General features: G+C 49.1%; 2 protein-coding genes across 2 annotated transcripts; both read left to right on the forward strand.

Annotated features, from left to right (window-relative positions):
• The first annotated feature begins 28,103 nt into the window (after nucleotides 1-28,103).
• LOC117194896 lies at nucleotides 28,104-29,370 on the forward strand. The gene is made up of 5 exons (XM_033399359.1): nucleotides 28,104-28,296; nucleotides 28,377-28,553; nucleotides 28,622-28,768; nucleotides 28,840-29,103; nucleotides 29,199-29,370. Exons 1-5 carry the CDS (start codon nucleotides 28,151-28,153, stop codon nucleotides 29,299-29,301), a joined length of 837 nt encoding a protein of 278 aa, XP_033255250.1. The 5' UTR covers nucleotides 28,104-28,150; the 3' UTR covers nucleotides 29,302-29,370.
• A 22,737-nt stretch (nucleotides 29,371-52,107) lies between these two features.
• On the forward strand, nucleotides 52,108-53,341 carry LOC117194928. Its single transcript, XM_033399391.1, has 5 exons — nucleotides 52,108-52,392; nucleotides 52,458-52,615; nucleotides 52,696-52,815; nucleotides 52,856-53,002; nucleotides 53,074-53,341. Exons 1-5 carry the CDS (start codon nucleotides 52,108-52,110, stop codon nucleotides 53,339-53,341), a joined length of 978 nt encoding a protein of 325 aa, XP_033255282.1.
• Nucleotides 53,342-71,867: the final 18,526 nt, after the last annotated feature.

The following is a 71,867-nucleotide window of genomic DNA, read 5'->3' on the forward strand; positions in this document are numbered from 1 at the left end:
CTCAGGCGGAGCTTGGTGTTTACGCCGTCACCTGAAGTGCCATCAGGAGTTGGACAATTTCAGGCCCTAGACGACAGTTTGGTTCGGTTTCCCATCTTTAAGAGCACTTGGAATTTAATCATTTAAATTTCTGTGAGGATTTCCAAGAAAATAAATTTGAATATCTGCCGCTATAGAGTTTATATTTAAATCCGATTTAATGTAAAAGCGGATTACGCTCTTCCATTTTGAAGGGACTTCGGATAAGCCCTATCTTCGGAGACATCGGGATATGGAAGACCTTTTTGATCACCAAAAACCAAGCTTCGCGGGGATAAAAATATTTCGTTGAATTTTTAATCGCACATTTACGACACAGCTGTTTTTATTTTATCGTAGCGTGACAGCCCTGGGCGGCCACTCTTTTGGACCACAATATTGTTTTTCTTGCTGTTAACAGCGGTAAATTAGGCAAATGGAAGGAAAAGTACATTGATATTAAATAAGTAAAATGTCTTGAGCCTTGTCGTTACCTGCAAACAAATCCAAATGCACAGGGATATCGGATCGACTGTCATGCAGACTAAAGTTTCCAACAAACTTAACCTGGAGCTGGAGGTGGAGGTAGGCACGCGGCGCGGATGCTACAGCGCTGGCTGTGGCTGTTGATAAAGATTATTGGATAATGTCTTGGCGGAACTATCTGCCACGTCTGTCTCTGTCATAAGAAGAAAGTTGTTCCATGGTTAGAGATACATAAAGAGAGAGAAAGAGAGATGCATACGGAAAGTGTGTGAAAGCGTGGAGCAGTGAGAGCGGGTGCGGAAGCCACAGCGTGGATACAGAAGCAGCGGTAAGTACAAATAGCCCAGCCAGGGAAGGATCAAAATATTGATGTCTGGAATGGCTTTATTCAAGTGTGAGAGCCTAACTGGGACTCGTGCGAGCAAAGGACCGACCCCACATATGTATCTGTGGCATATTCAATGCTCACGCTTGTGTGCCTGCGCCCCTGCGAGTCCTTGTCTGCATCCATTTGCCGCTCGCACACGTGTGCCTAACATCAAAAGCTTTTCACACTTAATTGGGCGTAAAATTAAATCAGAATTGATTAGAACACTTGAATGACAACAGCCGTGGCCGTGTTGCTGATGTCAATGGCATCAGAGAGAGCCGCATCCTGCCAGCATCCAAGCCCCCAAGCCTCCCAGCTCCCAGCTCCCACTCCACCTCCTGCCAGCAATTCCGCTGGCATTCTAAGCATAAACAAACTTTTTGGGTTCGATTTTCCCCAGCTGACGCACGGCACGGCAAGGCACGGCACGTCGGTGACTTCGGCCACGTTCCTGCCGCTTCTCGGGGCCACTTCCTGCCACTTCCGAAGCCGGGCACTCCCGAGACAGAGCGCACTAATTGCTGCTGGGAACTTCCCTGGGGAGGCTCCCCCGCAACCCTGTTTTTCATCGGAAAGTTTATGAAATTCAATTTCCCCCAAAAATGGGGAATGGAATGGAAAAAGGCCGGGCATCAATTTTCCTGCATTATCGTTTAATGAGCCGACAATTATGCGAGGCCCCTCTGCTTCGGCACCATGCACGTCTATAGATATTCAATTAACTTGAATTCACAGCCATAACTCTCCGAACGAGTTCATTCCACATGCATTTGGCCAGGGCATAGGGCAAGTCAACTCGATTTCCGGCTATTAAGACATGGCTGAATTTCAGACGTGGAATGCAACGCCATGGAGTGCCGAGTCCAGGCAGGATAATTACATTTTAACCGGGTGATTCGAGCGGAGAGGAGAGTCGACAGCAACGTCAACGGTAATGGATAAATGCACATCTTCCGCCGCCCTGGGGGTCCTGGGAGCCGTCCTGGGGCACGGCACATTTAATGGGAAATGAATGGCAATGTTGGAGGTAGAAAATTATGAAAACGTTCCCAGGGGTAAGTGGTACGAAAACCAGCACGAAGTGCCCTCCATAATCTTCCACTTAAAGTTGATAAAAAATGTAAACGACTTTCATTTCGCCCGGGAGCGATACCTCTGACGAGGACTTCAAAGGACAGCTGGAAGACCCAGGACAAACTCGAGGCGAAAGTGAGTAGCTCATTGAATTGGATGGATTGTCATCCCAGTCGGTGACAGCAATCAAATCAATCACACCAGCCTCCACCTGAGTAGAGCAGGCAGGTCAAAGTGCGGCAGCCTTGGAGGATAAAGAATGGACCCCTTTTCTGACATTTGGTGATGTTTTGCGATGCAGCAAGAGGGAATTCCTACACCGATTGGGGCAAAACTTGGGCTAGGTACAGCTGGCAAGGCCGATAGCTTGATCCGATTCATAAATAATATACAGCTAAGAGTACTATATGTTTGGATTCATTGGGAGTCCGTGCGTGGTGATGTCTAATGCAATTTGCGTAATTGAAACCCACTCGAAAGCAATTAAATTTCCTGTGGTTGGACCACTCTCCGGCAATGAGATTCGTTGGAGTAATTGCAATCGAGATTCCCAACTAATCTTCAGGTAAAACAATCCATAATGGAGCAGAAGTTTTGTTCGCACTCGGCATTTATCATGTTTGAAGTTTTAATTTGCTTTCGCCCCAACAAAAACAACTACAGAATACAGAATAACAAAAGTGTCAACACGATTATAATTGAGTTTAATTAAGCCGCAAAGTAAAGCCTCTCAGCACTCTTGTTTGTGGACCGACCAACAGAAATTTAAAATATTTGCGCTAATCCACTTGGCAACGGCCTAACAGAAATGAACAGCTTGTGCCAGTCCAGGCCGCTTCAATGGGCCAACTTTCGGATAAAAGAGGTACGTGCCAAAGGCTTCAAATACTCGTATTTGCTGGGGCCAAAATACGTACAATAAACTCGAAGCAATCCGAAGAGCAAAGTTGCGATCTGGAAATTTATGGATGGCGAAGGCCAAAATGTTTTGCTGTAGGCCCAGGCACAGGCTGAACCCATTTGTTGGCCCAGCTCTGAAAATGTCACATGCTCCTCACACCCACAGCTACACCCACACCCTGTGTGGTCTGGGTCTTGGTCTGGGTCTGGGTCTGGCCATTGTCTGTCATTGATGCCAGTTGGTGTCGGTACAGGTTTTCAAAGGATGCTATTCCCGACTTAATTAAGTTGATGCCACCGTGTTGTACGAAATCTCTTCGATGCGCTGCGCTAAAGCTGAAAGTCTCATTATTTCCTATTTAAAGTCATTACCACGTTATCTGCAGCCTTCAATTGAAGTGGGTTCTCGTTCTCCTGCACCTTCCAGCAGCCACCGTCGCCCAGTCCCCATTTTTCAGTTAACGATTTCATTTCAATTGACAATTTAATTAAGTCTAATGGTAAAATGTTGTCAAGCAATTATCATGCTTATGTAGCTCTTAATTTTACGTATTTTTCGCGCTCCCCCAACCTTGGTAAGGCCATTTTCCTGGCCAGAGGTGTATGTAAATCGAATTTCAAACGAGGCGAAGGCCAAAAAGCGCTGCATACGTGTTGTATACCCTATTGTGGAGCGAAAAAAATAGTATATATAAATTAGTATAAATTAGTATATACATATGTATATGTGGAAGTCCAGTGCCACAGGTTTTGTATGATAAAAAGCTGACCAATCCAATTTGTATCTCCTCTTCGTTCAGTTACTGTAGCAATCAGGATTTGGTTTTGAATAACTTTATGCAACGCGTAGGAGATTAAAGACTAGATGTAGACTAGCTCCAATCCAATTATTATCTCCTTTTCGATTCCGGGGACTCCCGCTAATGCTGAAAGCAGGATGTGGCAATCACTAGCCAGTCGTTGGAAATTTGATTTAGAAAAAGGAAAAAAGTCGCCGGATGCGTTTTGCAATTGCGTCATGTGCCATAAGATGCAGTTTGAGCAGGGATTTTTTCATTTCCTGACCTGCAACGTCAGATATAAATTCATTGAGCAAGAAGTCAGGAAAAATTCATCACCCACATCCGCTGTTCCCGGCAGTGGAAATGTATTGCTTCTAAAATGTAGTTATGTTTCGCGAGACCTCCTAAAGAATGCTTTAAGAAACCTATCACCTAGCGACGGATTCTTAGAAAACTCTCTCTATAGCTTTTTATACCCGATACTCAAAATGAGTATTGGGGTATATTAGATTTGTGGTGAAAATGGATGTGTGTAACGTGTAAGTTTTACTGATCCGTAAACAGTAAGCGTAGAACGTCCGCACACCCATCCTCGCTATCATTTTGTAATACGTCGGCAAATAATGATCAGGCAATTGCCGATCTTTTTGCCCAATTTTTCCAAACCACCTATTCTGAGGAAAGCTACTCTGGTCATCCGTACCCATACGGTTTACCGAGGTCGAACGGCATTTTCAGTCCCTTGTTAAATGAATGTTCCCTACTTCATGATCTTCGACTAGTTAAGCCGGTGTTTTCACTGGGTCCAGACGGGGTTCCAGGTTGTGTACTCAGGTACTGCGCCGAGGCTCTGTGTGGACCTTTGCTTAAACTATTCACCCTGTCCATTGATTCTTCTTGCTTCCCCCCTCTCCATAAAAAAGGTAGCAAGTCTGATGCAAAAAATTATAGAGGTATAGCAAAGTTATCCGCTATTCCTAAAATGTTTGAGAAGGTTTTAACTCCGCACTTGCAACATCTCTGCAAGTCACTTATATCTCCGACTCAGCATGGATTTATAAGGCGGCGATCTACCACCACGAACTTGTTAGAGTTTACCTCTTTCATTATTAAAGGCTTTCAAGGTAACTTACGGACGGATGTTATTTACACCGACTTTAGTAAAGCATTCGACTCTGTAAACCATTCCCTTTTAGCGCAAAAACTTGACCTTTTAGGGTTTCCGCCAACCTCCTGAGATGGATTTCTAGCTATCTTTGTTCCAGGTCTCAAAGAGTCCTCTTCAAAAACTCCCTCTCTTTACCAGTAAAGGTTTCTTCGGGAGTACCACAAGGCAGCCATCTAGGCCCCTTACTCTTCACACTCTTTATTAATGACTTGCCTTCAGTATTAACATACTCTCGAGTACTTATGTATGCGGATGATGTTAAACTCTGTGTCCAGTACAAGGACATCTCATTTCATTCTCGCTTGCAATCCGATCTCAATAACTTTCAGTCATGGTGTTGTGCAAACTTGTTACACCTTAATGCCTCGAAATGCAAAGTTATGACATTTCATCGTTCTAGCCCTTTGTTGGCTCCCTATACCCTATTTGGTGGTTCTCTTGAGAGAATTACCCTGGTGGATGATCTGGGTGTTATGTTGGACCCCAAGTTAAAGTTTTCCGAACACATTTCTACCATGGTAAATAAGGCCATGGGCGAGCTTGGGTTTATAAAGAGGTGGTCAAAGGAATTTGACGACCCCTATATAACAAAGACTCTCTATACCTCGCTTGTTCGTCCGATCTTAGAATACGGCTCCTGTGTATTGTGCCCTCAGTACAAAGTACACCAGGACCGTATAGAATCAGTACAGAAAAACTTTTTACTCTTTGCTCTTTGGGCCTTAACTGGGATGCGGGTGTAAGACTCCCATCTTACTCTAGTAGACTACTAGGGAGGTTTAGGGTCTTATGCTCGGATTATAATTACCTCTACCATATTATATCCACCACTAATTCTCTTCCTCTTATTAAATTACTAATCCTTACACACCTTTCTAGTAATTAGTAATTGTAGTGGTATTTGTATTTTGATTGCATGCTTAGTTTCTTAGTAAGTTTAGTGCTAATTTTCCTCGAATGTGAGTCTAATAGCTATCTTTCTTGCATGTTCGCGTTCGGTTCGACTACGCACCGTTCGTCATGCGGCAGCGCCCCTCGGTCGGTTGGTCGGGAGGAGGGTTGCGTTTTGCTTGGGATCCGCGCGTTAAGGCCTTCTGCTGGTTTCACACGGGTGCAGTAACTGCATCGCCTCTTGAAAGATGCAGTCATTGCATGTCAACGTCCAAGAATATACAGGTACATATATGCTACGAATACACTATACATATAGCCATATAGTATGCGGGGAAGCGGGCTCTTGTGGTACTGCTGTAAGATGATTTTATGGTACTCACGTTCTGGACGAGGACATTGATGCGGTTCCCATCTGCATCAGCAGCTCCTGTCCTGGCTCCTGTGATGCGAGCTGCCCCTGTTCTAGTTCCTGCGCTTCCAGCGGTTTCAGCTTCAGCACCAGCAGCAGCCCTTTCTCGTCCCCTTCCCCGTCCAGTGGCCGTTGCCGCTGACGCTGCCGATGCCGATGCCGATGCCGCTTCCGTTGGCTTTAATGATAAGGCCGCGTTAGAATGCGGCAAGACAGCAGCAGATGTGGGCGATGACAAGGAATTGGCGGCTGGATGCTGGTAGGGATTGGTGTATCTGGAGTTGGAGGTAGGCAGGGGAGAGGTTGGCGGTGTGGGCTGTTGTGGAGCTGAGGGGCCCGTTCTGTTGCGTAAACGGGCCAAGGCACTCCTTAAACCCTCCGTATTGTCTTTGTCGGGGCCCCTTCCAAATGAAATGCATCCGCACCCTCTAAGAAAAACACGTAGCTGCTCTCCAACTCAAGAAATCGCTTTTCATTTTTATACCCGATACTCAAAATAAGTATTGGGGTATCTAAGATTTGTGGTAAATGTGGATGTGTGTAACGTCCAGAAGGAATCGTTTCCGACCCCATAAAGTATATATATTCTTGATCAGCATCAATAGCCGAGTCGATTGAGCCCTGTCTGTCTTTCCGTCCGTCCGTCTGTCTGTCTGTCCGTCCCTATCAGCGCCTAGTGCTCAAAGACTATAAAAGCTAGAGCAACGACATTTTATATCCGGACTTCTGTGATATGTCACTGCTACAAGTATATTTCAAAACTTTGCCCCGCCCACTTCCGCCCTGTGAGGGAGCGTCCGCTCCCCCCACATTTTTCCGCCCATCAACTCGCCGGCATTTTCCCATTGGAGGGACCCGGACCTACGTTATTTGAATTAAGATTTTGACTTTTCTTCGTTTTCTAGGTTTAAGCATTGACTTTTCAGCTTTATGTTAAGGGGGAAGGGGGAAGGCCACGAAGGCTACATGGTATTAATTTTATATATTATACGGACCGAGGGGTCTCTAAGCCCCACGTAGCTTATTATCTTCCTTAAAGAGGGGGGGGGGGGGGGGGGGGGGGGGGGCAAGTCGCGATCACGGCGGACGCCACTGGCTTTTCAGAACCAAACCCAACAACAACGACGCAGCAGCAGCCAAAGAGAGAGGGGAATACACCAAGAACCGAAAACCAACGGCATCGACGCAGCAACGGCGAGGAATACACCGAGAAAGCAGAAACCCAACGACAACGACGCAGCAGCAGCCAAAGAGGGAGAGGAATACACCAAGTATCGAAATCCAACGGCACCGACACAGCAACGGGGAGGAATACACCAAGAATCGAAATCCAACGGCACCGACACAGAAACGGGGAGGAATACACCAAGAAACAAAACCCAACAACAACAACGCAGCGGAAGCCAAAGAGAGAGAGAGGAATACACCAAGAGCCGAAACGGTAGCCAACAGCATCAATTCAGCGACGGCCGAAGACGAGAAGCGCCGAAAAGATAAGCCGCCAGCGTCGACGCAGCAACGAAGCGCCGAAACGGTATGCCCACAGCAGCAAGGGCAGAAGAGAAACGCGGAAAACTAAAGCGAAGTAACGACGCGCCAGCAGCGAAAAGGAGAGGCAAAAGTCACCGGCGCAGCGTAGACGCCGCGCTGGCGACGGCGCCAGCCCTCTGCCGCCGCGAGAATGACGACGCTGGCCGCCCACGCTTGCGCTGGATCGGGAGAGTTCTGAGGCTGGAGAAGAAAAACGTGGATGAGAAAAATTCGATTGGGAGCAGTCGTAGGAGTCGGACGTGTTCGCGGAAAAATTCGAGTGGCTTGGAAAAAGTAAAAACACGTGGCGGCCCGGATCCACGCTAACGCTATCAGTGACACGGGGGGAAGACTCTGCATCGATACTACACTTACGGAGAAGAGATCCTGCATCTACGCTGCACCCACGGGGAAGAGGAGGCTTTCGACGAGTACAAGCGTGGGAGTTCAGGGGTAAGCTAGTCTCTAGACGTGTATACGGGCTGCTGAGCGGTGCGATAGGTAGGGAACCAAGAGAGAATAAAGTGAAATGTAACGAATATAACAGAAACATAGCCCGACCACCAACTATCTATACACTAGGGAACCTGGAGGCCCGGGGCTTCATCTTCTCTGCCCTTCCTTCCGCCTCTTGCCCGAGCCTGCGTGCTTCCATCCAGTAGCACGACAGGATCCTGAGGCCGCTGTCCGGCGATTGCCTAGGCGTTCTCGGTGATACCTGTCGTTGTTCCCTCCGCATGATTCCCTCCAGTAGTTTGTGACCCCGCAGGGTACCGAGGCCGCTATCCGACGATCGTCTAAGCGCCCCCCGGTGACTCCTGTTGGTGTCTCGCCTGATCCCCGTAGTGTCCCGTGAGTGCTATCCGGCGATTGCCTAAGCGCTCTCGGCGATACGCGTCGGTATTCTCGTACTCGTAGTAATTCTTAGTTCGGCGGTGTCCCGTAAGTGCTATCCGGCGATTGCCTAGGTACTCTCGGCGATGATTGCCGGTACCCCCGACCATCGTAGTAATTCTTAGTTCGACAGCGTCCCGAAAGTGCTATCCGGCGATTGCCTTGGCACCCTCGGCGATGCTTGTCGATATCCCTGACCCCCCCCCCCCCCCCCCCCACCCCCCCCCCCCCCCCCCCCCCCCCCCCCCTTAGTAATTCTTAGTTCGACAGCGTCCCGTAAGTGCTATCCGGCGATTGCCTAGGCACCCTCGGCGATACTTGTCGGTATTCCCGCATAGCATAGTCCCCCTTTCCGCTTCGTAGTAACTCTCAGGCCGGCGGGGTCCCGTAAGTACTGTCCGGCGATAGCCTAGGTACTGTCGGCGACACCTGTCGGTATTATCGCATAGTAAAGACCTCCGTATAGATTCTGAGTTCGGTGGGGCCCTGAAGGCGCTATTCGGCGATAACCGGAGTGTTCTCGGTGAAACCAACTGCCCCGTCCCACGCTACGATCGCCCCCGTCCGCGGGACTGCGGCCCCGTCCCCCATCGTCGGTCCGAAATACGGAGTCCCGGCCAGCCGAGGCTGGCTTCCCTAACCTCCCTAGCAATAGCGTCAGCACGTGGCCGCTGCGCCCACATGAGGAGGAGAGCGCCGCGGCGAGGCGGCAGAGAAAGAGAACCGAGCCGAAGCTGGGCAGAAATCGCTAGAGAGAGAGCGACATGTACGCGGCGAGCAGCGCGTCGTGGGCGGTAGAGGCCGAGCGAGCGTCGGAATCCTCCCGAAGACCAACCAGCCCGGCTATATATTTCGTACTCAGACCCAGAAGAGGATAGTCAACGCCCGGCCCTCAGCGAGAAGAGTCAATGCCCGGCCCTCACCGCGAGCAGTCATTCAATGCCCGGTCTTCAGCGCGATCATTCAATGCCTGGCCTACAAAACAATAGCCGATAGTCAATGCCCGGCCCTCAGCGCGAGCAGTCAACGCCCGGTCTTCAGAGCAGTCATTCGATGCCCGGTCTTCAGCGCGATCATTCAATGCCCGGCCTACAAAACAATAGCCGATAGTCAACGCCCGGCCCTCAGCGAAAAGAGTCAATGCCCGGCCCTCAGCGCGATCATTCAAGGCCCGGCCTACAAAACGATAGCGGAGAGTAAACGCCCGGCCTTAAAAGTGATCAGTCAGCGTTCAGCCATCAACACGGGACGAGATCCAACGCTTAAATCAACGAACCCAGCACGACCAGGACCACAAGGACAATTCCAAGGAAAACGATAGCAAGGACTATCGACCAGGACCCCAAGCAGCAAGGACGCCAAGGACGCCTCCACTGGACAACCGTGTTAACCGTACAAACGCCGTGCTTCCGTGACTAGCCCCAAGGACTCCGGTATTCAGTGCGTGACCTAAGAAAAGTTTCTACCGGAGGCTCAATACGTGATACTACCGTCGGAAACGCGAAAGACCTCGAAGTGCCAGTTCGACCACCGTGCTTCGACATGGGGGTACAGTGGATTTCGTATCGGCGCAAGGACGAATTGCAGGCCATCGCCGCCGAATTCGGCCTCGGTGAAACCGGGACAGTGGACGAACTGCGCAGCCCGAGAAGCCCGAGGAACACGTCCCCGTCGCCGGGACCTAGTCAGCGAGAGCGGAAGGAAGGGATCTGTGCGGAGCAGCCTCTATCTATCATAATTCCCGAGTTCCCGCGCGCAGCACACGGCGACTCTGGCCGGCTTGAAACCACGACTGACCGGCGACATGGTGACAATCACCACCAGCACCGCATCCCCGAGGAAGCCGGAACTTCGCGACCCGGAAGGGAAAAAATTTCCTTCGCCGCCCTGGCCGATAAGCTGCGCCATTGGGGTCTGAAGTTCGACGGACACTCGGATGCGCTGGCTTTCATCGCACGGTTGGAAGAAAGGGTCGACTCATATGGCGGAAGCCCAGCACAACTGCCGCGAGCCATCTCCGGGCTACTAGCTGGCAAGGCAGAAGGATGGTTTAGGACGTTCCAGATGCAAGGCAAGCCATGGACCGAGTTCCGGAAGGAGTTCTTGGAGTTCTTCCTACCCCCGCGATACTTTCAGCGCTTGGAAGATACGATCTGCTCCCGTCGCCAACGACCCCGAGAAGCCTTTCAGGACTACTTGATCGACCTCCGACTCATGATGCAACGAGCTCAGTATACTCCAGACAGGGAGCTGGACAGGATCTACGAGAACCTTCGGCCGGAATACCAACTGTTCACCCGTAGACATGAGTTCGAGACGTTGCGAGAACTGACCCAATTGATAGTAGCGTACGAGACAACGCGGGACCGCGAACAAACCCACCCAGCTAACGACCGCCCAAATACGAAAGCCAGAACGCCATCATACCAAGGACCCGGATTATCCACCCCACAGCATGCTCCTCCAGACGACACCGGGCCCTCCCGGAGCGCCGAGACGGCTAGCCGCGTAGTGACCCAGGATGGAGACCGGCCGGTGAACACACGCCGGGCGTGCCGTAATTGCGGGGAGGAAGGTCATTTCAGCAGTTCATGCAGGAATCGGCGAGTGCTATTCTGTTGGGAGTGTGGCCGCCGCGGCATCTGGACGATCGACTGCTGTAGGCTATCCGAGTCGGGAAACGGGCCGAGTCTCCGCTCGTCAGGGAACCGATCGAAGACATACCTCCAGGGCCCCCAGGAGTAACTCATCCCTTAAGTTTGGAAGGAGGCAGGATCGCCGCGCTAGTAACCATCGTAGGAGTACCGCTCACAGCTACCCTCGACACGGGAGCAACGCAGTCGTTCGTCAGTCATCGCATCGCTCATGAAGTAAGTACCGGAGGGAACGCACGGAATATAAGGACTACCGTCCGCCTGGCGGACGGTACAGCAAAGGAGGTGACGCAAGCAGTTTCGGTCAAGGTACGTCTGGATCAACAGGAAACGCTGGTGATTCTATTAGTCCTACCCATGGTAGTGGACGACATCATACTGGGGCTCGATTTCCTTTGCGGCGTCCAGGCCATAATACAATGCGGACGAGCGTACTTGCAGTTGACCCAGCGGGCGATCCGGGAAACCACCCCGATCCCCACATCATCCTCGACTCGGCCCCGCATGGTTACTTTTAGTGACGGAAGTCCCGCGACTGCAGCCGCTGGTCCTACCCACTCGACCAATCCAACGGCGACCCACCGGACGAAGACAACGCACCAGAATCCCAACCACGGCAGACCCAGCAACGTACCAGTGACAACGCACCCGAATCCCAACCACGCCAGACCCAGCAATGGACCCACGACAACGCATCAGGATCTCGAACACGCCAGACCCAGCACCGCCACCCCAAACCCAACCCACGATTCGATACGACCGCGCCAGAACCATCAACGAAGATTCGACGGAGACGACTGCGACACTGCTGGACACACCCAGGGCCAGTCCGTCCGCCTCGAAGAACACCCAAAGCAACGAAGATTCGCCGGAGACGACTGCGACACCGCTGGACACACCCAGGGCCAGTCCGTCCGCCTCGAAGAACACCCAAAGCAACGAAGATTCGACGGAGACGACTGCGACACCGCTGGACACACCCAGGGCCAGTCCGTCCGCCTCGAAGAACACCCAGAGAAACGAGGATTCGACGGAGACGACTGCGACACCGCAGGACACACCCAGGGCCAGTCCGTCTGCCTCGAAAACCACCCAGAGTATCCCTACCAAGACAACGGAGCTAAGCCACGACCACGCCAGAACCAGCAGTAACCTCAGGACAACGTTTCTAAGTTTCGACCACGCCAGACTCAGCAGCAATACAAGGACAACGCATCGAAGCCTCGACCACGCCAGACCCAGCAGCAATACAAGGACAACGCATCTAAGCCCCGACCGAGACGGACCCGGCGGCGCTAAAATTATAACACGATCGACGCGAGCCAAATCAGAAATGCACAGCAGTGCGGCTCAATCAGAGCGAACGACCCCACAGGAAACCAGCATCGCTCTACACCACGACCCGCTACGCCTGGAAGACCACGGCCCCGAAGGACATGGGCGGGTCAAGGTAGACCAACTCCCACCTCACCCCCTAACGAATTATCAACTCGCCCCGTTAGCCGATGCCGCGGCCGGTCGATAACGCAACCCTTTTCGAAGATCAGACTCGACTAACCCAGTTACCGTGAACCTCGACTACAGGTTCATCAAGGCAAACGAAGGAAAACTGCGAGTTTAGCCGACTTAAAGGCGTTCCACGGAGTGGACCACCCCGAGGAGAACACAACGACGTTGGAGAGACCTGAATGACCTGCCGACTTTGCAAGGGCCACTTGCGGTAGCGCGCTACCGTCACGTCCTCGCCCCGTAAGGGGCGCGACCCACGAAACCGTAAGCTACGTATACATCCCCTTATGGGATTAGATAAGTACTACACCCAATGTAAACATCTTCTTACTCGCACCGCTCAAGCAGGATAGGGGAGGGTATTAGTACTTCTAGTTAAGACAGGCAGGTTCTAACCGACAGGCATTTTCTCCCTAGAATCGACTGAAGACATGAAGCGTCTAAGAGACGGAAGGCAAGCTCGGCCCCTAGGGGCAAATGGTGATACGACGGGACACCCTAGCGGAGACCAGCAGCCTGAAGTCCCGGCACCTGCCGACGAACCAACGACACACCGGACTCGCGGCTGGATTGTCGACCCCAATGGGCCATCCGCCTCCCGTCAAGCCCAGCTGAGGCGGGTCGGAGAGGCGACACTTCGACAACAGGACAGGATGCCATGGTGCCGGCGCGCGGCAGCCATCCAAGGGTGGATCGACCAACAAACCCAGGGCCCGGGGACCGACGCCGAAGAGGAAGTAGAGCCCGATGGCCGCTTCGCAACCGCAGGTGTCCGGTCGGCGCCCAATCACGACGTCGCCGCCCTGAATCGCCATTGGTTCGGGAGTTATGGGGCTGCCATCGACGACGACAACGCGACCACGGAAACCGAAGAGGACGAGACGATAATAAGCGACGCTCAAAGCCTGGCGTCCACGCTGCAGGACGAAGGGAACCGACACCCACTGGCTCGCGGGAACGAATGGGACTCGCCCCTTTGGGCCGAGTGGAACCTGGCCGGTCAAGGTCGGGCAGCCACCCCTCTAGCAGTACACGACCCGCCGCAGTTGAATGCGAGCATCACGCGAATGATGCCACCTTACACACACACGTATAGAACGTATCTTATCGGGTTTCCGATAAAGAACTCTTGTTTCCCTTCCTCTGAATGCAACTCGATTTGAACTGTAATTATGGGAAAACGTTTCTCTTGTTTCGTGTCGTTTGCAGCCTGACCGCTATGTGCCCGGCTCCCCCATTTTTCCGCGACAGCAGTCCAGCGCGCCCCGCCACCTCAGCCTCAGGGGCGCCTATAACAGCTTCTTCTTGTGACAGTTGAGAACCTTGACGGCACTGGCGTTCCTTACACAGGAGTCATCACTGCAGCCGTCCTAATAGGTGCAAACATAGCATTCGAGTGCTGCAAGAGAGGGAGAGAGAGAGTGAGAGAGAGAGAGAGACATAGAGAATATTGAACGAGGCCATGACGCTGCTATGCCTTTCGCTTTCGTTTCGTTGTTTTTCTGCTTCATTAAATGTCGCCTTTTGCTGGATACAAATCCACCCCGCAAATATCTTGTATGGTAATCCAAGAAAACTCTTTTCACACACCATATGAATGTCAAAGGGTGTTCAGGAGGTAGTCTTTCTTTCTGGTTTTCTTTGAAGAAATTCCCTGAGCGCGCAAAGGGAGCTGGCTGGCGGTAAATAAGAACAAAGTGAACCACAGCCGTGGCCACCCATTTCTGGGGGCCTCCGTTGTTTATGGCCCGCTGTGGTGGCCAACTGTCAAGTGAGCATCGCCTGCACCTACACGCCCCACCCCACCCACATCGTGGCACCTCAGCGGGACCGCCGACTGGAGGAATGCTTTCAACATTTCTTTGGGTGACTCGCAATTGGGATCAAGTCAATATTTGCAGAGTAAAAATAAAAATTACTTCCGCCCGAAACTCGAGCGTTTCTTAAGTATGTCACATCCACCACTCTCCACCTGGATGGATGACCCGCCGCTTGGCGCCGCTGTGACGAGAGCAGTGGAGTGGTGGACGATTCCAGTGAACTGAATAGCGGCTCACTGGGACCAGAGTTGTCGCCTAGTCGAAGGAGAGGGTATAACAAAAGATGCAAAGCAGGGTTGAGTTGGAGACGGGGACCAGTCGCGAATGGGAATGGTTTTGAATAATTTTCATAGGCATTTTTGCAAAATTTGCACTTGAATTTTCGTGTTGTGCCGCACTTTATCAATGAATAAAATATGAAATCAAATTCCTGGTCTCATTTCGACGGAGGAAATGGTAATTAAATAATTGAAGCATTGAATTAAATAAGGAAAGTAATTAAATTCAGGGAAATTCTTCGAAAAGATAGCCACGAATAGAGTTCGATATGGATACATATACTTCATACATTCGTACATCCGATGTAAATACATATACACCACCAAAACGACAAGTTTTTGTCTCACGGCTGTCCCCTGACCTCACATCTAATGATGTAATTGCTTTTATTCAAAGCAAAATAAAAGCCGTGGGTTTAAAGGTGGAGAAATTTAACTTCTCTTATGCCAGGGAGATAGCCTCGTTTAAGATAAGCATCTCCCCAACTCAATTTGACACCATTTGCTCCGCCAAGTTTTGGCCGGAGCATTTGGTGGTGAAGGAGTTTAAGGCTAAGAAGAAGAATAGGCCCCCCATATCCCTTCCAAATCTTTCCAGTGTGCCACCCTCAACCTCAACTTCCTCTTCCTCAACTTCCCGTCTTGCTTCCACCTTTCCAAAAAACTAACTTCTCTTTTAGTAACCAAACAGAATGTAAGAGGCTTGCGTAGTAAGCTCAGCATTCTTTTCCGGGACAGTGTTGCATTTTCTTCCCACGTTATTGTGTTTACTGAAACCTGGTTAAAGCCGGACATTCTTAGTTCCGATGTTTTGGCAGGTCGGTACACAACTTTTAGAAAGGAACGTTCGTCTCGATGTGTACGGGGGGTTCTAATTGCAGTGGACTCTTACTTCACGTCGGAACACTTCACAGTCCAAGTTCAACAGGAACTGGAATTCCTGTGTGTAAAACTGATTCTTCCCGCTTTCGCTATATTCATTACTTGCTCGTATATCCCACCTTCTTCGGATATTTCAATTTATGAGCAGCACTTTTCCGCTCTAACCGCTGTTTCTTCCTCGCTATCTGATAAAGATCGTATGATAGTTCTTGGTGACTTCAACTTGCCAGGAACTGTTTGGTCTTCGGTAAACGAGTCTAGTATCCTAGTGCCCATGTCACGACATGACTTTGTTGACGGCTTGCTTGACCTATCTCTGTCTCAAGTCAACCATGTGAAAAATTCCTTTTGTCGATTGCTTGATCTGTGCTTTTTATCGGATCCGACCATAGTGTTGTTAACCCGAGCCCTTCCTCTCACTATACCTGAAGACGCCTACCACCCTACTTTCGAGGTGCCGCTAGATATAGGACCAACTGTATTGGATCGGTCGAGTAGGCTGCCCGAACGTGTCCGCTGCTTTCGTAAAGCCGAGTTTGCGAAGCTTAATAACCTCATTAGGGATTTTGATTGGTCCGCTTTGTACTTGTGCACTGATATTATAAAAGGCACAATCATTTTTTACAATGCTCTTGGCACATTTTTCGATTCTTGTGTCCCGCTTTCTTGTCCGACTAGATCTGGAAAACCCCCTTGGTTTACCAAAGAGTTATCCAGTCTAAAAAACTTAAAATCAAGACTTTATAAAAAATTTCAAGAAGTGGGTTCTCCTACTTCTCACTCTCGCTATGTATTAGCTCGGTCAAACTTTTCAGTTCTTAATGCTCAATGCTATAAGAACTACCTATCTCGATGCAGGATACGTTTTTCTCAGGACCCTAAACAGTTTTACAGCATCGTAAATAGTAAGCGTAGAACGTCCGCACACCCATCCTCTTTATCATTTTGTAATACGTCGGCAAATAATGATCAGGCAATTGCCGATCTTTTTGCCCAATTCTTCCAAACCACCTATTCTGAGGAAAGCTACTCTGGTCATCCGTACCCATACGGTTTACCGAGGTCGAACGGCATTTTCAGTCCCTTGTTAAATGAATGTTCCCTACTTCATGACCTTCGACTAGTTAAGCCGGTGTTTTCACCGGGTCCAGACCGGGTTCCAGGTTGTGTACTCAGGTACTGCGCCGAGGCTCTGTGTGGACCTTTGCTTAAACTATTCACCCTGTCCATTGATTCTTCTTGCTTCCCCCGATCTGGAAGGAATCGTTTATAATTCCTCTCCATAAAAAAGGTAGCAAGTCTGATGCAAAAAATTATAGAGGTATAGCAAAGTTATCCGCTATTCCTAAAATGTTTGAGAAGGTTTTAACTCCGCACTTGCAACATCTCTGCAAATCACTTATATCTCCAACTCAGCATGGATTTATAAGGCGGCGATCTACCACCACGAACTTGTTAGAGTTTACCTCTTTCATTATTAAAGGCTTTCAAGGTAACTTACAGACGGATGTTATTTACACCGACTTTAGTAAAGCATTCGACTCTGTAAACCATTCCCTTTTAGCGCATAAACTTGACCTTTTAGGGTTTCCGCCCAACCTGCTGAGATGGATTTCTAGCTATCTTTGTTCTAGGTCTCAAAGAGTCCTCTTCAAAAACTCCCTCTCTTTACCAGTAAAGGTTTCTTCGGGAGTACCACAAGGCAGCCATCTAGGCCCCTTACTCTTCACACTCTTTATTAATGACTTACCTTCAGTATTAACATACTCTCGAGTACTTATGTATGCGGATGATGTTAAACTCTGTGTCCAGTACAAGGACATTTCATTTCATTCTCGCTTGCAATCCGATCTCAATAACTTTCAGTCATGGTGTTGTGCAAACTTGTTACACCTTAATGCCTCGAAATGCAAAGTTATGACATTTCATCGTTCTAGCCCTTTGTTGGCTCCCTACAGCCTATTTGGTGGTTCTCTTGAGAGAATTACCCTGGTGGATGATTTGGGTGTTATGTTAGACCCCAAGTTAAAGTTTTCCGAACACATTTCTACCATGGTAAATAAGGCCATGGGCGTGCTTGGGCTTATAAAGAGGTGGTCAAAGGAATTTGACGACCCCTATATAACAAAGACTCTCTATACCTCGCTTGTTCGTCCGATCTTAGAATACGGCTCCTGTGTATGGTGCCCTCAGTACAAAGTACACCAGGACCGTATAGAATCGGTACAGAAAAACTTTTTACTCTTTGCTCTGCGGGGCCTTAACTGGGATGCGGGTGTATGACTCCCATCTTACTCTAGTAGACTACTATTAGTAAACCTCCCATTCTTAGTTAACCGTAGAAAAATGCTTGGTGTGATATTTATGCACAACTTGATCAGGGGTGACATAGAAAGTCCTGATCTGTTGAGCCGCATAAACTTCACGATTCCTATTAGACTGACTAGAAATTTTATACCGTTGTTCCTTCCACTTCGTAGATCGAATTATTCCTTGCATGAACCGTTTAGGGTCTTATGCTCGGATTATAATTCCCTCTACCATATTATATCCACCACTAATTCTCTTCCTCTTATTAAATTATTAATCCTTACACACCTTTCTATTAATTAGTAACTGTAGTGGTATTTGTATTTTGATTGCATGCTTAGTTTCTTAGTAAGTTTAGTACTAATTTTCCTTGAATGTTAGTCTAATAGCTATCTTTCTTTGCATGTTCGCGTTTGGTTCGGCTACGCACCGCGCGTCATGCGGCAGCGCCCCTCGGTCGGTTGGGCGGGAGGAGGGCTGCGTTTTTCCTGGGATCCGCGCGTAACAGCCTTCTGCTGGTGTCACACGGGCCACTTGACGGTGCAGTAACTGCATCGCCTCTTGAAAGATGCAGTCATTGCATGTCAACGTCCAAAAAACATATGTACATACGTTTCTACCCACAAATTATTATTATTTTTGATGTGTGAAGGATGCACACACACACAGAAAATGGATTGCCCTGAATGGTGTGTGGAGCGGGCGTTCATTTTTTAAAAATAATTGCTTTGCTCACGGATTTTTACAGAAATGATTATTGATGAGCACTTTGGCCTATTTTATTAAAATCAAACCCGACACGACAACGTCATCGCCGGCATCCGTCCGTCCCTCTGTCCGTTTGGTTTGCCCGTCGCTGGCAAATGAAGCGTGAAATGTGGCCCGACACCGCGGGCACCGCGCCAGCATACATTTCGAAAGTTTTGCATCAGCTCCCCCCCACGTACACCCTCTGGCCGAGTGCTTAGCACACCTCAGCGCGGGGAAAGGGCCGGTTGGATGGGGTTTTTGGCAAGTACCGAGACGGCAGATGACGTCAAGAGGCCGGCACGGCAGACATAGACCGCAGACCAATCCGACTAACCATCCGACCAGCCATAGATCCCCCTCGGACTGTGTGTTCCTCTTGGGTAAGCCACAGCGGAGGCGACAATTGCTTCCAGGAAATCCCCATGATTCACTCGAGGATGATGTCGCCGCGGGCTCGGATTTACTTGAGATGTGTAAACAACACAGTCACTCAAATTTCACGAGCCCTGCGCGGTGATTCGATGAGGAATGAGGAAAATGCCAGGAATGCCAAAATATTGATGGAAGTCAAGCCGAGGCTTTTAGCCAGGCGACGCGTGCCAATCCGCAAGATCTTCTACCATGTACACTTTTTTTTTTTTTTTTTTTTTTTTTTTTTTTTTTTGGTGTACATATTCTTATTTATTTGCTCTATAATATATACTATACAATTTATATTTAACTTAATTTAACGGACAAGAGTATGTTGGGACTAGGGGCCCCGCGGACTGCGGTACTGCCGCAAAGCATTGCTTCGCAGTGGCGGCCTACTCCGTCTGCTCCTTCCGCCTTCTCTCCAAGGACCTAAGCGTTCGCATCACGCAAGAGGCGAACTCCGCGGCCGCTTCCCACACCTTCGGGTCTGCCAGCATCAGCGGCACCAGAGTCTCGGTGCTGACCCTAGACCCTGCTGCTGTCTCCAATGTCTGACGCTCGAGGTCAAACCTGTGGCAGTCGAAGAGGACGTGGGGGGCGGCCTCCTCTATGCCTGTGCCACACTCGGGGCACCAGTCCTCTGTCTCTCGGCCGAAGCGCTTGAGGTAGCCGCGGAAGCAGCCATGTCCGCTCAGTGCCTGGGTAAGGTAGAAATTCACCTGGCCGTGCTTCCTTTCAACCCAGCATGCTATGCTTGGGATGAGGGTGTGGGTCCATCGGCCTTTGGGTGAGTGGTCCCATCGAGTCTGCCATCTGTCTATGCTGGTCCTTCTGGCGGCGTCCTTAATTTCTGCTTTGGAGCGTACCTCGGCTGCACTGTCCGTCATGGCATCATGGATCTCCTTCCTCTCCCTTATCAGCTCCCTGAGCGGAACTTGCCCGGCAATGACTAACGCGGCTTCGTCTGAGATGGTCCGGAACGAGCACGCGATCCTAATGGCGCACAGTCTGTACGTTACCTCCACTCCTCGCATGTAGCTCCTCACCTTCGCGGCTTCTGCCCACACCGGTGCGGCGTAGAGCATCTGCGACGTCACGACGCTCCTCAGCAGTTTCCTCGTTGCCTGCTTTGGCCCTCTGGTGTTTAGCAGCATCCTGGAAAGCGCTCCCGCGGTCCCACCGGCCTTCGTGTGGACGTATTCTAGATGCTCTTTGAAGGACAGGCGCGTGTCGGTGAGGACTCCGAGGTACTTGATGGACCTCTGCGATTCGATCGCGGTCCCACTAACCTGCACTCTGGCGGTCTCGACCACTTTACGGCTGGATATCAGGACCGCCTCCGTTTTTTGGGCCGCCAGCTCCAGCCCCGCGGCGGCTAGCCACGCCTCGACGGCTTGTATGGCGACGTTGGCAAGCTCCTCCACTGCGGCAAGTTCCTTCGCTACCGCCACTATTGCGACGACGTCAGCGAAACCCACCAGGTTAGTGTTGGCTGGCATCGGGAGCCGTAGGACCCCGTCGTACATGGCGTTCCAGAGCAGAGGTCCCAAAACGGGACTCCGGCTGAGACTTCCTATGCCCTAGAGCCCTGACATGTGTCCATTGTCAGCACTCTATTGCTGAAATAGCTGCGCGCTATATTCAGTAGGTAGCCCGGGATGTTGAAGGACCTCAGTGCCTCCAGCGTCCGGGTCCAGTCGGCCGAGTTGAAGGCGTTCCTTATGTCCAGTGTCACCACCCGACAATAGGACTTGGTTCCGCCTCTCCACCTAGTCCCAGCAATGGCTTCCTCCGCCGTTTGTACGACCCTCAAGATGTCGTCCAGCGTCGACCTCCCTTTCCTGAAACCGTATTGGTTCTGGGAGAGACCGCCTGCTGCTTCGATGGCTGCGCTCAGCCTCGCACCGATCACCCTTTCGAAGACTTTTCCCATGGAGTCCAGAAGGCAGATAGGCCTGTAGGAAGAGGCCACCCCTGGCGGCTTGCCCGGCTTGGTTAATAGTAGCAGCCGTTGCCTTTTCCACCTCTCGGGGAACGTCCCCTCCTGAAGGCATTTGTTGAAAAGGCCCGCAACTTCCCTCGGGAGTAGAAGAAGTGCCAGCTTCAACGCGCTGTTGGGGATCGCATCCGGACCCGGAGCCTTCCTAGGTATCAGGTTTCTGCCTGCCTGCAACACCTCGGCTTCCGTAACCTCGCAGATGTCGCTCGGGCTATGCTCGAACCGCAGGGAGCTAAGGATCTGCCGTCCTCGAGGAAACAGTGCCCTGACTATACCCTCCAGTGTCTCTGGATCTGTTGGAGCTTTGCTGCCCGCGTTCAGCCTCTTCACCACCATCCTGTACGCGCCTCCCCAGGGGTCCTCTTCGGCGGCATCACACAGCTTAAGGAAGCATTCCCTCTTGCTGTTCCTTATGGCGGTCTTCAGATCCTTCCTCGCCGCTTTGTAGGTCTCGCTGCATCGGGCCAAGCGCGGTGTGCCACTGGCTCGCTGGAGCAGCCTTCTGGCCCGGTGGCAGGTTCTACGGAGAACCGCAATCGCTTCGCTCCACCAGAAACTGGATCCTTGTGCTTCCGGAACGTCCCTCTCGGTAGCATGCTCTGGTCGCAGGCGCCTTCAAGTGCGTCCGCCAATTTGGTCGCCATATCGTTGGCTCCGACTGCATCGTTTGCAGAGTAGCTCTCAAGGGCGCTTGCGAAGGCTTGGGCCCTCAGCGTGTCCTGGCGGTACGCCTTCCCATGCCGGAACGGGGTACCTCTCGATCCGGCAAGGGTGCCCAGGGTGCATAGTATGGCCTCGTGGTCGCTGGCAGTGTATACGTCGCTGATCCTCCATCGGGCGTGCCGGGCCAGCATGCTGCTGGCATAGGTGGGTCGATGATCGACCCTACACCTGCCCTGCTGAAAGTTTGTTGGGACCCTTCGTTCAGAAGGACGACTTCCAGAGAGGCAAAAGCCTCCAACACCGTTCGGCCTCTGGCGTTTGTACGGGAGGACCCCCATTCCAGGGCCCAGGCGTTGAAGTCGCCTCCGACTACGACGTTGTTCCGTCCTCGCAGATCGCAGCTCAGCTCGTCCATAATGCGGCTGAAAGTCTCCAGTGAGAGGCGGGTGCCAGGTAGCAGCTGTAGAACCATATGCCGCCTACATACCCTCGGACGAACCCGTCTGCCGACTTGGTGGCGCGCAATTGCGGCGCGTCGACGCCACAGAGCCACAGGGCCGCTTTGCCAGTAAGGTCCGTGGCCCAATCGCTGCTGCTGCCCACCTTATGTGGTTCGCTGAGGAGTGCCACCTCAGAGCCAAGCTAGCGCATCGTCTGCGTCAGGAGATCCTGTGCGGCCCTGCAGTGATTCAGGTTGAGTTGAATCAACTGCATGTCGTCCTGGTTTTGCCCACCCCGCTTCGCGTGTCTGGGCAGTTTTTAGTGCCTGCCTGGTGCGTGACCTCCTTCTTTCCAGCTGCTGAGCAGATGAAGCACGCAGGCTCTTTTTTGCATTCGGCAACTTTGTGCCCTTTCTCCCCGCATTTGATGCAGCAGCCACTCCTGTCCACTGTACTCTTGCAGTTCCGTGCGGTATGCCCGGGTTCCAGGCATCGGTAGCACCTTGGGAGTCCATCTCTTTCCCGGATCCTACATATGGTCCAGCCGATCCTCACCTTGCCGCCTTTCCGGACCGCTTGGCCCAGGGAGAAGGGCAAGCTGACCACCGCCAGCTGGGACTCCGCGTATCCGCGGCGCAGACTGCAGACTCTTACTCGACCCTCGTCAATGTTGAATTGGCGAGTTAGAGCGGCACAGATCTCCTGCTCCGTCGCGAGGGAGTCGATGTCCCGTATCTCCAATATGACCACCTTCGAGTCTTCCGTCATAGCGCGCACAGACGCTCCATCGCCGAGGACACGTGCGATGCTGGCTTTCATGCCCTCAGCACTCTCCACGCTGTCTTTTGCCACCTCCAGCAGAAGGTTGCCGTTTATGGTGCGGCGTACCTTGGAGACGCAGCTTCCCAGGTCGGAAAGCTGGTTGTCGTGTCGTCTGGTGACCATTGCCAGAACCTCGCTGTACGACTTCCCGGGGCCTGAACTATGACCGCGTCTGGGCGAGCGCGGCGTGCTGCTCTCGGCCTCTTGGCCACCACGCTCCATTCGCTGTCCGGGATTCCGGGGCTCTTGGGCTGCCTCATGGCGCTGGTCGTCGTCACGTCTCCGTGTGGCCGCAACGGGGCCTTTTTAAGGGTCCTCTTGGTTGCGATAGCTCCTTTTCGCTGCCTTGGGCGCGTAGGTGGGGTTCCCGGCTCCCCCATTGGACCTTCGGCCACGGATGGCTGGCTAAGTCTACGCCACGGTTCGGTTTGCGCTGCGGCATCTTTCCTCCAGACGGTCGTTGTCTGCTGCTCCTTGTCTGCGCTCCGCGTGCTCTGTGAGCATTTCGGGCACAGGCCTTGGGCGTCGGAGCCTTCCTGCAGCGCGCTTCTACCCGCTGCAGCCTCTTGGCTCGATTCGATGATGTTCGAGTGCAGCTCCTTTATGCGCACGAACAGTGCTCTGGTGGCCATGTTGATGTGGCGCGTATTTTTTTGCATCATCCTGGTCTGAACCTCATCAAGGATTTTTCCCAGCTCCGAGAGGTTCTCAAGGCAGGTAGCCTTCTGGTGGGCCTTGCTCTTCTTGGGCGGCGTTTGCCTCTGGGAACTTCCCGGGCTGGCTGGGTCCCGAACCCTCTTGGGGGTCTTCTTAGAGTCAAGGTCCCGACTCTGCGCCGCTGCTGCGCCATCTCCATGGCTGGGGTGCCGGCGATAGGGCGAGCATGCTACCCTTCGCTTTTCATCCTCCTCCATTCCTATTGTTTACTTTAGAATTTGAATTTCGAAATTAAAATCTCCCTCCGTTGGCGCGCAACTCCAGCTCTCTCCAACACTCTGGCAGCCCTGGGTCGATCGGGGCTGTCTGGCAACACCGTCCGTGTGGCAACTCTACGCGATCACCTGTCTGGCGGCGCGATCAGCTGCTGTGTGTGAAGCTCCATGTACACTTGTACGTGTGTGTGTGTACACGTATATGTGTGAATGTAATTTCATAGCTGACAGACGACGCGGCATTATCTACTCTATATGCGAGTGTGTGGCAACAAATATCGCCTGCTGAATGACCAGACACATTTAGTTGTTGCCGCTGCCTCATCTTGACAATCAATTAATTTTCCCCCTCCCAAACCGGAGGCAAGGCTCCCCCGCTCCCCCCGCTCCCTCTCCCACTGTCGACAAAGGAAAGTGGCGTCGCGGGCGCTAATTGTTTTTAATGCAAATGGAAAAGGATTTAATAGCGAAGGCGAAACACATTAAGAATGGATTTTTAAAACCATTTCAATTATGCCACAAGTTCCCCATCAATCTGGCTGCGTGCCTCTTCTACTTCTGCCGCCTGATGACGCCTCTGTTCCAACTGCTATGACGTCAACGATTGCCACACTCTTCAGCTGTGCAGCCAGTGCATCCCGTCTCGGCCGGATTTGTCTGCGCCAAAGTTCACTGACACTTTCATGAGTTTTCTTGGGTCGACGAAAATAGTTTTTCCACATTTCGCATTCGACCGAGTGGAAATGAAATCCCCTTGGAGCATAGATAGAATATTTCAGAGCAGTGCTCGCTGCCAAAAGCTTACTGTTACACATTCGTTCAGCAAAACGAAATCCAGTTAATTAAAATGTGGCAAGCAAATAATCAACAAGCAATTCAAACTAGAAAAAGACCACAATTTTGCTTCCTCTCTGCCTTTGCCTGCCGTAAATGGCCGTCCAATTGGTAATGGCTCGACAAAAATCCCACGTTCATATTTACGAACCATAAATATGGACTCGTACTACCAAAAAAAGGAAAGGAAAAAAATAAAAGGAGGTTAACCAATTTGTTCGCTTGCGGCTGCTGTAAGTGACAACAAAAGAGGTGGTGGAGCCGGTCAAGGCATTGTAGCTTTTTACAAATGAGTTTCCGTATTTCATTCGGATTCCATGCATATTGCATTTTCTATAAATAAAGTATTTGCCAACTGTTCTTTTTTATTTTCACTCTCAAACTGAGTCAATGCGGGCGGAGGTGCAGATGCAACTGCAACAGCAACAGCAACAGCATCGGGGTGGCAGCATCAGCACCGAAAATAAATTTCAAATATGTCACAAGCAAAATGAGATAGAATTTTTAGGCGAATATTCGCTGTGTCATGCTGCGTGGGCAGCGATGGCCAAATGCAGGGGATGTCAATGCGCTCTAGCCGAAAAAGTGAATGCCAGCATCAATCATGTGAGCAGGCGAGGGATATAGTTGTCAATCGATTCGCAAGAAGTTCAGGGTTGCCTACTGAACTGAACCGTTCGACAATAGTTCTCTACGATCCAGACTACAAGGTGGCAAAACAATAACACTCCCCCACACACCAGACGTGCGATGTCTCAGCTAATTTTCATTGCCACAAGCGCGGACGGCCGTCGTTCAGGGCCTGCCAAATTATAAATTTTGGCTAATTTGTCAACAGCCCCCCAGCATTATCCGCACATATCCGACAATTTGGGTAGAACCAAACATCTAACAAAAGCTGTACAAATTCGCTACTTACACTATATGGATAGTACGGATTGAATTACTGGAACCATGTGTCCGCTATAGAGAGCTTAGCTTGTACATACATAAATGGGCACCTAGCACTATTATATTTTGCATGCAAATTCCAGGACACAAGTGTGTACCCTCACGTAAAGATGATGCCAGAAATTCCAACTGACGAAGCAGATATGCGATACACCTCATCAGCAGTAACCCACCAAGATGAGGCTCCTCCGTGCTTAGCCGCCTCCTTTGGCACTGACACTTGGCATTTCGCAACCTTCTCGAGCCAAGGCGAGCACTTCAGAAAATTGAAACTTTCAGTTTTATGCCACCATCGAGCACACAGCACAGTACTTTTACATGGCCAAGTGCAACTCTTTTGGCTGAATTTTCAATTTTCTAATATGATTTAAAGCTTCTGCTTGATGCTGTTGGGAGCGGCGCCTATTGCTTAATTCGATTTTGCTTGACTTTGATGCTGGCAAACTTCATTTGTCCGACTCTAAAAGCGTGAAATAAGATTAGGCCGACGGAAATGTATTCAAGCTGACTTAAATCCATTTCTAGTTGGGCAACGATACAAAGTACCAATTAATAATCTATAGGAAATCAGATTTGAGAGGAGTTAGGGAAGAGAGAGTTGCAGTGCACGCAGTTTATGGAAGAGATCCAAATTAAATTAAGACTGCCAGAAGTATTCCACAAATAGCCATGACCAGAATGAAGTTACTTTGGGCCAAAACGATGACGGGTCAATACTTTTTTCCAGGCTTGTGGATAGATCAGCGTCAGTGCGGCGCCTTAATGCAAGTCTGTGAACGAATTGTATTTGGTAAATTTTCTTTACAGGAATCCGAAAGGATCGAACAAGGTGAAAATGAGCAGTGTACGAATTAAACATTTTACCATTTAACCATTTGGTAATTTGGTAAACCATTTTTTTGTGAAGCTCAAGACTCAAGCCACGGAGTACCATTAATAATACGAAAATGTACAGTAATTAGTATCTGATCTACATCCATACAACATTGAAATGCAGCCCTGAATATCGCTCCGATTATAATCGGGAGACAGCTCTGCTTTTCACTTTGAATTCCGGTTTGAGCAGGCGACGAAACAAACAGTCATCCTTTCGAAAATTGTGCCAGCGAGCGGAGCTCATGTAAAGTGGAAAATTAAATATACAAATTAAAATTCCTCTCAGAGTCGTAGTGAGAAGTGTCGAACAAAATATTCTAAAACTATTTAGCACGCGCGTGTTCTCAAGTAAGTTCACATATATTTAAAGTGAAAATTTCGCATTTGCCGCACACACGAACACACGCACGCACACACAAACGCCGGTTTTGTGAACTCACTTGACGAAAAGAAAGAGCGAGAAGAAAAAAGTTGCCAAATCAAAATGGTCACCGAGCCGAAGTCCGTTGAGCCCAAGGTCAGCACCAAGGAGGCGCAGTGCCAGTCATCGGACTGCGAGACTTCCCAGCAGGAGCCGGTCTCGCAAGTAAGCAGCCCGAAGGGCGCCCGTGTGGGGAGCTTCATTTCCGAGGACTTCTTGTCGCGTGCTCAGATGAACGACAAAATCAACAACATCTTGCGCTCGCCCACCAAGCCGCCCAACGGGGTGCGCCAGCGCTCCGTCTACACCAACAACCCATCGCCGGTAAGTGAAATTCCAAGCAATAACGTGAAAGTTTCTTCAATTTTCAGACATTTTGTTTTACAAAACTGCCGCATCATCGCGCTAGCAGGGTATCAACAGCGAGTTAACAGCCGCCGCAGTCTTAACAGCTCGGCAACAGCAGCATTGCCACATCACCTCATTGCCCTCTCCTGTTATTTCAGACCTTCTTATTTTCCGTCTCGCTCTTTTCCACCATTGCTCTCTTACTTTCCGACTTTAATATTCGAATTTTCCTTCTCTATTCCCCCCCTCTTCTCTTCTCTTCTAATACTATTCAAAATAGTTTGGTTAATTTCTATAAAAATCAAATGCAAATTGGGAAAAACGCACACACGTATGTAAATACATATATGTATGTATGTATGTGTATGTATATGTATGTTAACAGAATGTTAGCAACAGCTGCAAAGTCATTCGATTTCTGCGCTGCTGACACTTTCTCTCGTATCTGTCGTTTTCTCTCCTGCCGGTATTCAATTATTTTCTGGCACTTTAACTTCCTCACCTCTTCATTTCCTTCCGGATCTAACTTCCGCTACTACCTCTCGCCTTCTCATCCCCCCTCCATTAGCAAGCAAGCTTGCGTGTCGGCCAGGGAATATGCAGGAAATAGACGCTGGCAAAATGGCGCACAACGGCAAGGCACTCACAGGGCGCTACAATGCCACGCCCAATCTAGCCGATTCTATGCTCAATCTCAGAATTCCCAACAGTTGCCGTCTCCAATGCCCCCTCCACCATACGCCTTGGCACGCGTGAGCAGCACACGCAACTTCGAGCTCGAGAACCACACACCGCCGGCATGTCCCGGCTCTGGACCCATTGCCATGACGAACGGCACCATCCAGTTGCGCCTCCGCGATGGCGTGCGGTGAGTGTGGACGCCCCCAGCCCCTTGGCTCTTCTTTAAGACCGACCCCTAATGTTAAAACCTTTCTTTGCATGGGGCAGCATTGACATGACTCTGGACAAGGCGGTGCGCGTGCTCAATCAGCGCAGCATGGTGGCAGTTGCTCTATCACGCAACTGCAGAAACTCGGCTTTGATCCACCCCAATGGACGCATCTTGCAGAGCGGCGCTAAAGTCGAAATAGTCACCTACGACGGCATGAAGGGCAATAACTTTGTGTGAGTGGGAATGGCCCTTACCCCAACGTGGCGTCTTTTGAATCCTTTGAATTATCTTCCCATTACAGTCGCTATGCCAAGATGTGGTACAAGGGTGTCAGCTTCACCAGCGAGGCGTGCGCTCTCATCTACCTGGTGGACACAGCCGGGACGCGCACCACAACCGACACTTTCACCGATCTGACCAAGGACTACACCCTGGCAGTGTTCTATGAGTGAGTCCCCCCGGCCAATTGTATCGCTTCTTATTTGGCTAATTTCGATTTAATTCCCGAACTTCTCGCAGCGACTCGCGCCATGGTCCCTCTTATATGGCTGAAGCCCATGACGTGATTGCCAATTCAGCTTACACCTGTACCGAGGATGGCACTGAGATCTATGACATAAACGGATTTCGCATCACCCAGGCAGCCGATGGCCTGGTGAAGGTCACTCGTGTGGACAACAAGTGCTTGATTCGCACCAGTCCCGGCAATGGATCGGCCACTTTGATCACACCTGGCATCCATTGCACTGCCTCTCTGGGCAAGACCTCGCATCTGTTTGTTCGGTGAGTGTCAAACCGATGCTCTCAACCTCCCCCTCCCCCTCGCCCTCGCCCGTCATCCTGCTCTGCTAACTTCCGTTCTGTTCTGTCCTTTGTAGTCGCAATGAGAAGCGCATGCACTTCGATGGATCCTGTTTCATTGTACTCAACGCCGGACACTGCGCCGGCTTCAATGAGAACAACCTGCTCATTGTCTACTGAGCGGCGTTCGTAGTCCGGAGATAGAAACGGCGCAGTGGTAGCCCATCCCACACGCACACACTCACACATGTCAACACATTTCACCTGGAACACATACATAGACACCTACAGCAGCACACTTGAGGGACCTTGACGTGGAGAGAGGGATTCAGTTAGGATCCCGGAATTTAGGAATATCAAAATCAATTTGGGAAATAAGTTAGAAAGCAAATATGTTCGTACAAAAACCAGCACCACACCACACCACACACACACACCTCAGCGAAGGAACTCAGCCCAGTCCTATCTGGGTTCCAATTGCTCTACATGGGCGCAATACAACCACACCACCAACCCCCAGGGAATACTAGTTGTCTTTCGTTTACCATTGCCTACATATATATCATGCCGTATATATGCGTGTATTACTAGTTATTGCAAATCGGGAGCGCTTTCCTGCTTCCCCAAATCAGTTGGCCAAATCAGACCGATCTCAAGCTGAAGCGGAACCAATCAGAGCCGAATCGCATCGAACAGGGCCGTGCCAGCGTTTGGTGTTCAAAAAAAGAAACATCGTTTTTCTACTCGTTTCCATTTCGGCTTTTTCAGTTCTTATAAATTGTTTCTTTTACGCAGTTCAGTTCTAAATTTTGTTTGATAGGCTTTAAAAATGGCAAAACTCAAGAAAAAAAAGTTTAAAGAAATATCTCCCAAAAAAAAATTTACAAAATTATGCACAGTTGGTGCGTCTGATTAAGCAACGTGTATTCAACAATTATAGTAGATCAGAGGACTAGTTCTCTTGGGCGTTACGGTTAGGCAACGTAACGCCAGTGCCGATACATTATTTCTAAGCTACCAGTTCTTTCAATGCAATCCAATAATGTTCATCCACACCCGTAGCATACAGACACTCGAACACGTAACCCATAATCACACACACCGCACAATCTTTACAAGAGGCAAAAGAAAGTGAATTATTTGCAAGTGGCACAGCGCCAGCCACATTTAAAACAGCCACAGGACACACATGAAAGATAGAACAGATCCTGTGAAAGGTAGAAAGTGAGAGTTTATTAAATTAACCCCAATTGTAATTTGATTAAAAGACACTTGTCCTGTGAGGAGGACAATGAAAGAAACCCCCATACAAACACAAAACATAGGCTTAATATATACATAAATACGATGGGATGTCCAATTAGAATACAAAGTTAAGCCCAGTGTGAAAAACCGGGATTAGCCTTACGTCAATCTCCAACACCTAAATTTTCTATCATGTAAAGAGAAATTCATGTGCCCCAAAATCAATACTATGGAAGTATAATAAATTTAAAATGCAATCTGTTCATTAAGAAAATTAATTTATTCCTCCAAAAGAGTGGTGGAGCAATGGAGCTCGTTTCGTTTCCTACCCTCCATCCTTTGCTAATTTCTTGGTGGAAAGAAAATGTCGAAAATGCCCCGTGCCTTTATGTGTTCGAGTATTTATGTACCTTCTGTCATACATGGCCGGGGGTATCGTAAATTTACAACAAAATTGTTTTATGGCCCCACTCCATGGTCCCTCCTGGCCCCCCTCAGGCGGAGCTTGGCGTTTACGACGTCACCTGAAGTGCCATAAGTTGGACAATTTCAGGCCATAGACGACAGTTTGGTTCGGTTTCCCATCTTTAAGAGCACTTGGAATTTAATCATTTAAATTTCTGTGAGGATTTCCAAGAAAATAAATTTGAATATCTGCCGCTATAGAGTTTATATTTAAATCCGATTTAATGTAAAAGCGGATTACGCTCTTCCATTTTGAAGGGACTTCGGATAAGCCCTATCTTCGGAGACATCGGGATATGGAAATCCTTTTTGATCTCCAAAAACCAAGCTTCGCGGGGGTACAAATATTTCGTTGAATTTTTAATCTCACATTTACGACACAGCTGTTTTTATTTTATCGTAGCGTGACAGCCCTGGGCGGCCAGTGTGTACACTCTTTTGGACTACAATATTGTTTGTCTTGCTGTTGACAGCGGTAAATTAGGCAAATGGAAGGAAAAGTACATTGATATTTAATTAGTAAAATGTCTTGAGCCTTGTCGTTACCTGCAAACAAATCCAAATGCACAGGGATATCGGATCGACTGTCATGCAGACTAAAGTTTCCAACAAACTTAACCTGGAGCTGGAGGTGGAGGTAGGCACGCGGCGCGGATGCTACAGCGCTGGCTGTGGCTGTTGATAAAGATTATTGGATAATGTCTTGGCGGAACTATCTGCCACGTCTGTCTCTGTCATAAGAAGAAAGTTGTTACATGGTTAGAGATACACAAAGAGAGAGCAAGAGAGATGCATACGGAAAGTGTGTGAAAGCGTGGAGCAGTGAAAGCGGGTGCGGAAGCCACAGCGTGGATACAGAAGCAGCGGTAAGTACAAATAGCCCAACCAGGGAAGGATCAAAATATTGATGTCTGGAATGGCTTTATTCAAGTGTGAGAGCCTAACTGGGACTCGTGCGAGCAAAGGACCGACCCTACATATGTATCTGTGGCATATTCAATGCTCACGCTTGTGTGACTGCGTCCCTGCGAGTCCTTGTCTGCATCCATTTGCCGCTCGCACCCGTGTGCCCAACATAAAAAGCTTTTCACACTTAATTGGGCGTAAAATTAAATCAGAATTGATTAGAACACTTGAATGACAACAGCCGTGGCCGTGCTGATGTCAATGGCATCAGAGAGAGCCGCATCCTGCCAGCATCCAAGCCCCCAAGCCTCCCAGCTCCCAGCTCCCACTCCACCTCCTGCCAGCAATTCCGCTGGCATTCTAAGCATAAACAAACTTTTTGATTTCGATTTTCCCCAGCTGACGCACGGCACGGCAAGGCACGGCACGTCGGTGACTTCGGCCACGTTCCTGCCGCTTCTCGGGGCTCCTGCCACTTCCGAAGCCGGGCACTCCCGAGACAGAGCGCACTAGTTGCTGCTGGGAACTTCCCTGGGGAGGCTCCCCCGCAACCCTGTTTTTCATCGGAAAGTTTATGAAATTCAATTTCCCCCAAAAATGGGGAATGGAATGGAAAAAGGCCGGGCATCAATTTTCCTGCATTATCGTTTAATGAGCCGACAATTATGCGAGGCCCCTCTGCTTCGGCACCATGCACGTCTATAGATATTAAATTAACTTGAATTCACAGCCATAACTCTCCGAACGAGTTCATTCCACATGCATTTGGTCAGGGCATAGGGAAAATCAACTCGATTTCCGGCTATTAAGACATGGCTGAATTTCAGACGTGGAATGCAACGCCATGGAGTGCCGAGTCCAGGCAGGATAATTACATTTTAACCGGGTGATTCGAGCGGAGAGGAGAGTCGACAGCAACGTCAACGGTAATGGATAAATGCACATCTTCCGCCGCCCTGGGGGTCCTGGGAGCCGTCCTGGGGCACGGCACATTTAATGGGAAATGAATGGCAATGTTTGAGGTAGAAAATTATGAAAACGTTCCCAGGGGTAAGTTGTACGAAAACCAGCACGAAGTGCCCTCCATAATCTTCCACTTAAAGTTGATACAAAATGTAAACGGCTTTCATTTCGCCCGGGAGCGATACCTCTGACGAGGACTTCAAAGGACAGCTGTAGACCCAGGACAAACTCGAGGCGAAAGTGAGTAGCTCATTGAATTGGATGGATTGTCATCCCAGTCGGTGACAGCAATCAAATCAATCACACCAGCCTCCACCTGAGTAGAGCAGGCAGGTCAAAGTGCGGCAGCCTTGGAGGATAAAGAATGGACCCCTTTTCTGACATTTGGTGATGTTTTGCGATGCAGCAAGAGGGAATTCCTACACCGATTGGGGCAAAACTTGGGCTAGGTACAGCTGGCAAGGCCGATAGCTTGATCCGATTCATAAATAATATACAGCTAAGAGTACTATATGTTTGGATTCATTGGGACTCCGTGCGTGGTGATGTCTAATGCAATTTGCGTAATTGAAACCCACTCGAAAGCAATTAAATTTCCTGTGGTTGGACCACTCTCCGGCAATGAGATTCGTTGGAGTAATTGCAATCGAGATTCCCAACTAATCTTCAGGTAAAACAATCCATAATGGAGCAGAAGTTTTGTTCGCACTCGGCACTTATCAAGTTTGAAGTTTTAATTTGCTTTCGCCCCAACAAAAACAACTACAGAATACAGAGTAACAAAAGTGTCAACACGATTTTAATTGAGTTTAATTAAGCCGCAAAGTAAAGCCTCTCAGCACTCTTGTCTGTGGACCGACCAACAGAAATTTAAAATATTTGCGCTAATCCACTTGGCAACGGCCTAACAGAAATGAACAGCTGGTGCCAGTCCAGGCCTCTTCAATGGGCCAACTTTCGGATAAAAGAGGTACGTGCCAAAGGCTTCAAATACTCGTATTTGCTGGGGCCAAAGTACGTACAATAAACTCGAAGCAATCCGAAGAGCAAAGTTTCGATCTGGAAATTTATGGATGGCGAAGGCCAAAATGTTTTGCTGTAGGCCCAGGCACAGGCTGAACCCATTTGTTGGCCCAGCTCTGAAAATGTCACATGCTCCTCACACCCACAGCTACACCCACACCCTGTGTGGTCTGGGCCTTGGCCGTCTGGGGCCGTCTCGGCCGGATTTGTCTGCGCCAAAGTTCACTGACACTTTCATGAGTTTTCTTGGGTCGACGAAAATAGTTTTTCCACATTTCGCATTCGACCGAGTGGAAATGAAATCCCCTTGGAGCATAGATAGAATATTTCAGAGCAGTGCTCGCTGCCAAAAGCTTACTGTTACACATTCGTTCTGCGAAACGAAATCCAGTTAATTAAAATGTGGCAAGTAAATAATCAACAAGCAATTCAAACTAGAAAAAGACCACAATTCTGCTTCCTCTCTGCGTTTGCCTGCCGTAAATGGCCGTCCAATTGGTAATGGCTCGACAAAAATCCCCACATTCATATTTACGAACCATAAATATGGACTCGTACTACCAAAAAAAGGAAAGGAAAAAAATAAAAGGAGGTTAACCAATTTGTTCGCTTGCGGCTGCTGTAAGTGACAACAAAAGAGGTGGTGGAGCCGGTCAAGGCATTGTAGCTTTTTACAAATGAGTTTCCGTATTTCATTCGGATTCCATGCATATTGCATTTTCTATAAATACAGTATTTGCCAACTGTTCTTTTTTATTTTCACTCTCAAACTGAGTCAATGCAGTGCGTGGGCGGAGGTGCAGATGCAGCTGCAACAGCAACAGCAACAGCATCGGGGTGGCAGCATCAGCACCGAAAATAAATTTCAAATATGTCACAAGCAAAATGAGATAGAATTTTTAGGCGAATATTCGCTGTGCCATGCTGCGTGGGCAGCGATGGCCAAATGCAGGGGAAGTCAATGCGCTCTAGCCGAAAAAGTGAAAGCCAGCATCAATCATGTGAGCAGGCGAGGGGATATAGTTGTCAATCGATTCGCAAGAAGTTCAGGGTAGCCTACTGAACTGAACCGTTCGACAATAGTTCTCTACGATCCAGACTACAAGGTGGCAAAACAATAACACTCCCCCACACACCAGACGTGCGATGTCTCAGCTAATTTTCATTGCCACAAGCGCGGACGGGCGTCCTTCAGGGCCTGCCAAATTCTACATTTTGGCTAATTTGCCAACAGCCCCCAGCATTATCCGCACATATCCGACAATTTGGGTAGAACCAAACATCTAACAAAAGCTGTAGACATTCGCTACTTACACTATATGGATAGTACGGATTGAATTACTGGAACCATGTGTCCGCTATAGAGAGCTTAGCTTGTACATACATAAATGGGCACCTAGCACTATTTTATTTTGCATGCAAATTCCAGGACACAAGTGTGTACCCTCACGTAAAGATGATGCCAGAAATTCCAACTGACGAAGCAGATATGCAATACACTGCATCAGCAGTAACCCACCAAGATGAGGCTCCTCCGTGCTTAGCCGCCTCCTTTGGCACTGACACTTGGCATTTCGCAACCTTCTCGAGCCAAGGCGAGCACTTCAGAAAATTGAAACTTTCAGTTTTATGCCACCATCGAGCACATAGCACAGTACTTTTACATGTCCAAGTGAAACTCTTTTGGCTGACTTTTCAATTTTCTAATATGCTTTAAAGCTTCAGCTTGATGCTGTTGGGAGCGGCGCCTATTGCTTAATTGGATTTGGTTGACTTTGATGCTGGCAAACTTCATTTGTCCGACTCTAAAAGCGTGAAATAGGATTAGGCCGACGGAAATGCATTGAAGCTGACTTAAATCCATTTCTAGTTGGGCAACGATACAAAGTACCAATTAATAATCTATAGGAAATCAGATTTGAGAGGAGTTAGGGAAGAGAGAGTTGCAGTGCACGCAGTTTATGGAAGAGATCCAAATTAAATTAAGAATGCCAGAAGTATTCCATAGCCATGACCAGAATGAAGTTACTTTGGCCCAAAACGATGACGGGTCAATACTTTTTTCCAGGCTTGTGGATAGATCAGCGTCAGTGCGGCGCCTTAATGCAAGTCTGTGAACGAATTGTATTTGGTAAATTTTCTTTACAGGAATCCGAAAGGATCGAACAAGGTGAAAATGAGCAGTGTACGAATTAAACATTTTACCATTTAATCATTTGGTAATTTGGTAAACCATTTTTTTGTGAAGCTCAAGACTCAAGCCACGGAGTACCATTAATAATAGGAAAATGTACAGTAATTAGTATCTGATCTACATCCATACAACATTGAAATGCAGCCCTGAATATCGCTCCGATTATAATCGGGAGACAGCTCTGCTTTTCACTTTGAATTCCGGTTTGAGCAGGCGACGACTTTCAGTGTGAAAATCCGAAGAGTCATCCTTTCGAAAATTGTGCCAGCGAGCGGAGCTCATGTAAAGTGGAAAACTAAATATAACGAGGGGGAACGTTGTGAGTTGCAGCGGACACCGCAACTCTACAGTTATACCCGAAACTAAGTCAGTATGGCTCTCCTCCGGCAGACGCCGCTAATATTGAACGACACGACAAAGAGTGCGTGCGAGAGAGACAGAAAATCAGTCTGACCGTGACGTCGGGGGCTGCGTAGCCAGTGCAAATTGATTTGTTTCTTTTGGCTATACAAATTATCTGATCTGATCCAGATTAAGCAATCTGATAGATATGGTCATTATCTATGATTCTGCGTTTTTAGTTTTCTCGTATCCTCAATATTGTGGATGCAACAGATTTTCGTCCTTTGTGTGGGCGGAAGGGGGTGGGGCGAAATTAAGAAATATACGTTTTATAGTGAAATCTAACAGGAGTGCGGATACCAAATTTGGTTACTCTAGCGTTAATAGTCTCTGCGATTTGTGAATATCCCCAGATTTTCGTCCTTTGCGGGGGCGGAAGGGGGTGTGGCGAAATTTTGAAACAAACTCGTCTCGGTCCGATATTTTAGGAGGGGGGATACCAAATTTGGTTGCTCTAGCTTTTATAGTCTCTGAGATCTAGGCGCTAATGTTTTACTCTAAGCAAAGCCGGCTATGCTACGTGTGTGTTAGAGAGAGACAGGGCTAAAAAAAAATGAAATTGTTTTCTTGATGCTGGCTATAATAATAATACGATCTTATTCAAATTCTGCAGTCTAAAAGATATGGTCATTCTCTAAAATTCTACTTTTTTCGATTTCTCTTATCTTTAAAATTGTGGATGCCACAGATTTTCGTCCTTTGTGGGGGCGGAAGTGGGCGGGGCGAAGTTTTTGAAATATTTTTGTAACAGTGACATATCACAAAAGTCTGGATTCAAAACATCGTTGCTCTAGCTCTTATAGTCTTTGAGCACTAGGCGCTAATAGGGACGGACAGACGGACGGACGGACGGACGGACGGACGGACAGACGGACAGACAGAAAGGGCTCAATCGACTCGGCTATTGATGCTGATCAAGAATATATATACTTTATGGGGTCATCCATTTTCACCACAAATCTAATATACCCCAATACTCATTTTGAGTATCGGGTATAAAAATTAAAATTCCTCTCAGAGTCGTAGGGAGAAGTGTCGAACAAAATATTCTAAAACTGTATTTAGCACGCTCTTGTTCTCAAGTAAGTTCACACATATTTAAAGTGAAAAATTTCGCATTTGCCGCACACACGAACAAACGCACGCACACACAAACGCCGGTTTTGTGAACTCACTTGACGAAAAGAAAGAGCGAGAAGAAAAAAGTTGCCAAATCAAAATGGTCACCGAGCCGAAGTCCGTTGAGCCCAAGGTCAGCACCAAGGAGGCGCAGTGCCCGTCATCGGACTGCGAGACTTCCCAGCAGGAGCCGGTCTCGCAAGTAAGCAGCCCGAAGGGCGCCCGTGTGGGAATCTTCAATGCCGAGGACTTCTTGTCGCGTGCTCAGATGAACGACAAAATCAACAACATCTTGCGCTCGCCCACCAAGCCGCCCAACGGGGTGCGCCAGCGCTCCGTCTACACCAACAACCCATCGCCGGTAAGTGAAATTCCAAGCAATAACGTGAAAGTTTCTTCAATTTTCAGACATTTTGTTTTACAAAACTGCCGCATCATCGCGCTAGCAGGGTATCAACAGCGAGTTAACAGCCGCCGCTCTGGTCTGATGAGCTCGTGAGGTGGCTCAAAGGGGGCCTAGCTGAGGACACCGGACGGGTCGCAGGTTGCGGATAGCGAACGACCTACCTATATACAGGTCATATAGGTAGGTCAGCTGCGAATAATCGGACATCCCTAGGGAGACTACCGAAAATAAGCAGCCCCGGACAGCCAGCGGGTGTTCGCGAAGTAGCAACACTGACGATGCGCTTGTGGTGCCGCCTCGTATAAGTAGCTCACACACTCCCCTATCCCTACACACTACCTACCTAAGGCGCTCAGCTCACACCGGGCCGGACTAAGAGTGTTTTCGACCCGTGCCAAGAGTCAGCCTGGCTGGGGGCCCGGTATATAAAACTAGCCCAGTCGATAACGGAGAGCTCAGGGACTTGGCAGCCCCCTGTTCTAAGTATGCCTTAACCGGGCAACGTGGATCTCTGCCCGGACGGACGGAAACAAAAAAAATGAGTCTGGCACTCCCCAAATGCCAACAGGGAGCAATCCCAAACAGGGGAAGGCAGCGGCCCAAAGGCCTGGCCCGACCCGCAAATCAGCAGGGAAAACCTGCGCGGCGGAAGATGCTAGGGAGAGCCCAAAGGGGTCCCATCCCGTTGTCGGGGTGGGTGGTGAATTGGCTCCCAAAACCGATACCTTGGCAGAGTGGCTATGCAATCCTGCGGCTGCTCTGCCTGCTGGTAAAGTGGCGGGTGATGAGTCACCATCTACTAGTGTCCAAGCCAAATCTTTTACATATGCCGATAGAAGGAGTGCTGGCATTATACTCCGTCGGCAGTACGCAAGCCAGATGTCCAGCCCGACGGACAAATGGATAAAGAAGGTTGAGTGGGCCTCGAAGGTGCTGCCGAACTTTGGCAAGGAAGCACCGAAGAAGGAAGCCCCTCAGCCAAAAAGGCAGCGCTAACAAGAGACTCCGGGGCCGACACCGAAGCGCTCCAGAGAGAAAGGACGCTGATTGGCGTCCTGGACAAAGGCAGCGCGGACTCTCGGATACCTAGAAACCAGTGGAAGTGGGTGGAAGCGGCACTGGCCGACCGCTGCTTCGAGCTGCTGGAAAAGCAGCCTGGACCCCCCCCCCCCCCCTGCAAAGACATGGGCTGGTACCAGGGCTGCATTAAAATCGTAGCCTGTGAAGACGAGCGCTCCGTACAGCTGTACAAAGCAGCGGTAGCGCAAGTCGGGGAAGTCTACCCAGAGGCGAAGCTCGTCGCTGTAGACTGGAGCGAAGTGCCCAGTAGACCAAGGGCGAGAGTCTGGGTGCCCGCCTCCATGAAGAAGCCGGAGCGCATCCTAAAAATGTTGCAAAGATGCAACCCCCACCTCCCAACAGCGGATTGGAAGGTGGTCAAAGTTGAGACGACACAGTGCCCCACAAACCAGGCGGTGGTCGTCCTCAACAAAGAGTCGCTGGCCCCGATTGAGGCTGCCAAAGGCGAGCTCAATTTTGGGTTCAGCTCTGTGACCGTAAAGGTCTACAAGTCAGATGCGGCGGCCGAGGCACGTCCTGTCGACAAGCCAGTTGAGCAGGACGCTGCCTCGGAGATCGAAGCACCCGACGATCACACAGAGATAGACCCAGAGGGCTAGTCCACCGATGGCACGCTGAGATGCGACTTCGAGATGATGTGTTGCCACGAGGAAGTCGAGGACGATCCGGATGCCGACATTACAGTGGTGGAAAACACTAAGGATGTCCTTGAGGCTCCTTCAGATCAATCTCCACCACTGTAAAGCAGCATCCGCTGCTCTTATACTCCGCCTCGAAGAGAGCGGAGCAGACGTAGCCCTGATCCAGGAACCTTGGATAGTGGGAGACAAGGTTTGTGGACTAGGGTCGAAGGAGTACAAGATAATTGTAGCTCAACATGAAGGTAAAACCTGTTATGATCCGCCTCTTTGCCACCCTGGCCTATCGTTCCCAGCTAGCTCACGGGGAAGTCAGGGGTGTTTCCGACCCGATAAGCCAGGGGACGGATTGAACAAAACAAAAAACAAAAAAAAACATACAAAAAAAACAAATCTAATTTATAGGACAGACTTGTCCTCGTTGGCACTTTCGTCAGCGGGGATAGTTGGTTTCGTTATCCCTAGCAGGGTCCCACCCTTCCTTGAGCGCCACCTTTTGAATCCGCTCCCTTTTCATATTCAGGGTCCCGCTCTTCTTCTCGCTCTCGTCCCACCCAACTACCGTTTTCTATTCACTCATGACTCTTTTCAAATTTTCATTTTTATATCCATTATATTTTCATATTTAACTTGAACATTATTAATTAATAATCTAGGTTTATATAAAGGAAACAAATACTAACACAAAAATACTAACAACAAAATAAACCCTATTTCGGCCGAATTGGCAGCCCCCTTTGATAAAAGTTGTTGCTTCCTGATGCTTGCTGATGTTTACGTTTGATCGTGGTGTTTTTTTATATGATCGTGATATATTGTTTAATTGTGGGTCGGACGGGTGTAGATGTGCGAAATGTGGTGATGTTATGTGATGTGTTATGAATGAGGGTATACATGCGTGGGTTGTGTGTGATGTGGGTGGATGAAGGTGGGTGTGTGTGAATCGTGTGTGTGTATTTCTGCTTTGAAGTCCGGATTCTTTCCCCGGGGGGCTGGTGTGTGGGGACAGAAACGTGTCTCCAGTCGGTCTCCAGTCCAGTCAGCTCCGCTGACGGTTCCTTGGTGCCGGTGCTCCGCTGACGGTTCTCGCATCAGTTTTCCGGCCTGGCCAGTACCGGGATGCTGCTGCCGATGTCCGCTGCTGATGTTGATGCCTGCCGCTGATGTCTTGGTGGGATCGTCGTCTCAACGATCACCGATTTTGTTTCCTTTTTTTCTTTCAGGGCACGTGCGGCCTCCACTATTCTCCACCGGAAACTCTCTCTTTTTTCTTCCTCGCCCCAATTCCTTTTCTCCCACGCAACTCTGCCACTACTTCCCAGGATCCACTGTAGATGCCGCTGTCTCTTTCTTCTCCAGCCCTGATACCTATCGGCTCTCTCCAAAACCGCCCATAACACCACACTACCGTTTCCAGGATTACTCCGCCGAAACGGGAGTGCCAAGCTGGCGGGCTTTTTCAATTAAGGGGCCCCAAACGTAGGCCATCGCCCACACCCTGAGATTGAGAGTCTCTGGCTCCATCGACTGAGATGCCTGGGCTACTGCTTCAGATCCTTTGAGTGAAACACCCCAATACGTGAGCCTTGCAACGTCTCCAGCTCGTACAGACTGTTGCCCATACTCCGGATCACTCGGCACTTGACGTATTTTGGGCTGAACTTCGCGTTGATGTTGTTTTTAAATTTGCTCAACACGAAATTCCGCTTATATATCTCCTGACCCGGTGAGTACCTAATTTCTCGAGCTTTTCGATTATACCTGTTCTTCGCTCTGTTGTAGGCTTTATGAGAGTTTCCTCGGACCTCATCTCGGACTATCTCCATCTTGTCACTCCTCGCCAAGGGTGACATTTGTGCATCATTTAGGGCGCCCAGTCTGCGTGCCAATTTATAATCTCGGCCGCTAGTAAACATGTGCTGCCCAAACAACACAAAGTATGGCGACGTCCCGATACCCGTGTGTATAGCGCTCCTAGCCACACACTGGATCTCCGTCAGCTTCTCGTCCCAGCGCGTGTGATCCTCACTAGCGTATGTCCTTATTGCTGCCAGTACAGTCTGGTTCACTCGTTCGGCCGCGTTCGCCTGCGGTGCATAGTTCCCCGACTTCAGGTGCGTTATGCTTCTCCTATCCAGGAATTGAGAGAATTCAGCTGACACAAATTGCTTTCCATTATCGGTATGCACTATTTCAGGCACGCCAAACTGCGCGAAGACCTCGGCGTGCAAGAATCGGATCACGGCCGAAGACGTCGCCTTAGGCAAAGCCTTCAACCAGACATATCTGGACATGTGATCGAGGTCTATTAGTATGACCACATTGCCACTTCGAGTCCTCGGATATGGACCCAGGAAATCCAGGTACAGTTTTTGAATCGGCCTCTCGGTTCTGGTTTCGGCCCCATGAGTGGACGGTGAACCTGTGTTGAATGTTTTGTTTCTTTGCAGGTGTTACAATCAGCCACATATGCCTTCACCTGCACGGTCATCCGGGGCCAATAATAGAACTGTCGCAGCCGTCCCAGTGTCCTCGCGATTCCTCCATGCATTGCCACATCGCTGTCGTGAGCCTGTTGGATCAGTGTGCTCGTCAGGGCTTCCGGGATCCATAGCTTCCACGAAAACTCCTCTAATTCCGGCCGGCCAAATTGTGTGCGCTTAAACAGCAGTCCTTCCTCCACCTTCAGGTCTGGGAATTCATCCTCATCGCTCTGGACCGACTCAATTTTTCTTCGGTATTCTTCATCCTCGAAGGCTGTGGTGTCGAACTCCAGGAAGTCGATAGCGTCCACGTCAAAGGGACGTGACAGCATATCGGCGACGGTATTTTCCTTTCCTTTGCGGTGCTCGATTTCGAAGTCATAAGCCTGGAGAGCCAACGACCACCTGGCTAGCCTCCCATCCAGTGCTTTGAATCGCATGAGCCACTGCAAACTCGCGTGATCTGTTATCACCGTGAATGGCATCAGTTCTACGTATGCACGGAACTTCTCTATGGCTCTTACCGCCGCCAGACACTCCTTCTCTGGCACGCTATAGTTGAGCTGTGCCTCTCTTAGCTTCGCCGAAAAGAATGCGATCGGGTGCTCTGCTCCTTCATCATCCCTCTGGAAGAGAACTGCTCCAATCCCCACGTGGCTCGCATCACACTGGATGAAGAAGTGCTTCTTAAAGTCTGGGTGATGTAGCACGGGGGCACTGGTAAGTGCTTTTTTGAGCTCCTCGAACGATTTTCCTGCCTCCTCCGTCAGCTTAAATTGCCCTTTTCCTTTCAGACAGTCTGTCAGAGGAGCCGAGAGTGCCGAGAAATTTCGGATAAACCGCCGATACCAGCCAGCTGTCCCCAAAAATCTCCGGATTTGTCTCACGTTCCTTGGCATTGGTATTTGGGTGATCGCCTGTACTTTCTCCGGATCTGTCCTAAGTGCGCCGTCGCCTACGATGTACCCTAAATACTTTAAATATTTATAGCCGAATTTCGATTTTTTTCTTCCAATTGTCAGGTTTGCCTCCTTGAGACACTTGGCCACTTCCTCTAACAGGTGTATATGCTCCTCAAACGTCCGGGAAATAACTAGTAGATCGTCTAAGTATACAAAGACATGGCTTCGGAGTCGTTGTGGAATTACTCGATCCATCAACCGACACAGCCGTTGGGCTGCATTGCACAACCCGAAGGGCATCGATTTAAATTGATAGAGTGGTCTGCCCGGCACCGTGAATGCTGTGTACGTCCGACTTTCAGGCTCCAGCTCTATCTGCCAAAATGCGTGCTTTAAATCGATGCTGCTGATGTACACCGTATCCTCTACGCGGCTCAGAATTGACTCGATGCTCTGTAGCGGGTAAGCATCCTTCACGGTTAATTTGTTTAGTTTCCGCGCATCCAGACACAATCGGTTTTTTCCCGGCTTACGTACCAGCGTCACGCGGTTGCTCCACGGGCTCTCGCTGGTTTCGATGACTCCGAGGCGCAACATTTCGTCCACCTCGGCAAACAACAGCTCTTGCACCGCGGGAGACACCGGGTAGAATCGCTCCTTTACGGGTACGGCTCCCTCGATTAATTGAATTTCGTGCCTTTCGAGCGTCGTTCTTCCCAAACCATGTGTGTCGAATGCCCTGAAGTTGTTCTTCACCTGGTCCAGACGTGTCTGCGCGTGTGCGTCAATTCGTGCGGTTCCGTTGGTCTACTCCTAGTCAGCACCTCAGCATCAATTTCGGCTAATTCCTTGTGTCGTTCTAGGCCTACTATATGCGGAGCCAGACCAAACTTCCGCCAGAAATCGACCCCTAGGTACAGCGGCTGTTTCAGCGAGGGACACAGGAACAACTCCATAGTCTGCTTCTGGCCTCCATACGTCATTACTGTCGACACATGTCCCAGTATTTTATGAGGAGTGCCGCCCGCTGTTTGTACTGAGAATTTCTTTATGTCTTGAAGTTTCAGCTCCAATTCTCCTATCAGTTCCAGGCCACCTTTCCCCAGAAGGCTCACCGATGCCCCTGTATCCAGTAGTCCCATCAGCGTCCTCGGGCCCAACTTCACTCGTGCGAATGGCCTGTCATCCTGACGAATTGCCGAATGGACTGCAGCACACACCTGGAGCCGCCTTCTCTTTCGCCCCTGAAACCTGTCCCGAGCCCGCTGTGCTCTGACTGCTCCCGTTCGGATACTCTCATCGAGTTCGTCCCCCATTATCCGGTTCCTGGACCATCTAGCTTCGGGTAATACCGCTTGGTTAACCTTATATATGGTAGTGTAAATATTCTTATTGCTACTTCTTTCCTTAGGGGTATCTAATTTAACGTTGGAGGGCCTATCTATTGGCTGCTTCGCGGCGACGTGGAACTCGACTCCTCCAATTGCGTCGTGCTCCTTTTCGCGTTTCCCGGCCGACATTTAGGACATTTAGGGAGGATGACCCCGGCCAGCCCGCACTTGTAGCAGAACAGGTTACGTACGGCCGACTCACACTCAAAATATGTGTGACCCGGCTGAGCGCAATTCCAGCACTTCAGCTGGGTGCGGTCACCTCCGGATTCCCTCGTCCTATGGACAGCATCCAATGACTCGGTCTGTTCCTCCGGGTCGTGAGTGTTCGCATCCAATTCATGTACTTTGTGATCTTCCCTGCGCCTACTACCCCCATGGTCTGGACCGCTCCTTGTCCATCGCGTCGCCAGCAGTTTCTCGGCGTCCGCACACTCTTCTCGCAGCTTCTGGAGATTTGGTATCTGCATTGGATAAATCACCCTCGAAATTGCATCCCTAATATTGATCTTTATGATCTTTATTAGATCATAATCCGAGAACGGATTCAGCAATCTCGACCTCAACACCAACATCTCCTGGATGTACTGGTCCGCCGACTCCCCGTGGCGTTGTCGGCGTTCCCTGAGCTCTTGCTCTCGCTCGAACTCTGTCCGACGAACTTGAAACTGCTGCTGGAGACCATATCTCAGATTCGGCCAGTCCGGCATTCCTACCGTCCGCACATGCATCCAGTACCAATCCCTTGCGTGGCCACTGACCAATGTGTGAAAGGCTTTCAACACCTCCGCCCACGGTACCTGATACGACGCCTGTAGATGCTCCACCCGGAATATGAATTCCCATCCCCTTTGGATCGCCGTCGAAGCTAAGTCCCCATCTTCGTATCTGCACTTGCTCCTGCCTAGCCTCTCCGAAACTCGGTCGATTCCTGTTAGGGTTTGCTCCTGCGCCCATCCCGTTGAACAGCCACTCCTCCACGGGTCTCTGATCGGCTTGGGTCCTCTGATCGGCCTCCAATGTTCGGTTGTCCACGAACAAGTGCGTTGGATGTGCTTGCTGGTTCGCGGGTGCTTCCTGTTGACCTCCTCCCAGACTGGTTGCATTTGGTCCCCGATTCCTTCCATTCGCATCACTCGCCGTTCGCTCCGCTTTTAACGAACCCACCACAGCGTTGATCTCTCGCATGAATTCAAGCATGTCTGCTTGAATTGACGATCTCAGCGCTTCCATTTGCTGCCCGAGCGACGCTCGGTAGGTCTCCTGTGCTTGGGCTAAGGCTGCGTTCACGGCTGAGCTTAACTCGGACGGTAACACCAGGTCCTTACGGGTTCGCTGTTGACCTCCTACCGCTCCGGCCTCTGGGTCCTCCTGGTGCAACCCCGCATGTACGTTTTCCGCCACTTGCGACGGCCCTTCCGGCCTACTGCCGGCTTTACCGTCCTGGGACCGAGTCGTCGGCATGTTGTACGGCTGGTACCTGCGCTGTGCCTCTGGGCTACGCCTTGTCTTTCCCGACCCTTTAAAAATCTCCGGGTCACTCATCAACCAATTTTCCTAACGTACTCCTTTCCTTCGTCTATTCCCTATTTACTTAACTATCTTGGTGATAAATAAATTGGATTGTTTATTATCTGACTACCCTACTCCACTAAACACCTAGTTCCTGGCTAATTAATCCTCAATACCTTCAATCGTAAGGAGAAAACAAATAAATAAATAGTGCAATAAATAAATAAGCGAATAATTAATTCCATGTTTAGATAACCAAATAAATAAATTTAAATACATAAATCGGTTAATTTAAATCAATAAATTGATAAATCTAAATATCTAAATTGATTCAATCAAATAAATAAACACCTACATCTACAATTAATCGCCTAATTAAATGCAACACTAAATAACTAAATACTTCCTCTCCCAAACAAATACTCTTTTTCCGATGACTTGCCTAATGCCTACTTCTAAAATTGCTTTTAAACAATGCTAGCGAGAATCGTCAGTCCTCAAAAAAAAATGATTTCCCTTTGGGTTTTCTTGCTTCGGCTTTCCAATAGTCTGCTAAATCACTAACAAAAAAAAACATAAAATTCCCAAACTGCTTCAGACAAAAATTCACCTTTAATTTGTTTGGTGGGACGAGAGACAACTGCATTAATTGTTTTGCAGGTGAGCGGACTCCCTTTTTTTCCCCTTGCTATTTACCTTCGCTTACTTTTTCTAAGTGCCAACTCCCTTCGCTGTTTCCTCCCTCAGATCACCGTGGATCCCCCAGAATCGGACAACGACGTTAATGCCTCTGGACATAACCCGGACCACGACTCGACAGATCCTCCGGCACCTCTTCCTCTTTTCAGATCCAGACAGCGAGCTCCACGAGTCGGACAACGAGGCTACTACCACCTGGTAATACCTGGACCACAACTCGGGACACACACTTCCTTCCCTTCTACCTCCGACACATAACTACCATGTCCATTTTCCTCTCTTCTACTCATCTCAGCGGCTACGACGGCTAGGATTTATTCCCGGCTCGCGGACCGGCTGAGTTTCGTTCTACCAGGGTTCCATTTTACACCGGGTCTTTAAGACTCGCGTTTAAAATCGATCCCTTCTATTACCATTGGGCGCCATTTGTTATGATCCGCCTCTTTGCCACCCTGGCCTATCGTTCCCAGCTAGCTCACGGGGAAGTCAGGGGTGTTTCCGACCCGATAAGCCAGGGGACGGATTGAACAAAACAAAAAACAAAAAAAAACATACAAAAAAAACAAATCTAATTTATAGGACAGACTTGTCCTCGTTGGCACTTTCGTCAGCGGGGAAAGTTGGTTTCGTTATCCCTAGCAGGGTCCCACCCTTCCTTGAGCGCCACCTTTTGAATCCGCTCCCTTTTCATATTCAGGGTCCCGCTCTTCTTCTCGCTCTCGTCCCACCCAACTACCGTTTTCTATTCACTCATGACTCTTTTCAAATTTTCATTTTTATATCCATTATATTTTCATATTTAACTTGAACATTATTAATTAATAATCTAGGTTTATATAAAGGAAACAAATACTAACACAAAAATACTAACAACAAAATAAACCCTATTTCGGCCGAATTGGCAGCCCCCTTTGATAAAAGTTGTTGCTTCCTGATGCTTGCTGATGTTTACGTTTGATCGTGGTGTTTTTTTATATGATCGTGATATATTGTTTAATTGTGGGTCGGACGGGTGTAGATGTGCGAAATGTGGTGATGTTATGTGATGTGTTATGAATGAGGGTATACATGCGTGGGTTGTGTGTGATGTGGGTGGATGAAGGTGGGTGTGTGTGAATCGTGTGTGTGTATTTCTGCTTTGAAGTCCGGATTCTTTCCCCGGGGGCTGGTGTGTGGGGACAGAAACGTGTCTCCAGTCGGTCTCCAGTCCAGTCAGCTCCGCTGACGGTTCCTTGGTGCCGGTGCTCCGCTGACGGTTCTCGCATCAGTTTTCCGGCCTGGCCAGTACCGGGATGCTGCTGCCGATGTCCGCTGCTGATGTTGATGCCTGCCGCTGATGTCTTGGTGGGATCGTCGTCTCAACGATCACCGATTTTGTTTCCTTTTTTTCTTTCAGGGCACGTGCGGCCTCCACTATTCTCCACCGGAAACTCTCTCTTTTTTCTTCCTCGCCCCAATTCCTTTTCTCCCACGCAACTCTGCCACTACTTCCCAGGATCCACTGTAGATGCCGCTGTCTCTTTCTTCTCCAGCCCTGATACCTATCGGCTCTCTCCAAAACCGCCCATAACAAACCCGCACCTGCATTCTCGCCAGAAAGCACCTTAATATCTTTCTGCTCCATAACTATAGCGATAGCGACAACACGGCAGCAAGCCTAGAGCTGAAAGGGACACATCTAAGGCTGATGTCGTCCTACATGGCCCATGAGGGAAACGATCCTACCAACGACCTGGTTCGCAAACTAGCCAGTGACAGCGAGAGGTCGGACATAGACCTATTAATAGGTTGCGATGCCAACGCTCACCACACTCAATGGGGGAGCTCGAACACAAATGTAAGGGGTGAGTCACTTTTCAGCTTCATCCTCAACTCAAATCTATTTATTTGTATTAAAAATCTTTCTCTGACCACAGATACATCGAGACCACCCTATCCCTCGAGTGTCCGAAACCTAAGGACTATATTAATCCCAGGAAAGCCAACTGGGAAAAATATAGCTCAGCCCTGGAGGACTTACTCCCCTCCAAAGCACCATCATGCCCTGACACAAAAGACAACCTAGATCGCCTAGTGAACAGGTTCACAGAGGCATGCAACAAAGCCTTCGCGGCAGCGTGCCCCTCTAGCAAACCTAGGGGGAAAAAGAAACCCCCCTGGTGGTCAAAACAAATAGACATCCTACGTAAAAGCTGCAGGACCCTCTTCAACAGGGCCAAAAGCGCGAACGAGGAGAGCCACTGGGCAGACTACAAAATCAGTCTGTCACTATATAAAAAGGAAACAAGGAAAGCAAAAAGAGCCTCTTGGCAAAAATTTTGCTCGGAAATTGAGGAAACGTCAAAAGCCGCAAGGCTTCGCAAGATTCTCTCAAAAACTAACCCCTCGGGTAGGGTATCTTAAAAGGAATGACGGCACGTGGACTAACTCCAGTGAGGAGTCCCTGCAGATTCTACTAGACACACATTTTCCAGGGTGCACAACCATCGAGACGCCACATCTTCCAGGAGAGGGACCGGTAATCTCGATGGATCACATCCTCACAAAACGTAACATAAGCTTGGCAATAAACAGCTTCAACCCGTTCAAATCGCCAGGCCCAGACCAGGTAATCCCGGCCCAACTTCAGAAGGCCGGGGATACGGCCATCAACTGGCTACAAGGTATCTTCAGGAAGATACTGGCTGTGGGTACAATCCCGCGAACATGGCTTAAGGCAAAGATAGTCTTCATTCCCAAAGCTGGGAAAGCCTCGCACTCAGCTGCAAAAGACTTTAGACCAATCAGCCTATCGTCCTTCCTCCTCAAAACCTTTGAGAGACTCGTCAGGCTGCAACTGAGGACAACTATACACCCTCAGTTGCTGTCAGGCGCACAGCATGCCTACCGGAAAGGAAAATCCACGGAAACGGCTCTTCATGAAGTGATCTCAGCGGTAGAGAAATCTCTGCATCACAAAGAGTACTCACTCATAGCCTTTCTCGATATTGAGGGAGCTTTCAACAACGTTGTACCGGGCGCCATTACAGAAGCCCTGACTGACCTGGGGGTGGACCGTCACTTGGTGATGCTCATTGATCAATTGCTCACATGCAGGACGGTGACATCATCGATGGGATCGTCCGCCCAGTCAAGGTATGTCAACAGAGGCACCCCGCAAGGTGGTGTCCTGTCTCCTCTTCTGTGGAACATAGCAGTCAACAAGATTCTATGTGACCTAGAAGGGGGGGCTGCAATGTCGTGGCCTATGCGGACGACGTTGCGATTATCTTCTCGGGGAAATACCCCCAAACACTGTGCGACTTAATGTCCACAAAGCTAGCGCAACTGTCGGATTGGACAGAATCGCGCGGTCTGGGAGTAAATCCCTCAAAAACGGAACTCGTACTATTCACAAATAAATACAAGGTCCCGCCCCTCAACCCTCCAATACTACAAGGACGCAGGCTCTCCTTTAGCGACAGTGCCAGTTACTTAGGGTTGGTAATTGACAAGAAGCTTAGCTGGAACCTGAATGTCAAAGACAGAGTGAAGAAGGCAATGACTGCACTCTACACATGCAAAAAAGCTATTGGGCTAAGATGGGGTATGATCCCAAGCATAGTCCAATGGATATATCAAGCTATAGTTAGACCAATACTACTCTACGGAGTTACGGTGTGGTGGCCGGCCCTATCAAAAAGGGCATCACCAAGCAACTGGGCAAAGTCCAGCGGACTGCCGCCCTATGCATCAGCGGAGCTCTTCGCACCACCCCAAATGATGCGCTAAATGCCATCCTATGCCTACAGAGCCTTGACCTCGCAGGAAAGGAACGGGCAGAAGCAGCAGCAATACGTCTAAGAGACTCAGTTCAATGGGTGACACAGTGCATAGGTCACTCAGCCATATTAAATAATAGCAGTACCGTCCCCTCAAAAACAGACTACCAAGTTCCAAGAGAGTACACAGACACTCCCTTCGACACAATCATCCCTCGAGGGACTCCCAGGCCCAGATGGGGCCATAAACATCTTCACAGATGGATCAAAGCTGGACGACAGAGTCGGAGGGGAATCTACTCTTAACAGCTAAGCATAAGGCATTCCTTCAGACTCCCAGATCATTGCAGTGTCTTTCAAGCGGAAGTCATAGCAATCAGGGAGGCTCTAGACTGCCTACAAGCGGCTGCCGTCACGGCAACCAAGCTAAACATTTTTAGCGACAGCCAGGCTGCGATCAAATCGCTAAGCGCGATTTCCTCGAACTCGGCCACCGTGGCAGACTGCCGCAAATCTCTGCACGAGATGGGTCAGCAATTTGCTATTAGCCTGATTTGGGTCCCGGGCCACCGGGACATCGAGGGCAACTGTATAGCGGACGAGCTGGCCAGATCTGGCACTACAATCCCCCTTCTCCAAGACAAGGAGGATATCTGTATGCCAATGGCCACCTGTAAGCTCATTATAAGGGAGCAATACAAGCGACTATACAACGATATGTGGCAAACAGTGCCACGATGTCGCACAACCCTTCAAACATGGCCGACCATGGACATGAAGCGCACCTCCGAGCTCCTCAAGTTAAGCAGGAAAAGGGGCAGCGTAGTCACACGTTCCCTCACGGGACACTGGCTAATAGGCACCCACGCTAACAGGCTGGGGGCCCCACATAACGAGTTTTGTCGGAGCTGTAGAGACGAGGAAGAGGAGGAGACAGTGGAACATCTGTTCTGCTCCTGCCCAGCTCTCAGCAGAAGAAGGCTACAGCACCTGGGCTCAGCCTTTCTACACGACATCTCAGAGCTGTCCAAACTATGTCCCAGGAGGATAGCGAACTTTGTGAGAGCATCTGGATGGGATAATTGCTGACAGGAAGTCTCACAACGCAGGAAGAAATGATCCTATGCGGTATCACAACGGGCCGAAACCGACCTAAGTGTGACGGGTTCCGAGCGAGCCCGGCAGCCGCCTCAACCTAACCTAACCTAACCTAACAGCCGCCGCAATCTTAACAGCTCGGCAACAGCAGCATTGCCACATCACCTCATTGCCCTCTCCTGTTATTTCAGACCTTCTTATTTTCCGTCTCGCTCTTTTCCACCATTGCTCTCTTACTTTCCGACTTTAATATTCGAATTTTCCTTCTCTATTCCCCCCCTTTTCTCTTCTCTTCTAATACGATTCAAAATAGTTTGGTTAATTTCTATAAAAATCAAATGCAAATTGGGAAAAACGCACACACGTATGTAAATACATATATGTATGTATGTATGTATATGCATGCGTTAACAGAATGTCGACAGAATGTTAGCAACAGTTGCAAAGTCATTCGATTTCTGCGCTGCTGACACTTTCTCTCGTATCTGTCGTTTTCTCTCCTGCCGGTATTCAATTATTTTCTGGCACTTTCACTTCCTCACCTCTTCATTTCCTTCCGGATCTAACTTCCGCTACTACCTCTCGCCTTCTCATCCCCCTCCCTTAGCAAGCAAGCTTGCGTGTCGGCATGACTGGGGGCAGCTGTCCCAACGCATGAGCAACATCTCGCTGTCCTCCGGCACGGACTCCGTGGGCCACATGGATCGCGGCAGCAGCTCCAGTCTCGCTAGCAGCGCCACCGTTGGCACCAACACCATCAACAGCGGCATATTCAAGGAGTGCGCCAATTACCCCGTCGGCAGTCAGTCGGCCCGTCCATACGTCCAACTGCCGGGCATACACATTTCCAACCCTCCCCAGTACGGGCCAGGGAATATGAAGGAAATAGACGCTGGCAAAATGGCGCACAACGGCAAGGCACTCACAGGGCGCTACAATGCCACGCCCACCTATGGCTTCGACAACGAGCAGAACTACTGCCTGGTAAGGGGCTCCTGCATATCTGTAAATCTAGCCGATTCTATGCTCAATCTCAGAATTCCCAACAGTTGCCGTCTCCAAAGCCCCCTCCACCATACGCCTTGGCACGCGTGAGCAGCACACGCAACTTCGAGCTCGAGAACCACACACCGCCGGCATGTCCCGGCTCTGGACTCATTGCCATGACGAACGGCACCATCCAGTTGCGCCTCCGCGATGGCGTGCGGTGAGTGTGGACGCCCCCAGCCCCTTGGCTCTTCTTTAAGACCGACCCCTAACGTTAATACCTTTCTTTGCATGGGGCAGCATTGACATGACTCTGGACAAGGCGGTGTGCGTGCTCAATCAGCGCAGCATGGTGGCAGTTGCTCTATCACGCACCTACGACGGCATGAAGGGCATGAAGGGAATGGCCCTTACCCCAACGTGGCATATTTGAATCCTTTGAATTATCTTCCCATTACAGTCGCTATGCCAAGATGTGGTACAAGGGTGTGAGCTTCACCAGCGAGGCGGGCGCTCTCATCTACCTGGTGGACACAGCCGGGACGCGCACCACAACCTACACTTTCACCGATCTGACCAAGGACTACACCCTGGCAGTGTTCTATGAGTGAGTCCCCCCGGCCAATTGCATCGCTTCTTATTTGGCTAATTTCGATTTAATTCCCGAACTTCTCGCAGCGACTCGCGCCATGGTCCCTCTTATATGGCTGAAGCCCATGACGTGATTGCCAATTCAGCTTACAACTGTACCGAGGATGGCACTGAGATCTATGACATAAACGGATTTCGCATCACCCAGGCAGCCGATGGCCTGGTGAAGGTCACTCGTGTGGACAACAAGTGCTTTATTCGCACCAGTCCCGGCAATGGATCGGCCACTTTGACCACACCTGGCATCCATTGCACTGCCTCTCTGGGCAAGACCTCGCATCTGTTTGTTCGGTGAGTGTCAAACCGTTGCTCTCAACCTCCCCCTCCCCCTCCCCCTCGCCCGTCATCCTGCTCTGCTAACTTCCGTTCTGTTCTGTCCTTTGTAGTCGCAATGAGAAGCGCATGCACTTCGATGGATCCTGTTTCATTGTACGCAACGCCGGACACTCCGCCGGCTTCAATGAGAACAACCTGCTCATTGTCTACTGAGCGGCGTTCGTAGTCCGGAGATAGAAACGGCGCAGTGGTAGCCCATCCCACACGCACACACTCACATAGACACCTACAGCAGCACACTTGAGGGACCTTGACGTGGAGAGAGGGATTCAGTTAGGATCCCGGAATTTAGGAATATCAAAATCAATTTGGGAAATAAGTTAGAAAGCAAATATGTTCGTACAAAAACCAGCACCACACTACACCACACACACACACCTCAGCGAAGGAACTCAGCCCAGTCCTATCTGGGTTCCGATTGCTCGACATGGGCGCAATACAACCACACCACCAACCCCCAGGGAATACTAGTTGTCTTTCGTTTACCATTGCCTACATATATATCATGCCGTATATATGCGTGTATTACTAGTTGTTATTGCAAATCGGGAGCGCTTTCCTGCTTCCCCAAATCAGTTGGCCAAATCAGACCGATCTCAAGCTAAAGCGGAACCAATCAGAGCCGAATCGCATCGAACAGGGCCGTGCCAGCGTTTGGTGTTCAAAAAAAGAAACATCGTTTTTCTACTCGTTTCCATTTCGGCTTTTTCAGTTCTTCTAAATTGTTTCTTTTACGCAGTTCAGCTCTAAATTTTGTTTGATAGACTTTAAAAATGGCAAAACTCAAGAAAAAAAAGTTTAAAGAAATATCTCCCAAAAAAAAATTTACAAAATTATGCACAGTTGGTGCGTCTGATTAAGCAACGTGTATTCAACAATTATAGTAGATCAGAGGACTAGTTCTCTTGGGCGTTACGTTTAGGCAACGTAACGCCAGTGCCGATACATTATTTCTAAGCTACCAGTTCTTTCAATGCAATCCAATAATGTTCATCCACACCCGTAGCATACAGACACTCGAACACGTAACCCATAATCACACACACCGCACACTCTTTACAAGCAGCAAAAGAAAGTGAATTATTTGCAAGTGGCACAGCGCCAGCCACAGTTAAAACAGCCACAGGACACACATGAAAGAAAGAACAGCTCCTGTGAAAGGTAGAAAGTGAGAGTTTATTAAATTAACCCCAATTGTAATTTGATTAAAAGACACTTGTCCTGTGAGGAGGACAATGAAAGAAACCCCCATACAAACACAAAACATAGGCTTAATATATACATAAATACGATGGGATGTCCAATTATAATACAAAGTTAAGCCCAGTGTGAAAAACCGGGATTAGCCTTACGTCAATCTCCAACACCTAAATTTTCTATCATGTAAAGAGAAATTCATGTGCCCCAAAATCAATACTATGGAAGTATAATAAATTTAAAATGCAATCTGTTCATTCAATAAATTAATTTATTCCTCCAAAAGAATGCTGCAGCAATGGAGCTCGTTTCGTTTCCTACCCTCCATCCTTTGCTAATTTCTTGGTGGAAAGAAAATGTCGACTGCCTCCTGCCCCGTGCCTTTATGTGTTCGAGTATTTATGTACCTTCTGTCATACATGGCCGGGGGTATCGTAAATTTACAACAAAATTGTTTTATGGCCCCACTCCATGGTCCCTCCTGGCCCCCCTCAGGCGGAGCTTGGCGCTTACGACGTCACCTGAAGTGCCATAAGTTGGACAATTTCAGGCCATAGACGACAGTTTGGTTCGGTTTCCCATCTTTAAGAGCACTTGGAATTTAATCATTTAAATTTTTGTGAGGATTTCCAAGAAAATAAATTTGAATATCTGCCGCTATAGAGTTTATATTTAAATCCGATTTAATGTAAAAGCGGATTACGCTCTTCCATTTTGAAGGGACTTCGGATAAGCCCTATCTTCGGAGACATCGGGATATGGAAAACCTTTTTGATCTCCAAAAACCAAGCTTCGCGGGGATACAAATATTTCGTTGAATTTTTAATCTCACATTTACGACACAGCTGTTTTTATTTTATCGTAGCGTGACAGCCCTGGGCGGCCAGTGTGTACACTCTTTTGGACTACAATATTGTTTGTCTTGCTGTTGACAGCGGTAAATTAGGCAAATGGAAGGAAAAGTACATTGATATTTAATTAGTAAAATGTCTTGAGCCTTGTCGTTACCTGCAAACAAATCCAAATGCACAGGGATATCGGATCGACTGTCATGCAGACTAAAGTTTCCAACAAACTTAACCTGGAGCTGGAGGTGGAGGTAGGCACGCGGCGCGGATGCTACAGCGCTGGCTGTGGCTGTTGATAAAGATTATTGGATAATGTCTTGGCGGAACTATCTGCCACGTCTGTCTCTGTCATAAGAAGAAAGTTGTTACATGGTTAGAGATACACAAAGAGAGAGCAAGAGAGATGCACACGGAAAGTGTGTGAAAGCGTGGAGCAGTGAGAGCGGGTGCGGAAGCCACAGCGTGGATACAGAAGCAGCGGTAAGTACAAATAGCCCAACCAGGGAAGGAACAAAATATTGATGTCTGGAATGGCTTTATTCAAGTGTGAGAGCCTAACTGGGACTCGTGCGAGCAAAGGACCGACCCCACATATGTATCTGTGGCATATTCAATGCTCACGCTTGTGTGACTACGCCCCTGCGAGTCCTGTCTGCATCCATTTGCCGCTCGCACCCGTGTGCCCAACATCAAAAGCTTTTCGCACTTAATTGGGCGTAAAATTAAATCAGAATTGATTAGAACACTTGAATGACAACAGCCGTGGCCGTGTTGCTGATGTCAATGGCATCAGAGAGAGCCGCATCCTGCCAGCATCCAAGCCCCCAAGCCTCCCAGCTCCCAGCTCCCACTCCACCTCCTGCCAGCAATTCCGCTGGCATTCTAAGCATAAACAAACTTTTTGGTTTCGATTTTCCCCAGCTGACGCACGGCACGGCAAGGCACGGCACGTCGGTGACTTCGGCCACGTTCCTGCCGCTTCTCGAGGCTCCTGCCACTTCCGAAGCCGGGCACTCCCGAGACAGAGCGCACTAATTGCTGCTGGGAACTTCCCTGGGGAGGCTCCCCCGCAACCCTGTTTGTCATCGGAAAGTTTATGAAATTCAATTTCCCCCAAAAATGGGGAATGGAATGGAAAAAGGCCGGGCATCAATTTTCCTGCATTATCGTTTAATGAGCCGACAATTATGCGAGGCCCCTCTGCTTCGGCACCATGCACGTCTATAGATATTCAATTAACTTGAATTCACAGCCATAACTCTCCGAACGAGTTCATTCCACATGCATTTGGCCAGGGCATAGGGCAAGTCAACTCGATTTCCGGCTATTAAGACATGGCTGAATTTCAGACGTGGAATGCAACGCCATGGAGTGCCGAGTCCAGGCAGGATAATTACATTTTAGCCGGGTGATTCGAGCGGAGAGGAGAGTCGACAGCAACGTCAACGGTAATGGATAAATGCACATCTTCCGCCGCCCTGGGGGTCCTGGGAGCCGTCCTGGGGCACGGCACATTTAATGGGAAATGAATGGCAATGTTGGAGGTAGAAAATTATGAAAACGTTCCCAGGGGTAAGTTGTACGAAAACCAGCACGAAGTGCCCTCCATAATCTTCCACTTAAAGTTGATAAAAAATGTAAACGACTTTCATTTCGCCCGGGAGCGATACCTCTGACGAGGACTTCAAAGGACAGCTGGAAGACCCAGGACAAACTCGAGGCGAAAGTGAGTAGCTCATTGAATTGGATGGATTGTCATCCCAGTCGGTGACAGCAATCAAATCAATCACACCAGCCTCCACCTGAGTAGAGCAGGCAGGTCAAAGTGCGGCAGCCTTGGAGGATAAAGAATGGACCCCTTTTCTGACATTTGGTGATGTTTTGCGATGCAGCAAGAGGGAATTCCTACACCAATTGGGGCAAAACTTGGGCTAGGTACAGCTGGCAAGGCCGATAGCTTGATCCGATTCATAAATAATATACAGCTAAGAGTACTATATGTTTGGATTCATTGGGAATCCGTGCGTGGTGATGTCTAATGCAATTTGCGTAATTGAAACCCACTCGAAAGCAATTCAATTTCCTGTGGTTGGACCCCTCTCCGGCAATGAGATTCGTTGGAGTAATTGCAATCGAGATTCCCAACTAATCTTCAGGTAAAACAATCCATAATGGAGCAGAAGTTTTGTTCGCACTCGGCATTTATCAAGTTTGAAGTTTTAATTTGCTTTCGCCCCAACAAAAACAACTACAGAATACAGAATAACAAAAGTGTCAACACGATTTTAATTGAGTTTAATTAAGCCGCAAAGTAAAGCCTCTCAGCACTCTTGTCTGTGGACCGACCAACAGAAATTTAAAATATTTGCGCTAATCCACTTGGCAACGGCCTAACAGAAAGAACAGCTGGTGCCAGTCCAGGCCTCTTGAATGGGCCAACTTTCGGATAAAAGAGGTACGTGCCAAAGGCTTCAAATACTCGTATTTGCTGGGGCCAAAGTACGTACAATAAACTCGAAGCAATCCGAAGAGCAAAGTTGCGATCTGGAAATTTATGGATGGCGAAGGCCAAAATGTTTTGCTGTAGGCCCAGGCCCAGGCTGAACCCATTTAATGGCCCAGCTCTGAAAATGTCACATGCTCCTCACACCCACAGCTACACCCACACCCTGTGTGGTCTGGGTCTTGGTCTGGGTCTGGGTCTGGCCATTGTCTGTCATTGATGCCACGTGTTGTGTACCCTATTGTGGAGCGAAAAAATTAGTATATACATACATACATATGTATATGTGGAAGTCCAATGCCACAGGTTTTGTATGATAAAAAGCTGACCAATCCAATTTGTATCTCCTCTTCGTTCAGTTACTGTAGCAATCAGGATTTGGTTTTGAATAAATTTATGCAACGCGTAGAAGATTAAAGACTAGATGTAGACTAGCTCCAATCCAATTATTATCTCCCTTTCGATTCCGGGGACTCCCGCTAATGCTGAAAGCAGGATGTGGCAATCACTAGCCAGTCGTTGGAAATTTGATTTAGAACGAGGGGGAACGTTGTGAGTTGCTGCGGACACCGCAACTCTACAGTTATACCCGATACTAATTCAGTATGGCTTTCCTCCGGCAGACGCCGCTAATATTAAACGACACGACAAGGAGTGCGTGCGAGAGAGACAGAAAATCAGTCTGAGCGTGACGTCGGGGGCTGCGTAGCCAGTGCAAATTGATTTGTTCCTTTTGGCTATAAAAATTATCTGATCTAGTCCAGATTCAGTAATCTGATAGATATGGTCGTTATCTATGATTCTGCGTTTTTAGTTTTCTCGAGTGTGCAATATTGTGGATGCAACTGATTTTCGTCCTTTGTGGGGGCGGAAGGGGGTGGGGCGAAATTCTGAGATATACGTTTTATAGTGAGATCTAACAGAAGTGCGGATACCAAATTTGGTTACTCTAGCCTTAATAGTCTCTGAGATTTGTGGATGCCCCAGATTTTCGTCCTTTGCGGGCCGGAAGGGGGTGTGGCGAAATTTGGACACAAAACGGTCAAGGTCCGATATCACAGGAGTGTGGATACCAAATTTGGTTGCTCTGGCTCTTATAGGTTCTGAGATCCTTGAACTCATATTTTGCAATTGGCAAAGCCGACCATGAAACCTGTGTGTTAGAGAGAGACAGAGCGAGAAAGAATGAAATTGTTTTCTTGATTCTGGCTATAATAATTATACGATCTGGTTGAGATTTTACACTCTAGAGCATATAGTCATCTTCTACGATTCTGCGTTTTTGGTTTTATAGTATCTTTAAAACTGTGGATGCCACAGATTTTCGTCCTTTGTGGGGGCGGAAATGGGCGGAGCAAAGTTTTGAAATAATTTTGTAGCAGTGACATATCACAGAAGTCTGGATCCAAAACATCGTTGCTCTAGCTCTTATAGTCTTTGAGCACTAGGCGCTGAAGGGGACGGACGGACGGACGGACGGACGGACGGACGGACGGACGGACGGACGGACGGACGGACGGACGGACGGACAGACGGACAGACAGACAGGGCTCAATCGACTCGGCTATTGATGCTGATCAAGAATATATATACTTTATGGGGTCGGAAACGATTCCTTCTGGACGTTAGGTTAGGTTAGGTTAGGTTGAGGCGGCTGCCGGGCTCGCTCGGAACCCGTCACACTTAGGCCGGTTTCGGCCCGTTGTGATACCGCATAGGATCATTTCCTTCCTGCGTTGTGAGACTTCCTGTCAGCAATTATCCCAGCCAGATGCTCTCACAAAGTTCGCTATCCTCCTGGGACATAGTTTGGACAGCTCTGAGATGTCGTGTAGAAAGGCTGAGCCCAGGTGCTGTAGCCTTCTTCTGCTGAGAGCTGGGCAGGAGCAGAACAGATGTTCCACTGTCTCCTCCTCTTCCTCGTCTCTACAGCTGCGACAAAAATCGTTATGTGGGGCCCCCAGCCTGTTAGCGTGGGTGCCTATTAGCCAGTGTCCCGTGAGGGAACGTGTGACCACGCTGCACCTTTTCCTGCTTAACTTGAGGAGCTCGGAGGTGCGCTTCATGTCCATGGTCGGCCATGTTTGCCGAGTTGTGCGACATCGTGGCACTGTTTGCCACATATCGTTGTTTAGTCGCTTGTATTGCTCCCTTATAATGAGCTTACAGGTGGCCATTGGCATACAGATATCCTCCTTGTCTTGGAGAAGGGGGATTGTAGTGCCAGATCTGGCCAGCTCGTCCGCTATACAGTTGCCCTCGATGTCCCGGTGGCCCGGGACCCAAATCAGGCTAATAGCAAATTGCTGAGCCATCTCGTGCAGAGATTTGCGGCAGTCTGCCACGGTGGCCGAGTTCGAGGAAATCGCGCTCAGCGATTTGATCGCAGCCTGGCTGTCGCTATAAATGTTTAGCTTGGTTGCCGTGACGGCAGCCGCTTGTAGGCAGTCTAGAGCCTCCCTGATTGCTATGACTTCCGCTTGAAAGACACTGCAATGATCTGGGAGTCTGAAGGAATGCCTTATGCTTAGCTGTTCAGAGTAGATTCCCCTCCGACTCTGTCGTCCAGCTTTGATCCATCTGTGAAGATATTTATGGCCCCATCTGGGCCTGGGAGTCCCTCGAGCCATTCGTCTCTGTGAGGGATGATTGTGTCGAAGGGAGTGTCTGTGTACTCTCTTGGAACTTGGTAGTCTGTTTTTGAGGGGACGGTACTGCTATTATTTAATATGGCTGAGTGACCTATGCACTGTGTCACCCATTGATCTGAGTCTCTTAGACGTATTGCTGCTGCTTCTGCCCGTTCCTTTCCTGCGAGGTCAAGGCTCTGTAGGCATAGGATGGCATTTAGCGCATCATTTGGGGTGGTGCGAAGAGCTCCGCTGATGCATAGGGCGGCAGTCCGCTGGACTTTGCCCAGTTGCTTGGTGATCGCCCTTTTTGATAGGGCCGGCCACCACACCGTAACTCCGTAGAGTAGTATTGGTCTAACTATAGCTTGATATACCCATTGGACTATGCTTGGGTTCATACCCCATCTTAGCCCAATAGCTTTTTTGCATGTGTAGAGTGCAGTCATTGCCTTCTTCACTCTGTCTTTGGCATTCAGGTTCCAGCTAAGCTTCTTGTCAATTACCAACCCTAAGTAACTGGCACTGTCGCTAAAGGAGAGCCTGCATCCTTGTAGTATTGGAGGGTTGAGGGGCGGGACCTTGTATTTATTTGTGAATAGTACGAGTTCCGTTTTTGAGGGATTTACTCCCAGACCGCGCGATTCTGTCCAATCCGACAGTTGCGCTAGCTTTGTGGACATTAAGTCGCACAGTGTTTGGGGGTATTTCCCCGAGAAGATAATCGCAACGTCGTCCGCATAGGCCACGACATTGCAGCCCCCCCCTTCTAGGTCACATAGAATCTTGTTGACTGCTATGTTCCACAGAAGAGGAGACAGGACACCACCTTGCGGGGTGCCTCTGTTGACATACCTTGACTGGGCGGACGATCCCATCGATGATGTCACCGTCCTGCATGTGAGCAATTGATCAATGAGCATCACCAAGTGACGGTCCACCCCCAGGTCAGTCAGGGCTTCTGTAATGGCGCCCGGTACAACGTTGTTGAAAGCTCCCTCAATATCGAGAAAGGCTATGAGTGAGTACTCTTTGTGATGCAGAGATTTCTCTACCGCTGAGATCACTTCATGAAGAGCCGTTTCCGTGGATTTTCCTTTCCGGTAGGCATGCTGTGCGCCTGACAGCAACTGAGGGTGTATAGTTGTCCTCAGTTGCAGCCCGACGAGTCTCTCAAAGGTTTTGAGAAGGAAGGACGATAGGCTGATTGGTCTAAAGTCTTTTGCAGCTGAGTGCGAGGCTTTCCCAGCTTTGGGAATGAAGACTATCTTTGCCTTAAGCCATGTTCGCGGGATTGTACCCACAGCCAGTATCTTCCTGAAGATACCTTGTAGCCAGTTGATGGCCGTATCCCCGGCCTTCTGAAGTTGGGCCGGGATTACCTGGTCTGGGCCTGGCGATTTGAACGGGTTGAAGCTGTTTATTGCCCAGCTTATGTTACCTTTTGTGAGGATGTGATCCATCGAGGTTACCGGTCCCTCTCCTGGAAGATGTGCCGTCTCGATGGTTGTGCACCCTGGAAAATGTGTGTCTAGTAGAATCTGCAGGGACTCCTCACTGGAGTTAGTCCACGTGCCGTCATTCCTTTTAAGATACCCTACCGAGGGGTTAGTTTTTGAGAGAATCTTGCGAAGCCTTGCGGCCTCTGACGTTTCCTCAATTTCCGAGCAAAATTTTTGCCAAGAGGCTCTTTTTGCTTTCCTTGTTTCCTTTTTATATAGTGACAGACTGATTTTGTAGTCTGCCCAGTGGCTCTCCTCGTTCGCGCTTTTGGCCCTGTTGAAGAGGGTCCTGCAGCTTTTACGTAGGATGTCTATTTGTTTTGACCACCAGGGGGGTTTCTTTTTCCCCCTAGGTTTGCTAGAGGGGCACGCTGCCGCGAAGGCTTTGTTGCATGCCTCTGTGAACCTGTTCACTAGGCGATCTAGGTCGTCTTTTGTGTCAGGGCATGATGGTGCTTTGGAGGGGAGTAAGTCCTCCAGGGCTGAGCTATATTTTTCCCAGTTGGCTTTCCTGGGATTCGGACACTCGAGGGATAGTGTGGTCTCGATGTATCTGTGGTCAGAGAAAGAGTGGTCATCAAGGACTTGCCAACTCTTGACTATGTCTAACAGGTTGGAAGACACTAGGGTGATGTCAATAACCTCCTGTCGATTTTTAATTATAAAAGTGGGGTCGTTGCCCCGATTACAAATAAGTAGATTTGAGTTGAGGATGAAGCTGAAAAGTGACTCACCCCTTACATTTGTGTTCGAGCTCCCCCATTGAGTGTGGTGAGCGTTGGCATCGCAACCTATTAATAGGTCTATGTCCGACCTCTCGCTGTCGCTGGCTAGTTTGCGAACCAGGTCGTTGGGAGGATCGTTTCCCTCATGGGCCATGTAGGACGACATCAGCCTTAGATGTGTCCCTTTCAGCTCTAGGCTTGCCGCCGTGTTGTCGCTATCCCTATAGTTATGGAGCAGAAAGATATTAAGGTGCTTTCTGGCGAGAATGCAGGTGCGGGTTTTACCTTCATGTTGAGCTACAATTATCTTGTACTCCTTCGACCCTAGTCCACAAACCTTGTCTCCCACTATCCAAGGTTCCTGGATCAGGGCTACGTCTGCTCCGCTCTCTTCGAGGCGGAGTATAAGAGCAGCGGATGCTGCCTTACAGTGGTGGAGATTGATCTGAAGGAGCCTCAAGGACATCCTTAGTGTTCTCCACCACTGTAATGTCGGCATCCGGATCGTCCTCGACTTCCTCGTGGCAACACATCGCCTCGAAGTCGCATCTCAGCGTGCCATCGGTGGAGTAGCCCTCTGGGTCTATCTCTGTGTGATCGTCGGGTGCTTCGATCTCCGAGGCAGCGTCCTGCTCAACTGGCTTGTCGACAGGACGTGCCTCGGCCGCCGCATCCGACTTGTAGACCTTTCCGGTCACAGAGCTGAACCCAAAATTGAGCTCGCCTTTGGCAGCGGTCGGCCAGTGCCGCTTACACCCACTTCCACTGGTTTCTAGGTATCCGGGAGACCGCGCTGCCTTCGTCCAGGACGCCAATCAGCGTCCTTTCTCTGGCAATCTGCGCGAATGATGTGTTAGGCAGCACTCTGGAGCGCTTCGGTGTCGGCCCCGGAGTCTCTTGTGAGCGCTGCCTTTTTGGCTGAGGGGCTTCCTTCTTCGGTGCTTCCTTGCCAAAGTTCGGCAGCACCTTCGAGGCCCACTCAACCTTCTTTATCCATTTGTCCGTCGGGCTGGACATCTGGCTTGCGTTCTGCCGACGGAGTATATTGCCAGCACTCCTTCTGTCGGCATATGTAAAAGATTTGGCTTGGACACTAGTAGATGGTGACTCATCACCCGCCACTTTACCAGCAGGCAGAGCAGCCGCAGGATTGCATAGCCACTCTGCCAAGGTATCGATTTTGGGAGCCAATTCACCACCCACCCCGACACCGGGATGGGACCCCTGTGGGCTCTCCCTAGCATCTTCCGCCGCGCAGGTTTTCCCTGCTGATTTGCGGGTCGGGCCAGGCCTTTGGGCCGCTGCCTTCCCCTGTTTGGGATTGCTCCCTGTTGGCATTTGGGGAGTGCCAGACTCATTTTTTTTTTTTTTTAAATTCTTCCATTCTTTTCCCACGAGCTGCAGAGAAGGGGTACGGTCCGTCCGGGCAGAGATCCACGTTGCCCGGATAAGGCATACTTAGAACAGGGGGCTGCCAAGTCCCTGAGCTCTCCGTTAACGACTGGGCTAGTTTTATATACCGGGCCCCCAGCCAGGCTGACTCTCGGCACGGGTCGAATAACACTCTTAGTCCGGCCCGGTGTGAGCTGAATGTGGGGGGTTGGGATGTGGGTAGGTAGTGTGGAGGGATAGGGGAGTGTGTGAGCTACTTATACGAGGCGGCACCACAAGCGCATCGTCAGTGTTGCTACTTCGCGAACACCCGCTGGCTGTCCGGGGCTGCTTATTTTCGGTACTCTCCCTAGGGATGTCCGATTATTCGCAGCTGACCTACCTATATGACCTGTATATAGGTAGGTCGTTCGCTATCCGCAACCTGCGACCCGTCCGGTGGCCTCAGCTAGGCCCCCTTTGAGCCACCTCACGAGCTCATCAGACCAGAGACGTTACACACATCCACTTTTACCACAAATCTAATATACCCCAATACTCATTTTGAGTATCGGGTATAAAAAGGAAAAAGGTCGCCGGATGCGTTTTGCAATTGCGTCATGTGCCATAAAATGCAGTTGAAGCAGGGATTTTTTCATTTCTTGACCTGCAACGTCAGATATAAATTCATTGAGCAAGAAGTCAGGAAAAATTCATCACCCACATCCGCTGTTCCCTGCAGTGGAAATGTATTGCCTCTAAAATGTAGTTATGTTTCGCGAGACCTCCTAAAGAATGCTTTAAGAAACCTATCACCTAGCGACGGATTCTTAGAAAACTCTCTCTATAGCTTTTTATACCCGATACTCAAAATGAGTATTAGGGTATATTAGATTTGTGGTGAAAATGGATGTGTGTAACGTCTAGAAGGAATCGTTTCCGACCCCATAAAGTATATATATTCTTGATCAGCATCAATAGCCGAGTCGATTGAGCCCTTTCTGTCTGTCCGTCTGTCCGTCCGTCCGTCCGTCCGTCCGTCCGTCCGTCCGTCCGTCTGTCCGTCTGTCCGTCCCTATTAGCGCCTAGTGCTCAAAGACTATAAGAGCTAGAGCAACGATGTTTGGGATCCAGACCTCTGTGATATGTCACTGCTACAAAAATATTTCAAAACTTCGCCCCGCCCACTTCCGCCCCCACAAAAGACAAAAATCTATGGCATCCACAATTTTAAAGATATGAGAAAACCAAAAACGCAGAATCGTAAAAAATGACTATATCTTTTAGACTGCAGAATCTCAATTGGATCGTATTATTATTATAGCCAGCATCAAGAAAACAATTTCATTTTTTCTCGCCCTGTCTCTCTCTAACACACACGTAGCATAGCCGGCTTTGCTTAGAGTGAAACATTAGCGCCGAGATCTCAGAGACTATAAAAGCTAGAGCAACCAAATTTGGTATCCACACTCCTAATATATCGGACCGAGACGAGTTTGTTTCAAAATTTCGCCACACCCCTTTCCGCCCCCGCAAAGGATGAAAATCTGGGGATATTCACAAATCTCAGAGACTATTAAGGCTAGAGTAACCAAATTTGGTATCCGCACTCCTGTTAGATCTCACTTTAAAACGTATATCTCCAACTAAATACTAAATACTAAAAAACTAAATACGCAGAATCATCGATAATGATCATATCTATCAGATTGCTGAATCTGGATCAGATCAGATAATTTTTATAGCCAAAAGGAACAAATCAATTTGCACTGGCTACGCAGCCCCCGACGTCACGCTCAGACTGATTTTCTGTCTCTCTCGCACGCACTCTTTGTCGTGTCGTTTAATATTAGCGGCGTCTGCCGGAGGAGAGCCATACTGACTTAGTATCGGGTATAACTGTAGAGTTGCGGTGTCCGCTGCAGCTCACAACGTTCCCCCTCGTTTCCTTTTGTTTTGAATAAACAGCCGGTGTTTTCCTAAATAAACTTTAATTAACTTCCTAACCAGCCAACAATCTGGAAACCTATTCTATCCCGCGAGTGCATGCCTTTTGCTTTGTGTTAAAACATTATTTAACTTTTTATTTTTCGGCGTCGGCTTGTCGTGTGTGTGTTGTTGCAGTGAGTGAGTACGCATTACATTGCATTGCAGTCCGCTCTCGTCTGGTAGCTTTTGTTGTGTTATCACTCTCTCCCTATCACCTAAACTTAAATAACTGTTCTTTCTCTCTCGCTCTCGTAACTTTCTGTTCAGTAGCTCTCTCTCTCTCATTAGCTGCTGCTGCAACTGTTCTCCTCTCCTCCTATAAGCGTTTGTCTGGCACACAGGTTTGATAGCCATTTGTTTTAAAATATTATTTGATTCTAATTTTGTTCAAATTTCTTATTATGGAGTTTTCTGTTGTATGTGCCAAAAAATCATGCAATAAGCAGATCACCCACGATCAGCCGATTATCCCCTGCTGGCTCTGCGACAGCGTAGTGCACGAAAAATGCGCTGGATTTTCTGGCCTTGTGAGTGATGCCACGTAATGGTTTGCACTACAGTTGCGAGGCATGCCGTGCGGTGGAGAAAGACATGGTGGCTTTCATGAGGCAGACGCGGAAGGGCTTTAAGGAGCTGACCGTTGGCTTTAAAAAGCAATACGATCGGCTCCTAGCCATGGAGTCTCAATTTGGCAGTCTGCAACTGCTGAATGAGTCTCCGTGGCGTAAAAAGGTCACTCCGCGGGATCTGCAAGTGCCAACCGTCACTCAGCCGTGCGCCGCCGAAAAACTGACTCCGACCACTCCAAGGGGGCAGCAGTTGATCTCGTTTGCCACTCCAAGGGCAACGACAGCTGCTGGCGATGCAGATTCGGTAGCCGAATTCATCGCCTCGGAGAATGTGCAGCCAAGTACGTCTGCAGCGTCCGTGTCCGTTGTGTCCGCAAGTTCGCTAGTTGTCCCGTCCATCCCGATCCCACCAGTAAATAGACCTTCCGGACCTCCGGATATTGCCACCACAGGTACTAGGCCTGTGGTGCCCAAACCACTGGTGGGAGTCCCACCAAAACGACAAGTTTTTCTCTCACGGCTGGCCCCTGACCTGACATCTAATGATGTAATTGCTTTCATTCAAAGCAAAATAAAAGCCGTGGGTTTAAAGGTGGAGAAATTCAACTTCTCTTATGCCAGGGAGATAGCCTCGTTTAAGATAAGCATCTCCCCAACTCAATTTGACACCATTTGCTCCGCCAAATTTTGGCCGGAGCATTTGGTGGTGAAGGAGTTTAAGGCTAAGAAGAAGAATGGGCCCCCCATATCCCTTACAAATCTTTCCAGTGTGCCACCCTCAACCTCAACTTCCTCTTCCTCAACTTCCCGTCTTGCTTCCACTTTTCCAAAAAACTAACTTCTCTTTTAGTAACCTATCAGAATGTAAGAGGCTTGCGTAGTAAGCTCAGCATTCTTTTCCGGGATAGTGTTGCATTTGCTTCCCACGTTATTGTGTTTACTGAAAACTGGTTAAAGCCGGACATTCTTTGTTCCGAGGTTTTGGCAGGTCGGTACACAACTTTTAGAAAGGACCGTTCGTCTCGACGTGCAGGGGGGGGTCTAATTGCAGTGGACTCTTACTTCACGTCGGAACAATTCACAGTCCTAGTTCAACAGGAACTGGAATTCCTGTGTGTAAAACTGATTCTTCCCGCTTTCGCTATATTTATTACTTGCTCGTATATCCCACCTTCCTCGGATATTTCAATTTATGAGCAGCACTTGTCCGCTTTAACCGCTGTTTCTTCCTCGCTATCTGATAAAGATCGTATGATAGTTCTTGGTGACTTCAACTTGCCAGGAACTGTTTGGTCTTCGGTAAACGAGTCTAGTATCCTAGTGCCCATGTCACGACATGACTTTGCTGACGGCTTGCTTGACCTGTCCCTGTCTCAAGTCAACCATGTGAAAAATTCCTTGGGTCGATTGCTTGATCTGTGCTTTGTATCGGATCCGACCATAGTGTTGTTAACCCGAGCCCTTCCGCTCACTATACCTGAAGACGCCTACCACCCTATTTTCGACGTGCCGCTAGATATAGGACCAACTATATTGGATCGGTCGAGTAGGCTATCCGAACGTGTCCGCTGCTTTCGTAAAGCCGAGTTTTCGAAGCTTAATAACCTCATTAGGGATTTTGATTGGTCCTCTTTGTACTTGTGCACTGATGTCATAGAAGGCACAAACATTTTTTACAATGCTCTTGGCACATTTTTCGATTCTTGTGTCCCGCTTTCTTGTCCGACTAGAAAACCCCCTTGGTTTACCAAAGAGTTATCCAGTCTGTGGAGATAATGTTGTTTATCCTCAATCGGCTGACTAATTATTTCGAATTAAACAAAACTCGGCGCAGAAATAAAATTACGATATGTTCTTTAATGCGTGATATCCAAATTGCAAGTGTGGCTTGCCTGCCCTTTACATTGCCGCTCCGATCGCTAAGCGCAGCTTCGCTCGGCCGACGTCGGTAGGCAGAAGCAAAGCGGAGATAGCGAAGAGCGAGCTGGCAGAGAGCGTTATTCGGTAGATTCGGTAGCCGAATTCATCGCCTCGGAGAATGTGCAGCCAAGTACGTCTGCATCGTCCGTGTCCGTGGTGTCCGCAAGTTCGCTAGTTGTCCCGTCCATCCCGATCCCACCAGTAAATAGACCTTCCGGGCCGCTCCGGATATTGCCACCACAGGTACTAGGCCTGTGGGGCCCAAACCACTGGTGGGAGTCCCACCAAAACGACAAGTTTTTCTCTCACGGCTGGCCCCTGACCTGACATCTAATGATGTAATTGCTTTCATTCAAAGCAAAATAAAAGCCGTGGGTTTAAAGGTGGAGAAATTCAACTTCTCTTATGCCAGGGAGATAGCCTCGTTTAAGATAAGCATCTCCCCAACTCAATTTGCTCCGCCAAATTTTGGCCGGAGCATTTGGTGGTGAAGGAGTTTAAGGCTAAGAAGAAGAATGGGCCCCCCATATCCCTTACAAATCTTTCCAGTGTGCCACCCTCAACCTCAACTTCCTCTTCCTCAACTTCCCGTCTTGCTTCCACTTTTCCAAAAAACTAACTTCTCTTTTAGTAACCTATCAGAATGTAAGAGGCTTGCGTAGTAAGCTCAGCATTCTTTTCCGGGATAGTGTTGCATTTGCTTCCCACGTTATTGTGTTTACTGAAAACTGGTTAAAGCCGGACATTCTTTGTTCCGAGGTTTTGGCAGGTCGGTACACAACTTTTAGAAAGGACCGTTGCAGTGGACTCTTACTTCACGTCGGAACAATTCACAGTCCTAGTTCAACAGGAACTGGAATTCCTGTGTGTAAAACTGATTCTTCCCGCTTTCGCTATATTTATTACTTGCTCGTATATCCCACCTTCTTCGGATATTTCAATTTATGAGCAGCACTTGTCCGCTTTAACAGCTGTTTCTTCCTCGCTATCTGATAAAGATCGTATGATAGTTCTTGGTGACTTCAACTTGCCAGGAACTGTTTGGTCTTCGGTAAACGAGTCTAGTATCCTAGTGCCCATGTCACGACATGACTTTGCTGACGGCTTGCTTGACCTGTCCCTGTCTCAAGTCAACCATGCGAAAAATTCCTTGGGTCGATTGCTTGATCTGTGCTTTGTATCGGATCCGACCATAGTGTTGTTAACCCGAGCCCTTCCGCTCACTATACCTGAAGACGCCTACCACCCTACTTTCGAGGTGTCGCTAGATATAGGACCAACTGTATTGGATCGGTCGAGTAGGCTATCCGAACGTGTCCGCTGCTTTCGTAAAGCCGAGTTTTCGAAGCTTAATAACCTCATTAGGGATTTTGATTGGTCCTCTTTGTACTTGTGCACTGATGTCATAAAAGGCACAAACATTTTTTACAATGCTCTTGGCACAAACCCCCTTGGTTTACCAAAGAGTTATCCAGTCTGTGGAGATAATGTTTTTTATCCTCAATCGGCCGACTAATTATTTCGAATTAAACAAAACTCGGCGCAGAAATAAAATTACGATATGTTCTTTAATGCGTGATATCCAAATTGCAAGTGTGGCTTGCCTGCCCTTTACATTGCCGCTCCGATCGCTAAGCGCAGCTTCGCTCGGCCGACGTCGGTAGGCAGACGCAAAGCGGAGATAGCGAAGAGCGAGCTGGCAGAGAGCGTTTAGCAGGGCAAGCAAGCGCAAAGCTTTAACAAACAAATGAGTGACATAGACATAAGTAACAAACAAAATAAGCGGCTGAGGGCCAAGAATTAGGTGCTATTTGGCAAGCAGCTAATCGGCTGGGTTCTGCCGCGAACATTCACCCCCCGTTGGAAGGCAAAGGCTTTCAACAGATCCATCCTGAAGGGGCAGAACCGCTATTTTTCCAACGGCCCTCTTGAAGATGCTTGCTTGGGCGCAGCTGGCGGCTACGCTGGGATGATCGTCGAACGCAGCAATCGGCGCTTCTTTACGAAGGCGGCTTGTCGTGATTACGTCTTGATCATCGGGAACCTCTGTAATTGTATAGAATGGCAAGAAATTTGGCAATGTAGAAATTGTTGAAAGTTGAATTTTATTTAGCGTGGATATGTAGGTTTTTAATATATGGAAAAGTTCGCGCTGCAGTTCCCGATTCTCCGATCGCAGTTTTTCCACTTGCACCTGGCACTCGAGCAGCTGCTTCCTGCATTGCTGCTCCAAGTTTTGGTACTCCAGCGTTGTGGGTCGAAAATCGTCAATAGAGATGCACGAGGAATTTTCAAAAGCGGCTAAAGCTGCACGTTTATTCTCCGAGCTATCAATGCTTCCTGATACTATCCAACCAAGTTTTGTCTCCTGCAATGTTGGCAATTGGGCTGATAGTCGAATCTTTCCGACGCACATTAAATCGAAGAACAAACCAGAACCTATCAACAGATCGATATGTTGGGGCTTGGAGAAATTAGGATCAGCTAGTTTTAGATTATTCGGCATTGGCCAATCCTTTGCGTCTACGCCGAAGTTAGGCTGCATTTCCGTAATCGAGTTGGTGACAATTGCAGCGAAGGAAGCTCGATAGCTTGCGTCCTGGGATTGTACAACTATATGTACAGACTTGCTCGAAGGTAGAATGGAATCTCCGATTCCAGAGATGTGAACATAAGACGAGCGATGATCCAACTGCAACTGATCAGCAAGTCTAAATGTTACAAAGTTTGCCTGTGATGCAGAATCCAAAATGGCACGACATGGGATAAGTGCTCCATAACGATCTGTTACATGGACGAGGGCAGTAGGTAGCAACACGTTCTGGCTACGCTGAGATTTCTGGATCGAGGGGGAGGGCTGGAACACCCGCTTGCTAAAAGCACAGTCGCGGCCTCTTGCTGGATCGATTCCTCGGCCGGTGAAGAGGAAGATGAAGCACCAGTTCCCGATGGAATGTGGAGTAGCGTGTGATGTTTGGCCTGGCAATGCCTGCAAAGTCCTGACCTGCACCTCTGCAATTCATGGCCTTTGTTGAGGCAGTTCAAACACAAGCGGCTCTTCTTTGTATCGTTCAAACGCAGAGATATTCAGGAATGCCTGACATCTGAAATGTAATGCTCGGAGGAATTGCAATGGTTACATATGGGGTTAGGATGGTCGTTACTGGAGGTGATAAGGGTGACAGGTTTGTCTTCTCCCACCTGTTGACTAGGACTTGTTGCCATGGCTTA

Source organism: Drosophila miranda, assembly GCF_003369915.1.
Source record: "Drosophila miranda strain MSH22 chromosome Y unlocalized genomic scaffold, D.miranda_PacBio2.1 Contig_Y4_pilon, whole genome shotgun sequence".
Classification (NCBI taxonomy): Eukaryota; Metazoa; Arthropoda; class Insecta; order Diptera; family Drosophilidae; genus Drosophila; species Drosophila miranda.

Coding starts and splice junctions, on each gene's coding strand:
- LOC117194896 (XM_033399359.1), top strand. CDS start 28,151: ATGCCCCCTCCACCATACGCCTTGGCACGCGTGAGCAGCACACGCAAC. Junction 28,554..28,621: donor ATGAAGGGCAATAACTTTGT/GTGAGTGGGAAT, acceptor TTCCCATTACAG/TCGCTATGCCAAGATGTGGT. Junction 29,104..29,198: donor ACCTCGCATCTGTTTGTTCG/GTGAGTGTCAAA, acceptor TGTCCTTTGTAG/TCGCAATGAGAAGCGCATGC.
- LOC117194928 (XM_033399391.1), top strand. CDS start 52,108: ATGGATCGCGGCAGCAGCTCCAGTCTCGCTAGCAGCGCCACCGTTGGC. Junction 52,393..52,457: donor ACGAGCAGAACTACTGCCTG/GTAAGGGGCTCC, acceptor AATTCCCAACAG/TTGCCGTCTCCAAAGCCCCC. Junction 52,616..52,695: donor CGCCTCCGCGATGGCGTGCG/GTGAGTGTGGAC, acceptor TGCATGGGGCAG/CATTGACATGACTCTGGACA.